General features: G+C 45.6%; 1 protein-coding gene across 1 annotated transcript; it reads right to left on the bottom strand.

Annotated features, from left to right (window-relative positions):
- Window positions 1–5,582: 5,582 nt before the first annotated feature.
- On the bottom strand, window positions 5,583–30,638 carry LOC141198609 (uncharacterized). Its single transcript, XM_073663042.1, has 7 exons — window positions 30,580–30,638; window positions 18,413–18,496; window positions 18,179–18,283; window positions 17,972–18,095; window positions 17,800–17,888; window positions 17,513–17,603; window positions 5,583–8,013 (listed from the first exon to the last, which is right to left on the bottom strand). Exons 2-7 carry the CDS (start codon window positions 18,488–18,490, stop codon window positions 6,311–6,313), a joined length of 2,190 nt encoding a protein of 729 aa, XP_073519143.1. The 5' UTR covers window positions 18,491–18,496; window positions 30,580–30,638; the 3' UTR covers window positions 5,583–6,310.
- Window positions 30,639–72,089: the final 41,451 nt, after the last annotated feature.

The raw sequence follows: 72,089 nt of genomic DNA on the forward strand, positions 1-72,089 counted from the left end.
AAGTTTTTTCAATATAAGTTTTCTGGCGAAGAAATGAACATCTCTGATTGCTAGAAATGGGTCTAAGGGTTGAGACGGAGAAAAGGTTAATCATTTTTCTAACACATTTATTTGTGCCTCAGTGAGAATATAGGTCAAGAGATTAATCACCGTAAGTTTATCATTCCTTTGGTTTCAACCTCCTCCATGAGTAGGGGCTCCAAATTTCTTTTTCTTATCAAAATATCTCGTTTTCTGCCCACTATAACTGGCACCATCCGGTCCATCCTGGTCCCTATTGGATGATGTGCTTTCTGCTGTTGATGTGAATTTGAGGATATACTTCGCGTCTAGGTTGTTTTTCTATACAATTTCTTGAATTGCCATCTGTATACTTTATTGGATTCATAATCCGCCTGATCTCTGGCGAATTTTTTCAATTTGCCTTGACTTAGATTATGTTCACATTTTTCCAAGTCCTTCTCAATATCTTTATGGCATTTTTGAAGATTCTCAATTGACATATCTTTATGCATGACTTTTTCTATTTTTTTCAATCTCATTATCTATTTCCACCAATAGGGAGGTATTTTTGTCCACTATGACCTTAATGAACAAAATGGAACATGTAGTTGCTACTGTGATCCATTTACTAACAAGGGTTTCATCTTCAAGTTCAAAAGTGGGAAAAAGCTGGATTCTCAGACTCCTAGGAATTATTTTTTGATCTAGATAATTCTCAAGTGAAGTTTTGGTCCATCAAAGTTTGTTTTTCTTGAATAATAGATTTTTGTAATGACGTATGGTTTCTTTATTTGAGGTGGAGGTGTCACTAAAACCACATTTACTACCTTTTTAAAAAATTTCTATAGCCTTAGATTACCAGACCAGTTCTCTGGCTTTAAGATCCATTTGAATTTAATCAAACATTTTTTACTTGGACACTCTGTAATGACAGAAATAATTCATATATCAAAAAACGTCCAATATCACCAAGAATTTAAATTCAGTGGTGTCACCCTACATGTGGAACAGCATAAAAAAAATCATTCCTGAACTGTTGGTTTTTGTTTATTCTGCCTCCCAAAAATTGCAATAGAAAGTGATCAAACAATGTCACGTGCCCGAAAATGGCACCAATAAAAACGTCAAGTTGTCCTGCAAAAAATAAACCTTTACATGACTTTGTCGGTCGAAATATGGAAAAATTATAGCTATCAAAATATGGCGATGCAAAAACTAGTCTTTGCAAAAATAAGTGTATTTTAGTGTGTGACAGCAGCCAAACATAAAAACCCAATATAAATCTGGTATCACTGTAATCGCACCGACCCAAAGAATAAAGTAGTCTAATCACTTATACCACATGAGGAACGACATAAAAAAATGAATAAAATTAATTCTTCACCTGCTGCTGATTTGTTCATTCTGCCTCCCAAAGATCAAAGTAAGGCTTGGCTCACATTTATCCTGCGTTCTGCACTGAGGGCTTACACCGGGGTTTCTTTGTAAATCTCTGAAATACGTGATTCAGATGGAACCCCCGGCGGAAGACTCCCTGTAATGAGTCAGATGGAGGCACCGTGGATGCAGTCTGGCCTGTGATCACACGGTGTCTGTCTTTTAATTAGATGTGCATAAAAGTGCCGTTAGCCACAGTTTTCTGAAGTAACTCTGCTGCCTCTTTATAGTGAATGGATCCCTTGGGGTAGGGTTAGGGTTGGGGTTAGGATTGAGGTTGTGTTAAGGTTAGGGTTGTGTTAGGGTTGGTATTTTTTCAAAAGTAAAGAAAAAAAATGATGAGGATATGGCGACTAGTGTTGAGCGCAAGTGTTCGCTACTTGAGTTTGCATCGGGTGCTTGGGTTTGCTCCGAGTATCGTGGGTGCTCGGGTGACATACTCAAGTCTCCACCCCGCATGTGGGATGCCAGCCATACACGAGCAATCCCCGCATGTTTTTTTTGGGTGTTTAACAACCGTGAAACATGCGGGGCAGGGACTCGAGCATGTCACTCGAGCACCCACGATACTTAGTGCAAAAATAAAAAAATGTTTTTTCTAAAGTAACATTTTTGTGAAAAAAAGTTAAATGTTTATTGTTTTCTTCCACATTCCAAAACGTCCTGTGAAGCACCTGAAAGGTGTCACTTCTGGGTATTTTCGGTCACAAAGGCTCCTCAAAGTCACTTCAAATGTGATGTAGTCCCTAAAAAAAGTTTTTTTTAAATTATGTTGGAAAAATGAGAAATCGCTGGTCAACTTTTAACCCTTATAACTTCTTAACAAAAAAAAATTTTGGTTCAAAAATTGTGCTGATGTAAAGTAGACATGTGGGAAATGTTATTTATTAACTATTTTGTGTGACATCTCTATCTGATTTAAGAGCATGAAAATTCAAATTTCGCCAAATTTCAGATTTTTTCACAAAGTACCGCAAGTCTCATCGAAGAAATTTTAACACTATCTTGAAGTGCAATATGTCACAAAAAAATAATCTCAGAATCAGTGAGATCCGTTGAAGCGTTCCAGAGTTATTACATCATAAAGTGACAGTGGTCAGAATTGTAAAAATTGGCCTGGTCATTAACGTGCAAATCACGTTCGGGAGTAAAGGGGTTAACACAACAAAAATTGAACGAAGCAAATAATATATATTAAACCAAAGGAAAGGATCTACGTATCAAACAATTGTCTAGTACCAATAAGATGGTGACATATCTACACTAGGATATGAATGGCAGACCATTTGGGAATAATCAGGAACCCAAAGCAGAAACACCAAACATGAGTTTGGTCAAAAACCTTTATTTCACAAACAATTGGTTACATGGTGGCACCTCAGAAGCGGGAGACCACACTACATAAAATACAGTGATTGTATAATACACAAACAGTTATATATGTACAGTAGGTGATATCCAGAAGACTATTGATCCTATTCTAAACATTATTGGAGAGTTTGGTGAATGGTCAGGCCTGTCCATTAATTGGGATAAGTCGGTTATTCCACCATGTGAGGATATCCCTAATTCGAGCATATTAGAACATACACGAATACAAACAGTTGAGAAATTCTAATACCTTGGTATAAGTATAACAAAAAGATCTCAGGATTACATTGTACTGAATCTATATCTTCTGGAAAACTATAAAAAGAAAATAGATGTGTGGTGGAGATTACCATTATCGGCTGTAGGAAGAGAGGAACTTATTAAAAATTATATTGATGCCCCAACTCTTATACATTCTGCATAATGCCCCTATTTGGATCCATAACTCCCATTTTCAGAAAATTCACACCAAGTTTCGTTCTCTTATATGGAAAAAGAAATCGGCTAGGATAAAATTTGAATAACTATAAAGTGACACAAGGAATCTGGTGTTTTGGCGATTCCTAATGCACTAATATACAGTGGGGAAAAAAAGTATTTAGTCAGCCACCAATTGTGCAAGGTCTCCCACTTAAAAAGATGAGAGAGGCCTGTAATTTACATAATCGGTAGACCTCAACTATGAGAGACAAAATGAGAAAACAAATCTTGAAAATTATATTGTCTGATTTAGAAAGAAATTTTTTTCAAATTTTGGTGGAAAATAAGTATTTGGTCAATTACAAACAAGCAAGATTTCTGGCTCACAGACCTGTAACTTCTTCTTTAAGAGACTCCTCTGTCCTCCACTCATTACCTGTTGTACTGGCACCTATTTGAACCTGTTATCAGTTTAAAAGACACCTGTCCACAGTCACACTCGAAACTCCACTATGGTGAAGACCAAAGAGCTGTTGAAGGACACCAGAAACAAAATTGTAGCCCTGCACCAGGCTGGGAAGACTGAATCTGCAATAGGCAAGAAGCTTGGTGTGAAGAAATCAACTGTGGGAGCGATAATTAGAAAATGGAAGACATACAAGACCACTGATAATCTCCCTCGATCGGGGGCTCCACACAAGATCTCACCCCGTGGGATCAAAATGATCTCAAGAATGGTGAACAAAAATCCCAGAACCACATGGGGGGACTTAGTGAATGACCTGCAGAGAGCTGGGACCAACGTTACACAGGCTACCATAAGTAACACACTAAGCTGCCAGGGACTCAGATCCTGCAGTGCCAGACGTGTCCCCCTGCTTAAGTCATTACATGTCCGGGCCCGTTTGAAGTTTGCTAGAGAACATTTGGATGATTCAGAAGAGTATTGGGAGAATGTCATATAGTCAGATGTAACCAAAGTAGAACTGTTTGGTAGAAACACAACTTGTCGTATTTGGAGGAGAAAGAATGCTGAGTTGCATCCAAAGAATACCATACCTACTGTGAGCACGGGGGTGGTAACATCATGCTTTGGGGCCGTGTACATGAAAGAATGAATGGGGCCATGTATCGTGAGATTTTGAGTCCAAACCTCCTTCCATTAGCAAAGGCATTGAAGATGAAACGGGGCTGGGTCTTTCAGCATGACAATAATTCCAAGCACACCGCCAGGGCAACGAAGGAGTGGCTTCGTAAGAAGCATTTCAAGGTCCTGGAGTGGCCTAGCCAGTCTCCAGATCTAAACCTTATAAAAAGCTTTGGAGGGAGTTGAAAGTCCTTTTTGCCCAGCGACAGCCACAAAACATCACTGCTCTAGAGAAGATCTGCATGGAGGAATGGGCCAACATACTATCAACAGTGTGTGCCAAAATTGTGAAGACTTACAGAAAACGTTTGACCTCTGGCATTGCCAACAAAGGATATATAACAAAGTATGGAGATGAACTTTTGTAATTGACCATACACTTATTTTCCACCCAAATTTGAAAAAAATTTCTTTCCAAATCAGACAATGTGATTTTCAGTATTTGTTCCCTCATTTTGTCTCTCATATTTGAGGTCTACCTATGATGTCAATTACAGGCCTCTCTCATCTTTTTAAGTGGGAGAACTTGCACAATTCGTGGCTGATTACCGTATTTTTCGGACCATAAGACGCACTTTTTTCCCCCAATATTTGGGAGGAAAATGGGGGGTGCGTCTTATGGTCCGAACGTTACCTGCGGTGGTGGTAAAGTGGGATCGCAGGGCCCTCCAGGAACGCGGTGGAAGTAGCGGCGGTGGCGTCGTCAGCGGCAGTAGAGGTGAGCGGCTGGAGCCAGCAACTGTGCCTGGCTGGTACTGGGGCTGGCGCCGGGCTGTGAGCGGCGTGCGGCCTGAGCAGGTTTCCGGTGTGCGCGGCCAACTTCCTAGAGCTGTGATCTACAGGAAAATGGCCGCCCGAGCCGCCGCATGCGCGGACCGGTAGCTCCGGTGGCCATTTTCCTGTAGATCACAGCTCTAGGAAGTTGGCCACGCACATCAAAAATCTTCTCAGGCCGCACACCGCTCACAGCCCGACACCGGCGCCAGCCCCAGTACCAGCCAGGCACAGTTGCTTGCCCCAGCCGCTCATCTCTGCTGCCGCTGACGACGACGCCACCGCCGCGTTCCTGGAGTGCCCTGCGATCCCACTTTACCACCACCGCAGGTAAGGTTCGGACCATAAGACGCACCCCCCATTTTCCTCCCAAATATTGGGGGGAAAAAAGTGCGTCTTATGGTCCGAAAAATACGATAATCAGCCACGAATTGTGCAAGTTCTCCCATTTAAAAAGATGAGAGAGGCCTGTAATTGACATCATAGGTAGACCTCAAATATTACATACACTATGGGAATGCCGGGAGTTAGGTAAATACTGGAAAGGAGTTTTTTGTCTATTATAAAGAGGGTATATAAAATAGATATTCAACCAGACCCAAAAAATGCCTATTAGGTATTTTAGAAGATGATATGGAATTTGACCCAATTTCAATAGGGATTTCACGTATTTTATTTCAAGCTAGGAAACATATAGCATCCAAATGGATTACTCCCTCACCTCCAGAAATGAGTGAACTCAAAAATAAGATAAATAATATTATCGGATTATGGTTGGATACACCTAGAATGCCATCAAGAGGGTTATTGTTGGAGAGACTATTTGATTTATGGGTGGTAATGGGGGTATTGGCGAGGTCTAATGTTTCATTGGAATTCCTTAACATGTGGTATGGGTAATATAGCCCACCTATATGTGTATAGGATTATAATGTTTATTACAATATTATGGCTATATAAGAGATTTCAAGAATGTGGAATGTTAATTGTAAGATATAGTAACTGAAAGTTATCAGACGGTAATGGGCCACCTGAAAGGATATATAGGAGAGATGCATGTATGTCATCCCTATGGTATGTTATTTTATTATTGTACGTACTGGTTTCTTGTTTTATCAAAAAAACTAATGAAAAAAAGCTCAATGAAAATTTTTTGGATTAAAAATATAAAGAACGGGAAAAAGGCTTCTCCCCTGTGTGGGTTCCCTGGTGCTTAATCAAATCTGATTTTTGGTTAAAACATTTCCCACATTCTGAACATGAAAATGGCTTCTCCCCTGTGTGAATTCTCTGGTGTCTAACAAGAACTGATTTCTGGGTAAAACATTTTCCACATTCTGAACATGAAAAAGGCTTCTCCCCTGTGTGAGTTCTCTGGTGGTTATGAAGATGTGCTTTCCAAGTAAAACATTTTTCACATTCTGAACAGGAAAAAGGCTTCTTCCCTGTGTGGATTCTCTGGTGCCTAATCAAATCTGATTTATGGTTAAAACATTTCCCACATTCTGAACATGAAAAAGGTTTCTCCCCTGTGTGAGTTCTTTGGTGTACAACAAAAATCCATCTATGGTTAAAATATTTCCCACATTCTGAGCAGGAAAAAGGCTTCTCCCCTGTGTGGATTCTCTGGTGGCCATCAAGATAGTCTTTCCGGTTAAAACATTTCCCGCATTCTGAACATGAAAAAGGCTTCTCCCCTGTGTGAATTCTCTGGTGCTTGACAAAATCTGATTTCTGGTTAAAACATTTCCCACATTCTGAACATGAAAAAGGCTTCTCCCCTGTGTGGGTTCTCTGGTGGTTTTCAAGATGTGCTTTCTGGTTAAAACATTTCCCACATTCTGAACAGGAAAAAGGCTTCTCCCCTGTGTGAATTCTCTGGTGCTTGACAAAGTCTGATTTCTGGTTAAAACATTTCCCACATTCTGAGCATGAAAAAGGCTTCTCCCCTGTGTGATTTCTCTGGTGCTTGACAAAGTCTGATTTCTGGTTAAAACATTTCCCACTTTCTGAACATGAAAAAGGCTTCTCCCCTGTGTGATTTCTCTGGTGCTTGACAAAGTCTGATTTCTGGTTAAAACATTTCCCACATTCTGAACATGAAAAAGGCTTCTCCCCTGTGTGAATTCTCTGGTGCCTGACAAAGTCTGATTTCTGGTTAAAACATTTCCCACATTCTGAACATGAAAAAGGCTTCTCCCCTGTGTGAATTCTCTGGTGCCTGACAAAGTCTGATTTCTGGTTAAAACATTTCCCACATTCTGAACATGAAAAAGGCTTCTCCCCTGTGTGAATTCTCTGGTGCCTGACAAAGTCTGATTTCCGGTTAAAACATTTCCCACATTCTGAACATGAAAAAGGCTTCTTCCCTGTGTGGGTTCTCTGGTGGCGATCAAGATGCACTTTCTGGTTAAAACATTTCCCACATTCTGAACATGAAAAAGGCTTCTCCCCTGTGTGAATTCTCTGGTGCTTGACAAAGTCTGATTTCTGGTTAAAACATCTCCCACATTTGGAACAAAAAAATCTGTTGTAAGCTGTGTGTAATTTTTGATGCTTAAGAATAGACTTTTCAAGGATAAAACTATTCCTATTTTCTGAACATGAAAATGACTTCTTTGTGTTAGGAGCAGTACGTTTTGTAATGCTTATTTTTTTATTTTGATTTTCCTTAGTAGTCGGTAATGAATCAGAAGACAGGACCTGTTTCATAGGATTAGATGATAGATCTTTGCTGTGAAGGGATGATGGTATATCTGGAGTAATGGCATTCACTTCAATTGTATCCCGTGGAATCTGAAGATCATCTGATTTAAAAATTGAAGATGTCAGCTGTCCCTTTGATCTCCTGGTACAGTCATCTGCCAAGAATAAAAAACATAGAAACAGAAAAAACTGACGGCACTTCCAATACAAGAAATAGGTGTGAACAGTTGCTTACTAGGAGAAGATACCTCCATATACAATTAACAAACAAAGTAGAACTTTGTAACGCTAAGTATGTAAATATGAAGTATGAAATAGCATTACTGCTGTAGAAAATAAAAATAAATGAGAAATCTTAGCGCATAAATTGGCCAATTCATGTGTACCTGACAGGCGCGGTAAGGCGTTTCTCGATGTCAGGACCTACCAATGTGAATACCTCTCTAAGGGACATCCGTCTGCTTATGTGTGGGAAAGCAAGATCTTACTGCAATTAAAACCACCTGCGGCATAGAGGTGGAGTGCTCAGTCAAAGCTTAAACATAGTTTTTTCTGTTTCTAACGGCACTTCCAATACAAGAAATAGGTGTGAACAGGTGCTTACTAGGAGAAGCTACCTCCATATACAATTAACAAACAAAGTAGCACTCTGTAACGCTAAGTATGTAAATATGACATATGAAATATGAATAGCATTACTGCTGTAGAAAATCTTACTTTCCCACACATAAGCAGACGGATGTCCCTTAGAGAGGTATTCACATTGGTAGGGTCCTGACATCAAGAAACACCTTAAAGCAGCTGTCAGGTACACATGAATTGGCCAATTTATGTGCTACAATTTCTCATTTATTTCTATTTTCTACAGCAGTAATGCTAGTCATATTTCATACTTCATATTTACATACTTAGCATTACAGAATGCTACTTTGTCTGTTAACAATAAGAAACAATTATTTTTGAATAAAATATCCTTGAAATGTAATTTTTGAACATTTCTACTTAAAGTGTCTGTAGAAATGGCAAGTTATTGATAGAATGACAGTCACAGTATAATAGAAAATCTCATAGGATGAACCAGTATAACGTGGTGTTCAACTGTTTTTTCATTCTGCCTCCAAAATATGGAATAAGAAGCCATCAAAAATTATTATGTAGGCAAAAATGATACCAATAAAAACTTCTACTCATCCATAAACCAATCCAGCAAAATCCGCTCTCCCAAAGTCAAATCTTCCCTTCGCTTCTGAGCCTTGCAGTGTGCCCAAACCATATTTAACATTGTGAAGACACCGGGTCTTCCGTGGGCGTAATACTACTCAGACAACACAGGGTGCAGGTAAAACAGTGTGGTAATAGTTTATTGAACCACAAAGCGGACAATAAATGTTATGATCTGCAACATAAACTAGGGAAAGAAGGGGAGAGCGGTCCCTACATTAAGACTAAGCTGAGTCCTTACGTTGTAGCGGGCAATCTGTTCCTTGAGAACAGACCCGCCTTCGTCCTCGGCTAGTCTGAACGGAGACCTATAGAGAAAGGGAGGGGTCCCTAAAAGAACTAAGGACTGGGACAAAAATGGGACACCTCCTAACAGAAGTTGTTGCAGAGCAAAAGATAAACTGACAAAAGTACTAGAGGTCCCAGAGGACCAAACAAACTAGAGATAGATAGGCACAAAAGCACCTGGCTAGAGAGACAGTCAAAACAACACTGAAGTCCAGCAAAGCCAGAAGGGCGGAGCTGGAATATATAGGAAGATGGTCAAGTGACCGCAAAACACAAGATAGAAACAAAAACAAACAGGAGGGTTCTAACAGTACCCCCCTCTTTTATGAGGATCCTCCAGATCCTCCAGGCCTATCCGGAAATCTCCTGTGGAAAGCTCTGACAAGTCTAGGGGCAGAGACATCATCTGCCTTTACCCAGGAGTTATCCTCAGGACCGAAACCTTTCCAAGCGACGAGATACTGCAATCTCCCTCTATGCCCTCTGGAATTCAGGATACGAGAAATTTCATATTCGCCGTCTTCCACCACCGGAGGAACTCTGACAGTGGCCTCCCTATCCGATACATCAGCCTTTTTCAACAAGGAAACATGAAACACAGGATTAATCTTCCAGGAGGTGGGAACCTCCAACCTAACAGCAGACTGGTTAACCACCTGAAGCACCTTAAATGGCCCCACAAACTTCGGACCCAATTTTTTAGAGGGAATCCTCAAACGCAGATTCTTTGAGGACAACCAAACCATGTCACCCACAGTAAACAAAACCTCTTTACGTTTCCTGTTAAAATACTTCTTGGACTTTTTGTTAGCCTCTTGAAGGTTACAACGTACATTAGTCCAAACTCTCTCCAAATCACCGGAAAAATTCTCCTCCTCCGGCACCGCCGACCCCAATTTGGAGAACGAACCAAAAGACGGATGTCTCCCAGTACAACAAAAAAAAGGAGAACACCCAGCAGAGGAGGATGTATGGTTGTTAAGAGCAAATTCTGAGAGTGGCAGAAACTCAGACCACCCCTCTTGATTGTCCGCCATAAAACAACGCAAAAACTGTTCAACATCCTGGTTCTTTCTTTCAGTCTGTCCATTAGACTCAGGATGATAACCAGACGAAAATGACAAATGGACTCCCAACCTGTCACAAAAAGCACGCCAAAAGCGAGCCACAAACTGAGGTCCCCTATCAGAAACAATGTCAGTGGGAACGCCATGGAGCCTGACAATTTCCTTAACAAACGCCTTAGCGAGTGTCTTAGCGCAGGGTAGCTTAATGAATGGAACCAAATGACACATCTTGCTAAAACGGTCCACGACCACCCAGATGACAGTGAAACCCTCGGACACAGGAAGGTCAGTAATAAAATCCATTGCCAGATGCGTCCAAGGCGCACTAGGAACCACCAGAGGGCAAAGCAACCCCGCAGCAGGGGTATGTGAAGTCTTTGACCCAGCACACACCGTACATTGACGTACCCACTTGATGACTTCCTTCTGCCACCCAGGCCACCAAAACCTGCGACTGATAAGTCTCTTAGTCTCAGAAATTCCTGGATGACCTGCCAACCGAGACTCATAATACTCCACAAACAACTCTCTCCTAAAGGTTCTAGGCACAAACAACCTCCCATGAGGAGTGTTAGATAGGGCATCCTCTTGGGCTTTCAGAATCCCATCTTCCAAAACGGAGTCCAATGCTGCTACCACAACTCCTTCCTGTAAAATGCTCTCCTCCTCCTCGGTACCAACCATGGGAGAAAAGCATCACCTTTAACATTCTTAGTACCAGGGATATAGGTAACAGAAAAATTAAACCGAGAAAAAAAAAGTGCCCACCTAGCTTGACGGGCATTCAAGCGTTTGGCAGCATCCAGATAGATCAAATTCTTATGATCTGTGAAAACCTGAATAGGAAATCTAGCACCTTCCAAGAAATGACACCAATGTTCAAACGCGAATTTAATAGCCAGCAATTCCTGATTACCAACATCGTAATTAAGTTCGGTCTCTGAAATTTTTTTCAAAAAAAAAGCACAGGGATGTACTCCATCCTTGTTCTCCTGCGACAAAACTGCACCGAGCCCCACCGAAGAAGCCTCCACCTCGACCAAAAAAGGCTTGGTCTCATCAGGCTGCATAAGGATAGGGGCAGAACTGAACCTCTCCTTGAGATACACAAAAGCTTCAATGGCCTCAGTAGTCCACTGGACCGTATTCGCACCTTTCCTGGTGAGATCGGTCAGCGGCTTAACAATTATAGAAAAATTCTTAATGAATTTCCTGTAATAATTGGCGAAACCCAAAAATCTCTGTATTGGTTTCAAACCAATAGGTCTAGGCCAATTCTGCACAGCCTGAACCTTCACCGGGTCCATCTCAAAGCCCTCGCTGGAGATAATGTAGCCCAAAAAACTAATTCTCTGCACAGCAAACTCACATTTCTCCAGCTTAGCAAAGAGTGAATTATCACTCAATAACTGCAAAACTTCACGTACACTCTGCCAATGAGACTCCAGATCTGGTGAATAAATCAGAATGTCATCCAAATACACAACCACATTCTTACCAATCAAAGGTCTCAGGATGTCATTAATAAGGTTCTGAAAAAACGCGGGTGCATTGGTAAGACCAAAAGGCATCACCAGATTCTCAAAATGACCTACTGGAGTGTTAAAATCAGTTTTCCATTCATCACCCTCCTTGATTCGTAACAAATTGTATGCCCCCCGGAGATCAATTTTAGAGAACCACTTGGCCCCCACTAACTGGTTAAACAAGTCAGGAATTAACGGCAATGGGTAGGAATTGCGTACGGTAATCTTATTAATTTCACGAAAGTCCAGACATGGACGTAAACCGCCGTCCTTTTTTTTAGCAAAAAGAAAAATCCAACGGCACCAGGCGACTTAGAAGGTCTAATATGACCAGCAGCCAAGCTCGTCTGTATGTATTCCTCCAAGGCCTTTCTTTCAGGGATAGTCAGATTAAATAAGAGACTCTTGGGAAGAGTAGCTCCAGGAACAAACTCAATGGTGCAATCATAGTCCCTATGAGGAGGTAAAACTTGCGACTCCTCCTCTGAAAAAAACTTCCAAAAATCCTGAATAGGTACAGGTAATTCCCCTTTTTCCACAACCGCAATGCGACCATTACACTTATCATAGCACTTAGGACTCCAAGACTTAATCTCATTAGTAGACCAGTCCAGTAAAGGATTGTGCAGTTTTAACCAAGGCAAACCTAAAACGACTGGAGAGGGTAAATTATTTAATACCACCAAATCCAAATTTTCTTGGTGAATGCCATTGATAGTGAGGGGAAATGCAGCAACCTTGCGAGTAATACGTTTCGAAGGAGTGTTATCAATTGCAATCACAGAAATAGGTGATGACAAAGGTTTGGATTCCAATTTAAGTTTTTCCAAAAAACCCTTATCAATCACATTAAGTGTTGAACCACAATCCACAAATACCTGAAATTCAATCAAATCTTCCTGCAATGAGGTACTCCCTGAAAGAAATACTCCCTTAGAGCTCAAACAAGCAATACGGGCGTAACTGACCTTTTTTTTTTCTTTACTTAAACAAAGCTCACAGTTCTTAATTAAATGGTCAGTTTTACCACAATAAAAACACAATCCCTTGGAAAACCTGCGGTCTCTTTCCTGAGAGCGAAGTGACATCACCCCAAACTCCATCGGTTCTCCGCCGTCCGAGCAGACCCTCTGGGGACTAGGAGCTGCCATTGCAGGAATTTTTTCATCAACAACCCTGGCACGCAGTCTCCTGTCCACACGTATAGCTAATTGCATGGCTTCCTCCAAGGTTTCAGGTGCGGGAAATGCAATCAGCAGATCCTTAACCCTTTCACTTAGACCAGCAAGAAAAAAACATTTTAACACCGAATCATTCCATTTCACTTCTGAGGACCACCTTCTGAAGTGTGTACAATAATTTTCAACATCACCTGACCCCTGATTCAAACGCCTCAGTTCTGTCTCAGCAGATGAGACTCGATCAGGATCGTCATACAATAGCCCCATAGCAGAAAAAAAATCCTCCACTGACCTAAAACACGGATCATTAGGTTGGAGAGAAAAGGCCCACCCCTGTGGTTCCTTGTGCAAAAGTGACATGATAAACAAAATGCGCTGTGATTCATTCCCAGAGGACCTTGGTCTCAAACGAAAATATAATAAGCAAGCATTTTTAAAGGAAAAAAAATCTTGTTGTTTATCATAAAAAATATCAGGGAGTCCTACCTTGGGTTCGACAAAATGCGCCCCAGGACAGCTACTCCCGTGTTTCCGGAGCTCGGACAACTCCAGAGACAATCCCTGCAGGCGTTGAGCCAAATCTTGAACAGAAACCATACTGATCCCCGGATTTCTTTCCTTAAGGTTTTTGTTTGGGCTGGACTTACTGTTATGATCTGCAACATAAACTAGGGAAAGAAGGGGAGAGCTGTCCCTACAGTAAGACTAAGCTGAGTCCCTACATTGTAGCGGCAACCTGTTCCTTGAGAACAGACCCGCCTTCGTCCTCGGCTAGTCTGAACGGAGACCTATAGAGAAAGGGAGGGGTCCCTAAAAGAACTAAGGACTGGGACAAAAATGGGACACCTCCTAACAGAAGTTGTTGCAGAGCAAAAGATAAACTGACAAAAGTACTAGAGGTCCAGAGGACCAAGCAAACTAGAGATAGATAGGCACAAAAGCACCTGGCTAGAGAGACAGTCAAAACAACACTGAAGTCCAGCAAAGCCAGAAGGGCGGAGCTGGAATATATAGGAAGATGGTCACGTGACCGCAAAACACAAGATAGAAACAAAAACAAACAGGAGGGTTCTAACAATAAACAGGTAAAACAGTCCCAGCAAGTACCCAAGATGGTGCAAATTACAGAGTCCTCACCCTTCCGCTGGCACGCCTGGGATAGAACAGCTGCGATTTTGGGGCTTCCAGAGCCAACTACCGGCACCAGTGGTCCCCCGCTTTTGGCTGGCCCCCAAAGAGAGGAGGTAACGACAAGCTTAGGAAACTAACCGAGAGCAGTGAGGTCTGCGGCCAGGTGAACTGTTTGTTCCTACCTGGATTCTTCAATACGTCTCTGAGGGTTCAGCAATGGTCAATGGAGCCGATCTGTATTCCTCCAGCTGGGACCGAAGTCCCCTAAGCTGACATGCTGTAGAATGACACCGAATAGAGGCAGAGACCCCCTTTTTATAGATCACAATTGTCTTTGCAACCATCATTCACAGGTCAAGGGTTAGGGTTAGGGATGAAGGTGGAAGAAGCTCATGACTCATTGTTTGAGCATTTAATCAACTTGCATAGTTTGTCCTCCATTGCTCGACAAATCAACAATTCGCTGGGCTGGTATAATATGAAATTAGTATATTATCAAACAGTATTGCTCCATGTCCCTATCTTGCAAGATTTGCAGACAACAAGTTGCAGTACATCTCAACTCAAGTGTTAACATTCAGTATTATTCAAACAATAGTCTGTGTTAATCAACCAAAGAAGAACACAGGTTAAAAAAGTCAACATAAAAATAAAAAGGTATATTGCTCTTGGAAATCAGAAATCATGTTTGGCATAATTAAGAAGAAAAGCGGTGTTGTCACAAGCATCCATGTATTTGGCATTACTATAGTGACAAGTACCCACTTCATTTACTGTGTGTGTCTCCTGAAGCACAATCTGGGCACTATGTGTTGGGTAATAAAATGGCCAAAGTGCAATTTTCACTCTCCAACATCCATTGCCTGCCAATTTCCGGAAAGTGCCTGTGGAGTCAAGATAATCACTACGCCTATAGATAAATTTACTAAGGGTTATAATTTCCAAAATGGAGACACTTTATGGGGATTTGCACTGCTCTGGTTTTCTGCCATTTTGTTATATTAGGGATTCTATAAATGATGTGTCCCATCTCCTCTGGGATCTGCTCCCCCGATGTCTCCTTCTGTCACCAGGCGCCGCCTTATTCATTCTGCAGGTGGTGTTGATGATGGAGGAGATGTCGGAACCAAAAGCTCTGGGTGGCACAGGCTCTGTCCAGCCACTAAGATTAGGGTGCCTGGGACCTGTAGTACCATCCAGTCTGGCAGTATGGGTGCGTGTGCTGTCCAGCTGGAGTAATCTGCTCCCTGCTTCAGCCAACTGGAAAGCACCACACCCTACTAAAGCTTGAAGAATATTGCCGGAGCTGCCAGATACAGCCTTGTTATCCTCTGGTTCAGTCCTCTGTGCTCAGCTCTCGGCTTGTGTATTTGTTTCCTGTTGTGACCTCGGCCCGTTTACTGACTACTCTTGTGTCTTCTGATTTTGTATTTTCTCTGCCCTCTTGGTTATGACCCGGCTACCTGACTATTCTTCTTGGGGTTAAAGGGTGATGAGAAAGGCAATCCCTGGGATCTGGAAAATGGAGTAGATAGAGCCAAGCCTATTCGTGGTGGCCATGTTTTGAGCTGCCAGGTGATCATAAACAGTTCCCCCAATACATTGTGTCTGCAAACTATTCCAGCAAGATCTGCATTCAAATAGCTAAATGGCGCTCCTTCCCTCCTTATCCGTGCTATGTACCCAGACAGTAGTGTACAAACGAATATAGGGTATTGTCGGGTTCAAAAGAAGTTGGAAAATAATTTATAAGGTCCATTTGTTTCCCATTATCCTTTGTGAAGAATTCCAAAGCTATCACCAGATAAAGTGACACATGTCAGATTTAAAAAATGGGTCCTGATTAGGAACAGAAAACTGGCTGCAGGAAGAGATTAAATCAGAGAATTTTGGGCACTAACTACTGAAGTCAAAAACTGTGACTATAGACAATAACACATCTACTGAAATGATCAAACTCAACAGTCTTCATCAGAGAAAAATGAATAACTTGTGGTGAAACCTCTCTGGGGTAATTGGAGTATGGGGCTCGGGGGCTCTTGGGAATCTAAACTATCGTAAGGGACAATATTTTCTGTCAGATGAGTTTCAAGAAGAAATATTAGACTTTCAAGGAGAACTTTTTAAAATAGTGCAGAGCTGAGGGGTCTTAAATTTAGACCTCGGGCATTGGGAAGAGGCAATGGAGACCTTCTTTGAAAGACTACCAGGGCGTTACAGAGACACATAAGTGAGGCAGGCCAATCCCACCACAATCAAACTATCATACAAAATGAACCTGTAAAAAAAAGACAGATTAAAAGATATGTTACATCCCCAACAATAATATATGTAAGGAGAGCTCCAACTCTAAACTCACTAAACGCATTAATTTATGGTGGACCATTGGAGCTACTATGAGTCCGGACCAGAAGAGTAGAGAAAGTATTAGCGCCCCCATTTCAGGAGAGATTGTGCAGTAATCTGAACTCCTTTGGGATCAAAAACAATGTAATTTATGACGTGGGGTGAATCCATGAAACCAGGGCTGGAGCCAACACATCTCCTGCAGGCGTGAATAAATGTATATTACACCCATCAGCCATGCACAGCTTAGAGATATATCATGGCACAGGTGTAATGTTTTCTGTATAGGATATCACAATTCTGTTTGAAGTTAGTTGGTTTGAAAACTCAGGATAAAGGGAAACTCTGTTGTTATTATACAGAAATTCACACTTGGCCCTCACTGCACATTTAATGTTGTATCTCATAAAAGTGAAGTTTGGTCAGAAAGACTGGACCTGGTCTTGTAGGGACCATATGAGAACATTCAGCAGCACAGAAGGTGGATTCATCTAATAAGATATCAGGCACCTAGTAAGCCAACATCATCATTACCCTTCGCTTCCTCTAAGAGGTCCATCATAATTTTTCTTCAAGTGATTTTCTCACTTGTCAGCACATTCTACGTATGCTGACATTTGGCTTTGCAGTTTACAGATCTGGGCAGGTAACGGACAGAGTCTTTTAATCCCAGGGGGTAGGTGGATCCTCCAGGTTGTAAGTTCTACAGAAAATGTCTTTCACAATCACACAAAGTAATGTGAACATTTTTGGATGGAGGAGAATGTTGTGGTAGAGCGGCAAAATGGTGATCACACGATTGTGATATTGCCGGACTACACCACCGATAAAGCAGCCACAGCCGGTGACTGAGAAGAATCTGTGACTTCTCTGTATTCAGTGGTTACTACTCACCTGGGTAGTCATATGTAGGAATCTCCTCTTTACACCGCTCATCACCCCTCACATATGTCTCTGTAGTATTAATATGGATCAGATCTTCACCCTGAAACAAATATTATAAAAGTCAAAAACAGATGGAGAAGTCACCTCTATGATCAGCTCTAATCTTGTCATCTCCACCGTTCTCATTACACAAATATAAAACATAATACTGGTGGATAAAACAAGACTGAGCACAAGACCTTTACAGCCGTCTACACATCATAGGAGACATCTCATGACATCTTCTCTGTATCTACCTGAGGAACATTGGGATCTTCTTGTTTACAGTCCTGTGGAAGAAGAGGATGGGGACATCTCTCTGGTGTTGTCCTCTTACTGGATCGATCTGGAGGAAACACATACAGGGACTGAATTCATTCTTTACATACAGATAATTATAGGCCGTGTGTATTTAGTCCTGTCTATTACCTGGAGATGTGAGGGGCTGGGGAACCTCCATCATGACGTCCTTGTACAGATCTTTTTGTCTTTCTAAATACTCCCACTCCTCCATGGAGAAATAGACGGCGACATCCTGACATCTTATAGGAACCTGACACATACAATGATACCGTCATCCCCTCGATCCCTTCATAGCATTACTGTATAAAGTCCCAGCATTCCCAGCAGTGTCACCTCTCCAGTCAGCAGCTCAATCATCTTGTAGGTGAGTTCTAGGATCTTCTGGTCATTGATGTCCTCATGTATCAGGGGGTGAGATGGAGGCCCCATGATTAATCTCTGGTTATGGAGAGACACATTAATAAATCTCCCTCCAGACATTTCCAGAGTCCTCACCTCTCCAGTTCTGTCCATCTGTTATTCCCATAGATAAGAATGATGTAATGTGACGTCATCAGAATCTCTCACCTCTCCAGTAAGCCGGAAGAGGATCTCTAGGGTGAGGTGTAATATCCTCTCCGCCATCTTCTTTTTGTCTCTATCCATTCTTCTCTAGGAAAATTATATAGATAAATTGTTAGTATCTCATATTGTGGGAATCTGAGTGAATTGAAGATGAGTTGGTGTAAAATATATAAAATTCTGTGTAATAAAAAAATTAATAGCATTGTGATGCTGGTATAAAGCAATAATGTGGTAGAGCACTTCATACATGTTGAGGTCAGATAGAGATACCTATGTGTTATCAGTTGGGATTACGGAAGTTATAAAATAAGTCAGATACCGTATTTTTCGGACTATAAGACGCACTGGACCATAAGACGCACCTAGGTTTTAAAGGAGGAAGATAAAAAAAAACAAATTAAGCAAAAAATGTGGTCATTATGCTCTGTTAAGTGGGAGGGGTCTGCTGCTGACACTGTTATAGGGGTAATGTCCCCCAATTCTGTTAATATCCTCCATCCTGGTATATATGGCCCCCTTCTTCCTGTAATAAGTGGCCCCTATCCCCATCCTGGTATGCATAGCACCCCAATCCAAAATCCTGGTAAGCATAGCACCCTAATCCACCATCCTAGTATGCATGGCACCCCAATCCACCATCCTGGCATGCATGGCAGAGCGGCAGCAGGAGATGCGCTGAAGTTACAGTGTGCCCGCTATTAAGGAGAATGAATGGTCATTGCTCACCACGCACACAGTCCTGGCGTGGGGAGCAGTGACTATTTCGGCACAGCAGATCACTGTGTGAGGGCGCATGTCAGGGACGCCATGTGCAGCTCACACAGTGAGAATCCTGTCGGCAGCAGAGCGGGATGCAGCGCTGGAGGAGAGAGGAGGGGAGTGTGATTGTTTATTTTTTGTGTGCAGCGTGATGGGGATCAGGGCGTGCCAAGCATACCAGGATGAGGGGGGAGGCTATACATACAGGGATGAAGGGTACCATACATACCAAGAAGAGGGATGAGGGGGACCATACTTATAGGGATGAAGGGTGCCATACATACCAGGAGCCACACTGCAGGCACAGTGTGCCGCTATTAAGGAAAATAAATATTCACTACTCCCCATGCCCATGGGCGTGGGGAGCAGTGAATATTCATTTTCTTTAGTAGCGGGCACAGTGTAGGCTACAGCAGGCGGCTGCTGCATCCAGTGCCCTGCTTCTCTGCCGCTGTCGCTCCCCCCACATCCCCCACCACACACAGCCACAGTATTTATGTATGTTGGACTATAAGACACACCCCCCACTTTCCTCCAAAATTTTTGAGGAATAAAGTGCGTCTTATAGTCCAAAAAATACGGTAATTTAATAATATAAAGAACGCAACAGTCTTTGTACAGCCAATAAAATATGTTAATGGTTTATTTATTTCCACGTTAAGTTCTGGAAAGAAAAGGTCCAACAAGCTCACCTGTAATAATACCAGCCTATAGCAGTGCCCATCTCCACCTCGCTAATGTCTGAGTCGAAGTCGAGGTCTGTGCCCATTACTTATCCAGCCACGGGCCCATCCATCTGGTCTGTCAAGAGTCACTCTCATCAGTCCATAAAACCTTTGAAAAATCTGTCTTCAGATATTTCTTGGCCAAGTTTTTTCTTGAGTCTTGTTCAGTGGTGTTCGGTATTCAGCCTCGGCCTTGTCTCTGAGCACCGAACACCTTGTACTTCTGGGCATCCAGAGAGGCGGCAGTTCTGGAATATGACAGCTCAAGAGGATAATATCTTCCTGGTCGCTTCAAGTTTGAGTCTCCTGAAATCTTTAGCAGTTAATGCTATTTTTTTTTTTCTTTTGTGACCCTGTAGACTTTTGAAGGTTGTGTGATCACACCCAATATCTGAGCAATTTAACCGCTTCGCGACGGCCCACTGTAGATAAACGTCGGCGCTTTCTGGGCTCTGTGCAGCGCCGACGTTTAAAAACGGTGGGTGGTCTCGCAGCGCTCAGGACCCCCAGGGTCCTGCAAGCGCTGCGATTCCGGTGCAGAGCATTAGCTCTGACAGGGAACATCATCGGGACCTGATTGGATCAGGTCCCAGTGATGTTAACCCTTTGCTGTCTTCTATATGCCGCGATCTATAGTGATCGCGGCATATAGAAGACAGCAGGAGGAGAGGGGGTCGTCCACTTACCTCTCCGACGGCCCCCTTATACCTTCCAGGACCTGGCGTTGCTATGGCAGCTGTAGGTCACATGACCACCTCCAGATCTGCCATATATGGTGTCCTGCCTGGCTCAGCCTGCAGCTGAAGCCTGGCAGAACACACTGACTGTGAAGCAGTCAGCAAAGATCTCATGTAATGTAATATATGTCTATTACATTACATGAGATTAGTGATCAGAAAAATAAAAATTAATGTCTCATACAGGGACTAAGTAAAAATGTAAAAAAAAAATGTTTTTAAACGGTTAAAAAAAAATCACAAAATAACTAAAAATAAATAAAAAATATTAAACCAATAAATCCGTATATTGATGCAAAACCAAAAAAAGTACACATATTTGGTATCGCCGCGTCCGAAACAACCCGATCTATAAAACTGTCACACTAATTAACTCCTTCTGTGCACACCGTAATAAAAATAAATAAAAAACGGAGCAAAAAAATATGCTTTTTCATCATATCGCCAAACAAAAAGTGGAAAAAAATGCGATCAAAAAGCAAAATGGAAATAAAAATGGTACCGCTGAAAACGTCTTCTTGTTCCGCAAAAAAAAAGCCGCCATACAGCTCCATCAGCCGAAAAATAAAAAAGTTATAGCGCTCAGAATAAAGCAATGCAAAAAAAATATTTTTTCTATAAAATTGTTTTATTGTGTAAAAGCGCCAAAACATAAAAAAAAGAGATTAGTTACTTACCGGTAACGGGATTTCTCGGAGACCATGACAGCACCACGAGAGAGGGAATCCGCCCACCAAGGACAGGAAACCTGCAGGCTTAAAAGGGGGCGGCCCTCCTTCTCGCCTCAGTTTGAATTACAGAGCATTGAGAGGACCGCCCGGTTAGTAGACATAGCAACATAATCATGAAACAAACAGTATATACATTTTCTTACAACATCAATGTGTGAGAATAAAGAATGAAAACAGATAAGAAGTGCTCCCAAAAAGGGGTGAAGGGAGGGAATATAAGGGTGCTGTCATGGTCTCCGAGAAATCCCGTTACCGGTAAGTAACTAATCTCTTTATCGGTCGACCATGACAGCACCATGAGAGAATTGCAGAGATGAAGATTCTAGGGAGGGACCACGGCTTGGAGCACCCTTCTCCCAAATGTGAGGTCAGACGAAGCCCCTTTGTAGGAACTCTAAAATCTTCCCAATTGGCGCTCCCTTATCCACTGAAGATTTAGAAAAAGATAAAAACTTGTTCCAAACTTTTGCATAAATTTTGGTAGTGACAGGCTTTCTACTATGTAATAAAGTAGATACTAGACTCTGGGAAAAACCTTTTAGTTCTAGCAGGGACCTCTCAAATTCCACGCCGTCAAGTGGAGGCCCGGAGCTCGCGGATGGAGCACTGGACCCTGGCTGAGGAGATCTGGAACGTCGGGCAGGACCCAAGGGTCCGAGATGGACATGTTCCTCAGGCATGAGAACCAGGGTCTTTTGGGCCAAAAGGGGGCGATCAAGAGGACCCTTGCCTTGTCCTCTCTGATCTTTCTTAGCACCATAGGCAGAAGGTTTAACGGTGGGAAGGCATAGGCCAGACTGAAGTTCCAAGGGATTTGGAGAGCGTCTACTGTCAGGGGCCTTTCTCTCGGATCTAGGGACCAAAAAACCTTTGTCTTCCGGTTTTGCTTTGTGGCGAAGAGATCCACCACCGGAAGACTCCATTTCCGGACTAATAGGGAAAAAATGTCCTGTTTTAGTTCCCATTCGCCTTGCCTTAAAAAATGACGGCTTAAGAAGTCTGCCTTTGAATTTTCTTTCCCTTTGATGTGGAGGGCTGTTAAAGAGAGGAGATGGTGTTCCGAGATCTGAAAGAGATGATCCGCCACTCTCATTAGCGATCCAGCACGAGTACCCCCCTGATGGTTAATATAAGCTACTGCTATATTATTATCGGACAGGATCCTAATGTTCTTATTGTGAAGGAATGGTAAGAAATGATTAACAGCCCTATCAACTGCCAGTAGTTCCCTAGTATTAGAGGAAAGAGCTCTCTCAGCATCCGACCAGAACCCCTGGGCAATCATATCCCCCAAGTGAGCTCCCCATCCATGTAGACTTGCGTCAGTTGTAATTATTTCAGATATTCTGACCACCCAGGGAACTCCTCGAGACAAGCTTTCTAAATTCACCCACCACTGTAGAGAGTCAATAGACCGGGGAGATAGGAACATAAGTCTTTCCAAGTGCCCATGTAACGAGACCTCATTCTGTAGGACGTCCCACTGTAAAACTCTGGAGTGGTATTGTGCCCACATTACCCCCGGCAGACAAGATATCAGGGTACCAAGTAAGGACATTGCAGCCCTAAGGGACATGACCGGGTTCGCAAGAGCTCCTTCCACCAGCCTTATGACCTTCTGTTTTTTGGCTTCTGGAAGGAAACACATCTGGAGGTCTGAGTCTAGCATGATACCTAGGAACTGCTGTACTCTCGAAGGGACTACCCTGGATTTCTCCAGATTTAGGATCCAGCCCAGGCCTTCCAGAATAGAGGAGACCAATTTAAGATGGGAGACACATTGAGAGGCTGAGTCTCCAATGATCAAAAAATCATCTAAGTAAGGGATAATTAACACATTATGTTCCCATACATGAGCCATCACCTCCGCTATCACCTTCGTAAATATTCTAGGGGCTATAGCGAGACCGAATGGCAAGGCCGCAAATTGGAAATATCTGATTTCATCCCCTATGACCAAGGCCACTCTAAGGTATTTTTGGAAGCTGAGGCGAGAGGGAGGGCCGCCCCCTTTTAAGCCTGTAGGTTTCCTGTCCTTGGTGGGCGGATTCCCTCTCTCGTGGTGCTGTCATGGTCGACCGATAAATATACAGTAAGTGTAGTATCCCTGTAAACGTACTGACCCGAAGAATAACGCTGCCTGATCACTTTTACCACACGCAGAACGGCATAAAAAAAACCCTCAAAAAACAATTCCTGAATTGTTGGTTTTTGTTAATTTTACCTCCCAAAAAACGGAATAGAAAGCGATCAAAAAATGTCACGTACCCAAAAATGGTACCAATAAAAATGTCAACTCGTCCCGCAAAAAACAAGCTGTCACATGACTCTGTTGGACGAAATATGGAAAAATTATAGCTCTCAAAATATGGCGATGCAAAAACTAGATTTTGCAAAAAAAAGCGTCTCTTAGTGTGTGACAGCTGTCAGTCATAAAAACACGATATAAATCTGGTATCTCTGTAATCGCACCGACCCGAAGAATAAAGTAATCTCATCACTTATACCGCACGGGGAACGGCGTAAAAAATAAATAAAACCAATTCTTCACCAGCTACAGATTTGTTTATTATGTCTCCCAAAGATCGCAGTAAGGCTCTGCTCACATTTATCCTGCGCTCTGCGCTGAGCACTTACACCAGAGTTTCCGTGTAAATCTCTGAAATACGTGATTCAGACGGAAGCCATGATGGAAGATTCCCTGTAATGAGGCAGATATAGGCCACTGTGGATGCCGTCCGGCCTGTGATCCCACGGTGTCATTTGTTTTAGGCGTGCATAAAAGTGCGGTTGGCCACAGTTTTGTGCACTTCAGAAAAAAAGGACACCGCTAAACAGGGGCCAGAAGGAGTCCAGAGTAACTCTGCTGCCTCATTACAGTGAATGGATCCCGCAGGGGTTTCATCTGAATTACATCACTTGGAAATTTAGATGGAAACCCCAATGTAAGTGCTCAGCCTAGAGCGCCGGATAAATGTTGCGTAAAATGTTCCCAATAAAAGCTTCAACTCAGTCCTCAAAAAAAGCTAGTCCCCACTCAGGTCCGTCATTTGTTAAAAATATAAGGGACTTCCAAGTTACTGGTAGCAGAAAGGCTCTGGAAAAGCTAAATGGCCCTTGCCCCCCAAAAGAAATTCAGAAAATTTTGTGCTCCCAAATCCAAATGCCTATTCTACAATAATTTGTTCTCCAATTGTCAAATAGCTCTCCGTCCCCCCCAGATCTCGCCGTATGGCTGAGCGGTACGATACAGCCACATATGGGGTATTGCCACTATTAGAAGAAATTGTGTGACACATTTTGGCACCATTTTTACCCATTGCCCGGTGTGAAAATGTAAAATCTGAGGGTAAAACATTTTTTTGTGGTAAAAATATAATTATGCTTTTTTCACTGCCCAATGGTATAAATTAAAAAATTAAAAAATACTCACTACTTCCCTAGATGAATTCCTTGAGAGGTGTAGTTTACAAAATGCGGTCACTTGTGGGGGTTTCTGCTGTTTCGGCATGTCAGCGACTCTTCAAATGTGACATGGTGTCTGCTGCCTATCCCAGCCAACATAGCGCTCCTTTCTCTTCCGAACCCTGCCGTACACCAAATCAGTGGTTTTCCCCCACATATGGGGTATCGGCGTACTCAGGAGAAATTGCACAACAAATTTCATGGTGCAATTTATCCTGTTACCCTTATGATAATGCAAAATTAGGGAATGAAAAACATTTTTTATGGGAAAAATGTGAAAATTTTATTTTTACGGCTCAATATTATAAACTTCTGTGAAGCAGCTGGGGGTGCAAGGTGCTCACCACACATCTAGATAAGTTCCCTAAGGGGTCTAGTTTCCAAAATGGTGGCACTTGTGGGGGGTTTCCACTGTTTAGGCACATTAGGGGCTCCCCAAATGCGACATGGCATCTGCTAATTATTCAAACAAATTTTACATTCAAAAAGTCAAATGGCGCTCCTTCCCTTTCAAACCCTGCAGTGCGCCCAAACAGTGGTTTGCCTCCACATATGGGGTATCAATGCGTTCAGGAGAAATTGCACAACAAATTTCATGGTGCAATTTATGCTATTACCCTTATGATAATGCAAAATTAAGGGATGAAAAATGTTTTTGTGGGAAAAATGTGAAAATTTTATTTTTACAGCTCAATATTATAAACTTCTGTGAAGTACCTTGGGGTTCAAGGTGCTCACCACACATCTAGATAAGTTCCCTAAGGGGTCTAGTCTCCAAAATGGTGTCACTTGTGGGGGGTTTCCACTGTTTAGGCACATCAGGGGCTCTCCAAACGCAACATGGCGTCTGCTAATTATTCAAACTAATTTTACATTCAAAAAGTCTAATGGCGCTCCTTCCCTTCCGAACCCTGCAGTGCGCCCAAACAGTGGTTTTCCCTCACATATGGGGTATCAGCGCACTCAAGAGAAATTGCACAAAAAAATTTTGCGGTCCATTTTTTCCTGTTACCCCTGTGAAAATAAAAAAAATTGGGTCTAAAGTAACATTTTTGTGAAAAAAGTTAAATGTTAATTTTTTTCTTCCACATTCCAAAATTTCCTGTGAAGCACCTGAAGGTTTAATAAAGTTCTTGAATGTGGTTTTGAGCACCTTGAGGGGTGCAGTTTTTAGAATGGTGTCACTTTTGGGTATTTTCTGTCATAAAGACCCCTCAAAGTGACTTCAAGTATGATGTGGTCCCTAAAAAAATGTTTTTGCAAATTTTGTTGGAAAAATGAGAAATCACTGGTCAACTTTTAACCCTTATAGCTCCCTGACAAAAAAAAATTTTGGTTCCAAAATTGTGCTGATGTAAAGTAGACATGGGGGAAATGTTATTTATTAACTATTTTGTGTGACATATCTCTCTGATTTAAGGGCATGAAAATTAAAAGTTTGAAAATTGCAAAATTTTCTAAATTTTCGCCAAATTTCCGATTTTTTCACAAATAAACGCAAGTGATATCGAAGAAATTTTACCACTATCATGAAGTACAATATGTCACGAAAAAACATTCTCAGAATCAGGGAGATCCGTTGAAGCGTTCCAGAGTAATTACTTCATAAAGTGACAGTGGTCAGAATTGAAAAAATTGGCCCGGTCACGAAGGCAAAAACAGGCTCTGGTGCGAAGTGGTTAAGGAGTGCTGCATCCCTCTGTAAGACTTTTAACCATTTTTGAGATTTTATAATCAGTTAAAACTCTTTTTGGCCCATTTTGCCTGAGGAAAAGAAGCTGCCTAATAATTCTACACAACACCTGGTCTACTTCATCCAATAAACAAATGTTTATATAGCTTGCATTTGGAAAATCTGCATAAAAATGACGTTATGGTCAAAATATTCACTTGCCTAATAATTGCGCAGACAGTGTATGTTTCAAAATGATCAAGAAAACTATTTTTTATTCTCCACTGCTATAAGCTATGGGTGCAATGTTCAGGAATCATCCCTCAATCCATAGAACGTGGACTCCACATCTCACCCCTGACAAAGCCAAAAAGTGAAAATAGTTGGGTAATATTCTGAAGCTTGTCTCCATTGTCATTATATGTTATAAGCAAGTTTAAATCTCTCAGTTCTTTCAATGTGTCTTAGGGGTGCACTGTTTTATATGGTAATACATAAAGAAACACTGGTATGGTGGCACCTAGGAGGGTGCAGTGCATGCTCAGGTGTTAAGTTCTGGTGTTACAAAAAATAAATGATTACAACCATATCCTATAGATTACAGCAAAAGAGAAGAACGACCCTATTAGTGGTGTGGGGCACTAAAACTATGGGGGTAACAAATATGAGGATCATTACTGTATATGGCACTGAGAGGGGGGCTATTACTTTATAGGGCACTATAGATGGTTATAGCACTATGTGGAAGTGGAGAAAAATTCGGGCAGGACAAGGAGAGTAATGAAAAATATATATATAAAAACGACAAAATATAAAAAAACACAAACAATAATTTAGTTTATATCACCCCCGCCAAGTAAATAGCAAAATGTAATACATTGAAAACATTATTCGGTATTGCCATGCACGTAACTGCCTGAATTAATACAATTTTGAAATATTTTTTCCCATGTGGTATAAATTCAAAACACTAGGAAAAATGGTTTTGATCACCACAATTCCACATTAAAATGTAATAAAAAGCTATTAAAATGTCATATTTCCTCCAAAATTGTATCAACAAAAACGAAGAAAACAAGAAATAATTATTGAAACCAGTCCATCGATGGAAGAATGAAAATAGTTACGGGTCTCAGAAAATGGCGACATGAAAAAATTGTTAAAATACTAAATTTTCAGCCCAGGTGACATCATAACTATAGCGCATTAGACCGCTGCAGTCAACCACTGATCTCAGAACTGATGCCAATTTATTCAGTATGAACCGTTGAGCTCAGTGACTGGCTGCGGTTGTCACACACGCTAAAGACATGACATCACCACTGCAGCCTATAAAGAAGACCCGAGCAGCAGCAGAGAGCCGGCACTGGAGCAGGGGAAGGTGAGTAATGCTGATTGTAGTATTTGTTACACAGGCTCGTAGATTGTGTTCAGAACACTAAAAGTGGAAACCTCTTCTCTGCTGGTACAGGGCACATTGTGGTGTTCAAAGTTGTAATGAGCCCTAGTCTGAGGACACAGGAATAATGATGAGATGGCCTGAGAGCAGAGAGGAACGCTGAGGAGAAGGTCTGAGGGAAGAGAGGAACGCTGAGAAGGCAGCCTGATTGCAGAGAGGAATGCCAATAAGATGGCCTGACGTCAAAGAGGAATGGTGAGGAGATGTCTTGAGGGTACAGAAGAGAGCTGAGGAGACAGCCTGTGGGTAGAAAGGAGGGCTGAGAAGACAGCCTGAAAGTGGAGAGGAATGTTGAGGGGATGGCCTGAGGTTAGATATGAGCACTAAGGAGGCAGCTAGAGAGCAGAGAAGAAAGGAGATGGCCCAAATACAGAGAGGAGCGCTGAGGAGATAGCCTGAGAGCAGAGAGGCGCACTGAAGAGACAACCTGAGGGTAGAAAGGAGCACTGGGGAGACAGCCTGAGCATAGAGCTGAGGAGACAGCATGAGTGTAGAGAGTAGCGCTGAAGAGACAGCCTGAGCGTAGAGAGGAGCGCGAATGAGGCAGCCTGAGAGAAGAGAGGGACACTGAGGAGACAGCTTATTTAGAGAGAAGAGCTGAGGAGACTACCTGGGAGCATAGAAAAGTGATGAGGGGACAGACTTAGGGCAGAGGGGATCACTGAAGAGATGGCCTGAGAGCAGAGAAAAGCACTGAGGGGATTGCCTGAGGATAGAGGATCGCCGGGGAGTTTCAAAGAGGAGCAATGACGAGATGGCCTGAGAGGAGACAGGAGCGCTGAGGAGACAACCTGGGAGCAGAGGGAAGCACTGAGGAGACGGCCTGAGAGCAGAGAGGATCACTGAGGAGATGGCCCGAGAGCAGACAGGAGCGCTAAGAGATGGCCTGAGAGCAGACAGGAGCGCTGAAGAGATGGCCTGAGAGCAGAGAGGATCGCTGAGGAGATGGCCTGAGAGCAGTGCTGAAGAGATGGAGTGACAGCAGAGAGGAGAACTGAGGAGATGGCCTGAGAGCAGTGCTGAAGAGATGGAGTGACAGCAGAGAGGAGAACTGAGGAGATGGCCTGAGAGCAGTGCTGAAGAGATGGAGTGACAGCAGAGAGGAGAACTGAGGAGATGGCCTGAGAGTAAAGAGGAGCGCTGAGGAGATGGCCTGAGAGCAGAGAGGAGAACTGAGGAGATGGCCTGAGAGTAAAGAGGAGCGCTGAGAAGATGGCCTGAGAGTAAAGAAGAGAGCTGAGGAGATGGGGTGAAAGCAGAAAGGAGCGCTGAGAAGATGGCCTGAGAGCAGAGAGGAGCGCTTAGATGACCTGAGAGCAGAGAGGAGCGCTTAGATGGCCTGAGAGCAGAGAGGAGCGCTGAGGAGATGACCTGAGAGCAGAAAGGAGCACTGAGGAGATGGCCTGAGAGCAGAGAGGAGCCCAAGGAGATGGCCTGATAGCAGAGAGGAACATGGAGGAGATGGCCTGAGTGCAGAGAGGAGCCCAAGGAGATGGCCTGATAGCAGAGAGGAACATGGAGGAGATGGCCTCAGTGCTGAGGAGATGGGCTGAGAGTAAAGAGGAGCGTTGAGGAGACCAACAAGAAAATGCAGAGGAGATGGTCTGAGGATAGAGAGGAACACCGAGGAGACGGCCTGAGAGTGGATTTATAAGAACAAGAACAACTTAGGTGAGAAATATGATAGGAATCTTGACAGAAAGTTGACGGAGCTCATTATAGTCAGTGGTGACAGTCGAACTCCACTCCTGGGCATCTAATGGTGAATCCATCTCCAGTCTGTTTTCCATTGCTCTATTCCTACAAAGTAACAGAACAACGGACGGATTTAGCAGTAAACACAGCCTTAGTCTGGGGTCCCACTAGCGTATGGCATCCGTTGCGAGAGCATCGGATGTGATATGCTAATGACATTCGGCTCCTGCTCTGCGGCGAGCGGGAGCCGAATGTCAGTGCTCCATGCTGCGATCCTCTCTCATGAAGAGGATCACGGCATAGCTGCGGAGGGGACGTAGAAATCAATTTCTCCATCTCCTCTGCTGCTGGCATCGGTGGGTATCGCACTGCACTCGGGTGTTATCCGAGTGCAGTGCGATGTTTCACACGCACCCATAGATTATATGGGTGCGTGTGATCCGATTCCAGCACGCAATCGCAGTATGCTGAGATTGTTTTCCAGCCCAATCGCAATCTGATCGGTGCTGTAAAAAAAAACGCAACTGAGCACAGAAACATGGGATTAAATTGGTCCGAATGCAATCTGATTTTTTATCGGATTGCATTCAACCAATTTAATTGCAAGTGAGAGTGAGGCCTTAAAGGGGTTGTCCATTTACTTTATGTTTTCAAGGTAGAATCAAATGGTAATGGGTGGTGTTAGGGGTTAGAGGAATGGTTATGGACGTGACCTAAGATGTCATGATGTACAATCTATCCCTCTTTATCTTCTCTAACAGTTGGGAGGTCACACAAATGTAGAAATCTAATTTAATTAATGCAATTGCAATGTGTGAATAAAGTCTATAGAGGGTGTGAGCCCCAATGGGGACTGTGATAGTAATGTGTGTACAGCGCTGCGGAGTATGGTGGCTATATAGAGAATAATGGGGAATCTCCACATACCTCCACCTGCAGAGCCGCCACCACATATATGGCTGCTCTGTGCGCACAGGACCTGTGATGAGGTCACAGGAGGGGAGGAGTCAGGGGTCACATGATCAGGGGCCTCAGTGGATGCAGGACTCCACTGTACCCGGCAGGATGGAGCGTGTACAAGTGTTTAGTGTGTGGTGAGCATCTCTATTAGGTTATAGGCCAGACACTATATACCACACTTATCTGTGTGACTGGCGCCCTATATCGGCCTTATCCATGCACACTTATAATACTGCGCAGCCGCCCCTCCATGAACCGACGGTGTGAGTGGTTGTTTCATCTATTTTGCACCTGTGCTGACTCCGACTTTATCATGGGGACTGTTGTGTCCTGCAGTGTATTTGATATTGTGTCTGTCACGATTCCTCCGCTCAATGTGTCTTGGACGCAGTGACTGACAGCTCAGTCATCTAATCTAGTGCAGGGACGTGCTGAGCTGTCAGTACTTTGATTGACAGCTCAGCCGTCCAATCTGAGATTGGGAGATGCTGAGTTTCCTTCAGGTGTTCCCTGTTCCTAGTGATTAACCTGCTACTTACCTGAGCTGTCAGTCTCAGATAGCTGCCAGTTGTAGCTTTCAGCTCAATGTGGTCTGTTCCCTCTGTGCTTTGTGCTCTGAATTTAGACATTCTGGTATTCTGTTGCCAGACCCTGGCTTTCCCTATTGACTACCCGTTTGTATTACCCTTTTTGCCTTGACACACGCTGACCTTGGAATTCTGACTCTGGACTGTGACCTGACTAGGAAGATTTATGGTGGGCGCTGTCATGCTGAAGACAAGGATGAGAAAGGGTAGAAAAACAAAAAACATATTAAAAGATAGCAATGTGTTTCAAAATCGATCTGATATCTTCCTCGGGTCATCATAAAGCTTTTTTTTCCTCATTTTTTTGCCTCCTTCTGTCAACTTGAACAGTGGAGAAGCAGTCTATAAGAGGAATACCATTGTGCTACTTCTCTTTGCACAGTTGTGCCTGACCGTCTCAACTCCACCAGGTGGGAAGATTCCATTGACCCTTCCCTGTTTCTTATCACCAGGACTTCACCATGGAGCTACATAAACTTCTATGAAGTCGTCATGCTCAGGTCAGGAGAGACCCACGGCCAGTCCATACATTGCACAGACATCTAAATGAACCTTTAGTATTATTGAGCACAATAACTTTGGAGGGGAACAAAGTTGAGCATTATTATGGTCTATGGCAATTGGGGGTGGCGGGTATATTACTATTACCGCAGGGCTTGCCTGAGCAAGGGGGCATCTGCCTGTTGGCTACCTCACAAGTGCTGACTCTCTGTGTGGTTACATATACTGTAAGCCTGTCTATATGTGGGTGTATGTATGGATAAGGTCTGCATATATGTATGATTTATATATATATATATATATATATATATATATATATATATACACTGCTCAAAAAAATAAAGGGAACACTTAAACAACAGAATATAACTCCAAGTAAATCAAACTTCTGTGAAATCAAACTGTCCACTTAGGAAGCAACACTGATTGACAATCAATTTCACATGCTGTTGTGCAAATGGAATAGACAATAGATGGAAATTATTGGCAATTATCAAGACACCCTCAATAAAGGAGTGGTTCAGCAGGTGGGGACCACAGACCACATCTCAGTACCAATGCTTTCTGGCTGATGTTTTGGTCACTTTTGAATGTTGATTGTGCTTTCACACTCTTGGTAGCATAAGACGGACTCTACAACCCACAGAAGTTGCTCAGGTAGTGCAGCTCATCCAGGATGGCACATCAATGTGAGCTGCGGCAAGAAGGTTTGCTGTGTCTGTCAGCGTAGTGTCCAGAGCCTGGAGGCGCTACCAGGAGAGAGGCCAGTACACCAGGAGACATGGAGGGGGCTGTAGGAGGGCAACAACCCAGCAGCAGGAACGCTACCTCCGCCTTTGTGCAAGGAGAAACAGGAGGAACACTGCCAGAGCCCTGCAAAATGACCTCCAGCAGGCCACAAATGTGCATGTGTCTGCACAAACGGTTAGAAACCGACTCCATGAGGGTGGTATGAGGGCCCGACGTCCACAGATGGGGGTTGTGGTCACAGCCCAACACTGTGCAGGACGCTTGGCATTTGCCACAGAACACCAGGATTGGCAAAGTCGCCACTGGCGCCCTGTGCTCTTCACAGATCAAAGAGGGCTCACACTGAGCACATGTGAGAGACGTGACAGAGTCTGGAGACACCGTGGAGAGCGATCTGCTGCCTGCAACATCCTTCAGCATGATCGGTTTGGCAGTGGGTCAGTAATGGGGTAGAGTGGCATTTCTTTGGAGGGCCACACAGCCCTCCATGTGCTCGCCAGAGGTAGCCTGACTGCATTAGGTACCGAGATGAGATCCTCAGACCCCTTGTGAGACCATATGCTGGTGCGGTTGGCCCTGGGTTCCTCCTAATGCAGGACAATGCCAGACCTCATGTGGCTGGAGTGTGTCAGCACTTCCTACAAGATGAAGGCATTGAAGCTATGGACTGGCCCGCCCGTTCCCCAGACCTGAATCCAATGGAGCACATCTTGGACATCATGTCTCGCTCCATCCACCAACGTCATGTTGCACCACAGACTGTCCAGGAGTTGGCGGATGCTTTAGTCCAGGTCTGGGAGGAGATCCCACAGGAGACCATCCGCAACCTCATCAGGAGCATGCCCAGGCGTTGTAGGGAGGTCATACAGGCACGTGGAGGCCACACACAATACTGAGCCTTATCAGGAGCATGCCCAGGCGTTGTAGGGAGGTCATACAGGCACGTGGAGGCCACACACAATACTCAGCCTCATCAGGAGCATGCCCAGGCGTTGTAGGGAGGTCATACAGGCACGTGGAGGCCACACACAATACTGAACCTCATTTTGACTTGTTTTAAGGACATTACATCAAAGTTGGATCAGCCTGTAGTGTGTTTGTCCACTTTAATTTTGGGGGTGACTCCAAATCCAGCCCTCCATTGGTTAATAAATTTGATTTCCTTTGATGATTTTTGTGTGATTTTGTTGTCAGAACATTCAACTTTGTACAGAACAAAGTATTCAATGAGAATATTTCATTCATTCAGATCTAGGATGTGTTATTTCAGTGTTCCCTTTATTTTTTTGAGCAGTGTATGATAAGGTCTGCACATACAGTATATGTGCGTTTTAAATATATTTATGTCTACTACAAAAAAAGGATACAACTTTGTCAATTACGTGCTGTTTATATGGAATATTTTTTTAAAGGAAAAAACCAATGATGTGGATATACGTATTGTGTCTTATGATGTAAGAAAATGCAGGTTATGCAGACATGATGTTTTCATATGTTTGTCATTAAACTCATCTCCTCTCGATCATGTCAGGTTCCCCAGGCTTCCCAAATTATCCCCATTATGATTCAGAGACTTATGTACACATAACCTATCAGTTTTTTTAGGAGAATTAAATAAACAATTGGTGTGTGGGGACTTCACTATATGACCGTCGTGTAATGTTCACTATTGATATAATCACAATGCTGCTTGAATGCAGCACAATCATGAGAGCAGCAGTTTCCAAGCCACATGCTTTGTATTCTATCATTGTTGTTGTATCAATATACACACGTGGTCAAAATTGTTGGTACCCCTCGTTTAATGAAAGAAAAACCCACAACGGTCACAGAAATAACTTGAATCTGACAAAAGTAATAATAAATTAAAAATCTTTGAAAACTAACAAATGAAAGTCAGACATTGCTTTTCTGCTTCCACAGAATTAAAAAAAAAATTAAACTCATGAAATAGGCCTGGACAGAAATGATGGTACCCCTGAAAATAATGTGACAAAAGGGACATGTTAAATCAAGTTGTGTCCACTAATTATCATCACAAGTGTCTACAATCTTGTAATCAGTCAGTGGGCCTGTATATAGGGCTACAGATACTCACTGTGCTTGTATATAGGGCTACAGATACTCACTGTGCTTGTATATAGGGCTACAGATACTCACTGTGCTTGTATATAGGGCTACAGATACTCACTGCGCTGTTTGGTGACATGGTGTGTACCACACTCAACATGGACTAGAGGAAGCAAAAGAACGAGTTGTCTCAGGAGATTAGAAAGAAAATTATAGACAAGCATGTTAAAGGTAAAGGTTATAAGACCATCTCCAAGCAGCTTGATGTTCCTGTGACTGGAGTTGCACATATTATTTAGAAATTTAAGATCCATGGGACTGTAGCCAACCTCCCTGGATGTGGCCCCAGGAGGAAAATTTATGACAAATCAAAGAGACGGATATAATACGAATGGTAACAAAAGAGCCCAGGAAAACTTTTAAAGAGATTAAAGGTGAACTTCAAGCTCAAGGAACCTACAGATCACTACAGATCAGTACAGAACCTACAGATCAGACCTACAGATCACTACCCATTCCTGCTAATACATGTGGGGACAAATGACACTGCAAGAAAGGACCTGGAAACCATCTGCAGTAACTTTGAAGACTTAGGCAAGAAAGTGAAAGAATTGGGAGCGCAGGTGGTCTTCTCATCCATCCTCCCAGTGGATGACCATGGAACAATGAGGTGGAATAAGATTCTACAGGTGAACAACTGGCTACGTCGATGGTGCCGTCAGCAAGGATTTGGATTTCTGTATCATGGAATGAATTACCTATACGATGGACTACTTGCTAGAGATGGGGTGCACCTTACGAAGACTGGAAAACATGTATTTGGAAGTCGCCTTGCTACACTCATCAGGAGAGCTTTAAACTAGAACAATGTGGGAAGGGAAGCAAAAGGCCAGAAAAAGCCATACAGCTGACAAATACTATTGAGATCTCTGCTACTGGAAGTGGAATGGAAGAACAAAGACAAAAAAATCTAAATAATAAAAATATGGGAGGAAGAGAAACCAATCACAAACTAAAATGTTTTTATACAAATGCACAAAGCATGGGCAACAAACAAGGAGAATTGGAACTACTAATGCAGGAAAAGGAATATGATGTCATTGGAATCACTGAAACTTGGTGGGACGATACACATGATTGGAATAAAAGGCTAAAAGGATACAACTTATTTGCAAGAAACAGACTTGATAAACGAGGAGGAGGTGTTGCATTGTATGTTAGAAAAGCGTATATCTGCACAGAGATTGAAGCTTCAGAGACTGGGAGTTCTGTGGAAACTGTTTGGGTAAGAATACAAGGAGAGAACAACGGAAAGGACACCATTGTAGGCATTTACTACAGGCCACCTGGGCAAGCTGAAGATATGGATGAACTCTTTATGTATCAAATGACCAAGTTCTCCAAAAAATATGACGTAGTGGTCATGGGAGATTTCAACTATCCAGACATTTGTTGGGAATCTCTCTCAAGTAAAACTAACAGGTCAAGCAAATTCTTATCCTCTCTTGCTGACAACTTTATCTTCCAAAAGGTAGGGGAGAAAACAAGGGGATCTGCTACTTTGGATCTAATCCTTATAAACAGGGAGGAAATGGTTGAGGAGGTAAAGGTGGCTGGGACCCTAGGAGGCAGCGATCATGCTATTATAGAATTTTGGATAACTAGAGGAGGAAGACATGTGAAGACTCAAACTTCAAGGTTAGATTTTAGAAAGGCAGATTTTAAGAGACTCAGAAAGAGAATAGGAGGGATCCAATGGCTGGATGTCCTTAAGGACAAAAATGTCCAGGAAGGATGGGAAATTTTTAAAAATGAGATTCTCAAAGCACAATCGTTAACAATCCCGAAAAGTAGGAAGAATGGGAAGCTTTTAAGGAAACCAGGATGGATGAACACAGAACTTAAACACATGCTAAAAAGAAAGAAAGAAATGTTTATTAAATGGAAAGAGGGAGGCATATCTAAAGAAGATTATAATGCAGTCTGCAGATCCTGCAGGGCACATATCAGGTTAGCTAAAGCTGACAATGAATTAAGGCTTGCAAGAGATGTCAAAAGCAATAAAAAAGGATTTTGGGGGTATGTCAAAAGTAAAAGAAAAGTCAAAGATGCTATAGGATTTTTACAGGATGAAAATGGAGAAATGGTAAGAGAGGATGTTGAGAAGGCCAAACTTTTTAATTCCTATTTTGCATCTGTTTTCTCTCAGAAAGAAAATGTAACATCAACTGATCTTCACTGTCCTTTTAAAGGAATAGAGGAATCCAAGTTATCTGTAAACAGAAAGATTGTGAGGGAATATTTAGCTAACATAAATGAGTTCAAGTCTCCAGGTCCAGATGAATTACACCCCAGAGTACTGAAGGAGATCGTAGAAGAAATTTTAGAACCACTCTCCATAATCTTTGAAAATTCTTGGAGAACAGGAGAAGTCCCAGAAGACTGGAGAAGAGCAAATGTTGTTCCTATCTTCAAAAAGGGGAAGAAGGTGGACCCAGGGAACTATAGGCCGGTGAGTCTGACTTCTATACCAGGAAAGATCTTTGAACAAATTATTAAACAACATGTATGTAAGTACATGGATAAGAATGAAGTGATTAACCAGAGTCAGCATGGGTTTGTAACTAACAAGTCATGTCAGACTAACTTAATTTCCTTCTATGACAGAATCACTGACTGGGTGGATCAGGGAAATGCTGTAGATATAGTATATCTTGACTTCAGCAAAGCATTTGACAAAGTATCTCACACCATCCTTATTGAAAAAATGACCAAGTATGCAATGGACCAGGCAACTGTTAGGTGGATTCATAACTGGCTTAGTGATCGGACTCAAAGGGTGGTTGTAAATGGCTTCACATCCAGCTGGATGAATGTCTCAAGTGGGGTACCACAGGGCTCCGTCCTGGGACCTGTATTGTTCAACATCTTTATCAATGATTTAGATGAAGGAATTGAGGGTAAGCTGATTAAATTTGCTGATGACACAAAGCTAGGAGGGATAGCTAATACTAGAGAAGAGAGAGAGAGGATTCAAAAAGACCTAAATAAACTGGAGCAGTGGGCAGCAACCAACAGAATGGTTTTTAACAGGGAAAAATGCAAAGTACTACATCTGGGCAATAAAAATGAAAAAAGCATATACAGAATGGGAGGAATAGAGCTAAGCAACAGTACATGTGAAAAAGACTTAGGTATACTAATAGATCATAGACTGAACATGAGTCAACAGTGTGATGCAGCAGCAAAAAAGGCAAATACAATTCTGGGATGTATTAGCAGAAGCATACAGTCTAGATCACGTGAAGTCATTATCGGTCTTTACTCCTCTTTGGTCAGACCTCATCTGGAATACTGTGTACAGTTTTGGGCACCACATTTTAAAAAAGACATAGACAAACTGGAGCAAGTTCAGAGAAGAGCGACCAGAATGGTGACTGGTCTGCAAACCATGTCCTATGAGGAACGGTTGCAGGATTTGGGAATGTTTAGCTTGCAAAAAAGAAGACTGAGAGGAGACTTAATAGCTGTCTACAAATATGTCAAGGGCTGTCACATTGTAGAAGGATCATCTTTATTCTCATTTGCACAAGGAAAGACTAGAAGCAATGGGATGAAACTAAATGGGAGGAGACACAGATTAGATATTAGAAAAAACTTTTTGACAGTTAGGGTGATTAATGAGTGGAACAGGCTGCCACGAGAGGTGGTGAGTTCCCCTTCAATGGACGTCTTCAAACAGAGGCTGGACAGACATCTGTCTGAGATGATCTAGTGAATCCTGCTTTGAGCAGGGGGTTGGACCAGATGACCCAGGAGGTCCCTTCCAACTCTACCATTCTATGATTCTATGGCGCCGTCCCTTATTACGTAGTACCCTCTCTAGCTATGTATGGCGCCGTCCCTTATTGTGTAGCATCCTCTCTAGGTACGTATGACGCTGTCACTGATTACTTAGCATCTTCTCTAGGTATGTATGGTGCTTACACATATTACATAGCATTCGCTCTATGTATGGCGCCGTCCCTTATTATGTAGTACCCTCTCTAGCTATGTATGGCGCCGTCCCTTATTGTGTAGCATCCTCTCTACCTATGTATGATGCCTTCCCTTATTACGTAGTACCCTCTCTAGGTATGTATGGCGCCGTCCATTATTCTGTAGCACCCTCTCTACCTATGTATGGTGCCGTCCCTTATTACATAACATCCTTTCTAGCTATGTATGATGCCATCCCTTATTACGTAGCATTCTCTCTAGCTATGTATGGTGCTGTCCCTTATTATGTAGCACCCTCTCTTGCTATGTATGGTGCCTTCCCTTATTACGTAGTACCCACTCTAGCTATGTATGGTGCCGTCCCTTATTACATAACATCCTTTCTAGCTATGTATGATGCTGCCCGTTTTTATGTAGCATCCTCTCTAGCTATCTAGGGCGCCGTCCCTTATTAGGTAGAACTCTCTCTAGGTATGTATGGTGCCTTCCCTTATTACGTATCATCCTCTCTAGGTATGTATGGTGCTGTCCCTTATTACGTAGCATCCTCTCTAGCTATGTATGGCGCCTTCCCTTATTATGTAGCATCCTCTCTACCTATGTATGGCGCCTTCCCTTATTATGTAGCATCCTCTCTAGGTACGTATGGCGCTGTCCCTGATTTCGTAGCATCTTCTCTAGGTATGTATGGTGCTTACACATATTACATAGCATTCGCTCTATGTATGGCGCCGTCCTTTATTACGTAGTACCCTCTCTAGCTATGTATGGCGCCGTCCCTTATTGTGTAGCATTCTCTCTACCTATGTATGGTGCCTTCCCTTATTACATAACATCCTCTCTAGGTACTGTATGTATGGCTCCGTCTCTTATTACGTAGCACCCTCTCTACCTATGTATGATGCCTTCCCTTATTACGTAGTACCCTCTCTAGGTATGTATGGCGCCGTCCATTATTATGTAGCATCCTCTCTACCTATGTATGATGCCTTCCCTTATTACGTAGCACCCTCTCTAGGTATGTATGGCGCTGTCACTTATTATGTAGCACCCTCTCTAGCTATGAATGGTGCCGTCCCTTATTACATAACATCCTTTCTAGCTATGTATGATGCTGCCCGTTTTTATGTAGCATCCTCTCTAGCTATCTACGGCGCCGTCCCTTATTAGGTAGAACTCTCTCTAGGTATGTATGGTGCCTTCCCTTATTACGTATCATCCTCTCTAGGTATGTATGGTGCTGTCCCTTATTACGTAGCATCCTCTCTAGCTATGTATGGCGCCGTCCCTTATTACGTAGCACCCTCTCTAGTTATGTATGGCGCCATCCCTTATTATGTAGCATCCTCTCTACGTATGTTTGGTGCTGTCACTTATTACGTAGCACCCTCTCTAGCTATGTATGGCGCCATCCCTTATTACGTAGCACCCTCTCTAGGTATGTTTGGCGCTGTCACTTATTACGTAGCACCCTCTCTAGCTATGTATTGTGCCTTCCCTTATTAAATAGCATCCTCTCTAGCTATGTATGGCGCCATCCCTTATTACGTAGCATCCTCTCTAGGTATGTATGGCGCTGTCACTTATTACGTAGCACCCTCTCTACTGTAGCTATGTATGGTGCCTTCCGTTATTACATAGCATCCTCTCTAGCTATGTATGGTGCCGTCCCTTATTACGTAACATCCTCTCTAGCTATGTATGGCGCCGTCCCTTATTATGTAGCATCCTCTCTACTTATGTATAGCGCCGTCCCTTATTACGTAGCATCCTCTCTAGGTATGTATGGCGCTGTCACTTATTAAGTAGCATCTTCTCTAGGTATGTATGGTGCTGATACATATTACGTAGCATTCGCTCTATGTATGGCACCGTCCCTTATTACATAGTACCCTCTCTAGCTATGTAAGGTGCCGTCCCTTATTACATAGCACCCTCTCTAGCTATGTATGGCGCTGTCGCTTATTACGTAGCACCCTCTCTGGCTATGTATGGGGCCGTCCCTTATTACATAGCATCCTCTCTACCTATGTGTGGCGCCTTCCTTTATTACGTAGCATCCTCTCTAGGTATGTATGGCGCTGTCACTTATTACGTAGCATCTTCTCTAGGTATGTATGGTGCTGATAAATATTACGTAGCATTCGCTCTATGTATGGCGCCGTCCCTTATTACATAATACCCTCTCTAGCTATGTATGGTGCCGTCCCTTATTATGTATCATCCTCTCTAGGTATGTATGGGGCCGTCCCTTATTATGTAGCATCCTCTCTACCTATGTATGGCACCTTCCCTTATTACATAGCATCCTTTCTAGCTATGTATGGCGCCTTCTCTTATTACGCAGCACCCTCTCTAGGTATGTATGGCGCTGTCACTTATTATGTAGCACCCTCTCTAGCTATGTATGGCGCCGTCCCTAATTACGTAGCATCCTCTCTAAGTATGTATGGCGCTGTCACTTATTACGTAGCAACCTCTCTAGCTATGTATGGCGTCGTCCCTCATTACGTAGCATCCTCTCTAGCTATGTAGGGCGCCTTCCCTTATTACGTATCACCCTCTCTAGCATGGCCCGCGTCAGCACCCGGCGCACCCGGGCAAGTGTCGAGGCCCTGAGCAGGCAGAGGGGCCCACTGGCGGTCGTGCACCCGGCCGGGCTAAGGGCGGAGGAGAGCGGTGTCAGCGCCTGCTCCCCCCCACTTGCTCAGGGCCCCGGCAGCCAGATACTTACCTCTCCCCGTGCCTCCGCAGATCCGCTGTCTTCCTGCTCTGCGCTCCCTGTGACTTCTCAGGTCAGAGGGTGCGGTGACGTCTTTCCACCGCGCTCTCCCCTGAGCCGTCACAGGGAGCGCAGAGCGGGAAGATACCGGCGACGCTGGAGTCCGGACCCGAGCAGCTGCAGCAGGTGAGAAGGAGTGAGGTGAGTATTTGATTTTTTTTTTTAATGTATGGAGGCATGGGGCATTATATTAGGGGTGACATCCTGCATGGGGCCTTATAAAGAGAGGGGGGGTGACATCCTGCATGGGGCCTTATGAAGAGAGGGGGTGACATCCTGCATGGGGCATTACAGAGAGAGGGGGTGACAGCCTGCATGGGGCATTATAGAGAGAGGGGGTGACATCCTGCATGGGGCATTATAGAGAGAGGGGGTGACAGCCTGCATGGGGCATTATAAAGAGGGGGGGTGACATCCTGCATGGGGCATTATAAAGAGGGGGGGTACATCCTGCATGGGGCATTATAAAGAGGGGGGGGTGACATCCTGCATGGGGCATTATAAAGAGAGGGGGGTGACATCCTGCATGGGGCATTATAAAGAGAGGGGGTGACATCCAGCATGGGACATTATAAAGAGAGGGTGGTGACATCCTGCATGGGGCATTATAAAGAGAGGGTGGTGACATCCTGCATGGGGCATTATAAAGAGAGGGGGTGACATCCTGCATGGGGCATTATAAAGAGAGGGGGGTGACATCCTGCATGAGGCATTATAAAGAGGGGGGTGACATCCTGCATGGGGCATTATAAAAAGGAGGGGTGACAGCCTGCATGGGGCATTATAAGGGGGGGAACAGCCTGCATGGGGCATTATAAGGGGGGGGGGGACAGCATGCATAGTGCTTTATGTGGGGGGAAGAGCCTGCATTGAGCATTATAAGGGGGGGCACAGCCTGTATGGGGCATTATGTGGGGGGTAACAGCCTGCATGGAGCATTATAAGGGGCGGGGACAGCCTGTATGGGGCATTGTGTGGGGGGTAACAGCCTGCATGGAGCATTATATGGGGGCCAGTATCCTGTATGGAGCTTTATAAGGGGAGCAGTATCCTGTATGGAGCCTTATATGGGGGCCAGTATTCCGTATGGAGCCTTATATGGGGCCAGTATTCTGTATGGAGCCTTATACGGGGGCCAGTATTCCGTATGGAGCCTTATATGGGGGCCAGTATTCCGTATGGAGCCTTATATGGGGGCCAGTATTTCGTATGGAGCCTTATATGGGGACCAGTATTCCATATGGGGCCTTATATGGGGGCCAGTATTCCGTATGGGGCCCTTATATGGGGGCCAGTATTCCGTATGGGGCCTTATATGGGGGCCAGTATTCCGTATGGGGCCTTATATGGGGGCCAGTTTTCCGTATGGGGCCTTATATGGGGGCCAGTATTCCGTGTGGGGCGTTATATGGGGGCCAGTATACAGTGTGGCGCGATTTGCCGGTTTCTGAGCTATTGTGGAATTTACTATAGATATCACTCATGTAATGTAAGAAGTGAAATCTTTGCATTGTACTATATATATTTATTTCTCTGCTGTATCTCTGCATCATGAATCGTGGTCCCACTGAGACTCTTTCGTCCAGGGCCCAGAAAAACCTGGAGCAGGCCCTGCTCTCTAGTTATGAATGGCGCCATCCCTTATTACGTACCATCCTCTCTAGGTATGTTTGGCGCTGTCACTTCTTACGTAGCACCCTCTTTAGCTATGTATGGTGCCTTCCCTTATTACATAACATCCTTTCTAGCTATGTATGATGCTGTCCGTTTTTATGTAGCATCCTCTCTAGCTATCTACGGCGCCGTCCCTTATTAGGTAGAACTCTCTCTAGGTATGTATGGAGCCTTCCCTTATTACGTAGCACCCTCTCTAGCTATGAATGGCTCCATCCCTTATTACGTAGCACCCTCTCTAGCTATGAATGGCTCCATCCCTTATTACGTAGCACCCTCTCTAGCTATGAATGGCTCCATCCCTTATTACGTAGCATCATCTCTAGGTATCTTTGGCACTGTCTCTTATTACGTAGCATCATCTCTAGGTATCTTTGGCACTGTCCCTTATTACGTAGCATCATCTCTAGGTATCTTTGGCACTGTCTCTTATTACGTAGCATCATCTCTAGGTATCTTTGGCACTGTCTCTTATTACGTAGCATCCTCTCTAGCTATGTATGGTGCCTTCCCTTATTACGTATCATTCTCTCTAGGTATGTATGGTGCTGTCCCTTATTACGCAGCATCCTCTCTAGCTATGTAGGGCGCCTTCCCTTATTACGTAGCATCCTCTCTAGCTATGTATGGCGCCGTCCCTTATTACGCAGCACCCTCCCTAGTTATGTATGGCGTCATCCCTTATTATGTAGCATCCTCTCTACGTATGTTTGGCCCTGTCACTTATTACGTAGCACCCTCTCTAGTTATGTATGGCACCATCCCTTATTATGTAGCATCCTCTCTAGCTATGTATGGCGCCGTCCCTTATTACGTAGCACCCTCTCTAGCTATGTATGGTGCCTTCCCTTATTACATAGCATCCTCTCTAGCTATGTATGGCGCCATCCCTTATTACGTAGTATCCTCTCTAGGTATTTATGGCGCTGTCAATTATTACGTAGCACCCTCTCTAGCTATGTATGGTGCCTTCCCTTATTACATAGCATCCTCTCTAGCTATGTAGGGCGCCTTCCCTTATTACGTAGCATCCTCTCTAGCTATGTATGGCGCCGTCCCTTATTACGCAGCACCCTCCCTAGTTATGTATGGCGTCATCCCTTATTATGTAGCATCCTCTCTACGTATGTTTGGCCCTGTCACTTATTACGTAGCACCCTCTCTAGTTATGTATGGCACCATCCCTTATTATGTAGCATCCTCTCTAGCTATGTATGGCGCCGTCCCTTATTACGTAGCACCCTCTCTAGCTATGTATGGTGCCTTCCCTTATTACATAGCATCCTCTCTAGCTATGTATGGCGCCATCCCTTATTACGTAGTATCCTCTCTAGGTATTTATGGCGCTGTCAATTATTACGTAGCACCCTCTCTAGCTATGTATGGTGCCTTCCCTTATTACATAGCATCCTCTCTAGCTATGTATGGTGCCGTCCCTTATTACGTAACATCCTCTCTAGCTATTTATGGTGCCATCCCTTATTATGTAGCATCCTCTCTAGTTATGTATAGCGCCGTCCCTTATTACGTAGCATCCTCTCTAGGTATGTATGGCGCTGTCACTTATTACGTAGCACCCTCTCTGGCTATGTATGGGGCAGTCCCTTATTACGTAGCATCCTCTCTACCTATGTGTGGCGCCTTCCCTTATTACGTAGCATCTTCTCTAGGTATGTATGGTGCTGATACATATTACGTAGCATTCGCTCTATGTATGGTGCCGTCCCTTATTACATAGTACCCTATCTAGCTATGCATGGTGCCGTCCCTTATTATGTAGCATCCTCTCTAGGTATATATGGGGCCGTCCCTTATTATGTAGCATCCTCTCTACCTATGTGTGGCGCCTTCCCTTATTACGTAGCATCTTCTCTAGGTATGTATGGTGCTGATACATATTACGTAGCATTCGCTCTATGTATGGTGCCGTCCCTTATTACATAGTACCCTATCTAGCTATGCATGGTGCCGTCCCTTATTATGTAGCATCCTCTCTAGGTATATATGGGGCCGTCCCTTATTATGTAGCATCCTCTCTACCTATGTATGGCACCTTCCCTTATTACATACCATCCTCTCTACCTATGTATGGTGCCTTCTGTTATTACGCAGCACCCTCTCTAGCTATGGATGGTGCCGTCCCTTATTATATAACATCCTTTCTAGCTATGTATGGCGCCATCCCTTATCAGGTAGCATCATCTCTAGGTATGTATGGCACTGTCACTTATTACGTAGCACCCTGTCTAGCTATGTATGGTGCCTTCCCTTATTATATAGCATCCTCTCTAGTTATGCGCCGTCCCTTATTACGTAACATCTTCTCTAGTTATGTATAGCACCTTCCCTTATTACGTAGCACCTTCTCTAGCTATGTATGATGCCGTCACTTATTACGTAGCACCCTCTCTAGCTATGTATGGTGCCTTCCCTTATTAAATAGCATCCTCTCTAGCTATGTATGGCGCCATCCCTTATTACGTAGCATCCTCTCTAGGTATGTATGGCGCTGTCACTTATTACGTAGCATCCTCTCTAGGTATGTATGGCGCTGTCACTTATTACGTAGCACCCTCTCTACTGTAGCTATGTATGGTGCCTTCCGTTATTACATAGCATCCTCTCTAGCTATGTATGGTCTTCCCTTATTAAGTGGCATCTTCTCTAGGTATGTATGGTGCTGATACATATTACGTAGCATTCGCTCTATGTATGGCGCCGTCCCTTATTAAGTAGTGCCCTCTCTAGCTATGTATGGTGCCGTCCCTTATTATGTAGCATCCTCTCTACCTATGTATGGCACCTTCCCTTATTGCGTAACATCCTTTCTAGCTATGTATGGTGCTGTCCCATATTACGCAGCATTCTCTCTAGCAATGTATGGCGCCATCCCTTATTACATAGCACCCTTTCTAGGTATGTATGGTTCTGACACATATTACGTAGCATTCGCTCTAACTGCGTATGGCGCCGTCCCTTATTACGCAACACCCTCTCTAGCTATGTATGGTGCCATCCCTTATTATGTAGCATCCTCTCTAGTTATGTATAGCGCCGTCCCTTATTACGTAACACCCTCTCTAGCTATGTATGGCGCTGTCACTTATTGCGTAGCACCCTCTCTGGCTATGTATGGTGCTGTCCCTTATTATGTAGCATCCTCTCTACCTATTGTGGTAGGACGACTCGCTCGGTCACTTCCGGAAGTAGACTCAGGAACCCAGGTTTTCTTTGCAGGCTTTATTAGCAGCATAAAGCTCTGCACTCCAGCAAAATAAATACAGCCTTACTTGGCTACAAAAGATAAACTATAGCACAGTCCATATATGTGTGTGCGGGTTGCACACATCGGTTATGTCCAGCCTTCAGCTCCCTCCTGAGCTATGGCTGTCCAGTCTGGAGACCTTGCCTCTCCAAACACAACTCACAGAAAAAAAAAACAGGACAGAACTTTTAAACGATCCTCAGCCACACCCTGAGGTGGAGGTATGGGGAATGACGTCCCTCCCATCACTGTCATTCCCCTAAAACCACGCCCTTTAAGAGAGTTAACCCACCAGCATATAACATGCCAGCAGAAAGTTCATTGGTTTCAGTTCACACAGGCTAGCAACCTCTGCGACACATACCTCCCCTCATATATCATTCCAGTGACCCTGTCACATATTCCCCCCCTCTGCCCAAAGCCGGGGGTTTGGGCACCTTCCGATACCAGACAGAGAATTCTAGAAAGGGCATCAGCGTTCCCATGTAACTTCCCAGGCCTATGCTCTACGTGAAAGTTGAAGTCCTGAAGAGCTAGGAACCATCTAGTTACCCTGGCATTTTTACCCCTCTTTTCCCTCAACCACCTCAACGGGGCATGGTCTGATGCCAACTTAAACTTCCGGCCTAATAGGTAATATCTTAGTGTGTCTACGGCCCATTTTATGGCTAGACACTCTTTTACTACTATTGCGTAGTTTTTCTCGCAGTACGAAAGCTTCCGGCTCAGATAGAGAATGGGATGTTCTTCTCCATTTATCTCTTGAGAGAGTACGGCTCCTAGACCAACCCCTGAAGCGTCTGTCTGGACCACAAACTCTTTCTTGAAGTCTGGTGCGACCAGGACAGGCTGTTTACACAGTGCTGACTTCAATTGTTGAAACGCAGTCTCTTTTTCCTCCGTCCACTTCACCATAGTTGATCTGGTGCCTTTTAGGAGATCCGTCAGTGGCGCGGCCATCATGGCAAAATTTGGGATAAACCTCCGGTAATATCCCACCATTCCCAGGAATGCTCTCCCTTGCTTCTGGGAGAGCGGTTTCGGCCAGGTCTGGATTGCCTCCACTTTATTAACTTGCGGCTTTATTTCGCCTCTCCCGATGACATAGCCCAAGTACTTGGCCTCCTCTTTTCCAACGGCGCATTTTTTTGGATTTATTTTAAATCCCGCCTTTCTTAGAGCATCCAGAACGGCCTGTAGTTTAGGTAGATGACTTTCCCAGTCTGGGCTAAAGACTACAATGTCGTCAAGGTAGGCTGCGGCATACCTCTTATGTGGGGCTAGGATCCGATCCATAGCCCTCTGGAAGGTGGCTGGGGCCCCCTGTTGTCCGAACGGCATCCGAGTGTATTGGAAGCACCGATCAGGTGTTGAGAAAGCTGTCTTCTCTTTGGCCGTCTGGGACATGGGGATCTGCCAGTAGCCCTTCGTCAGGTCCAGAGTGGTGATATACCTTGCTGGTCCAAGCCTCTCGATGAGTTCATCGACGCGGGGCATCGGGTACGCGTCACACTTAGACACCTCATTCAGCCGGCGGTAATCATTACAAAACCTCCACTCTCCGTTGGGTTTTGACACGAGGACGATGGGGCTCAACCATCCACTCTTTGACTCCTCTATCACACGGAGGTCTAACATCCTCTTCACTTCAGCCAAGATCACCTCCCGGCATGCTTCAGGAATCCTGTATGGCTTCAGGTTCACCCTTATATGCGGCTCTGTTAGCACATCATGTTCTACTACCTGGGTATGCCCCGGCAACTCTGAGAACAGGTCCCGATTCTGCTGGAGCAGTTCTCGACACTGTTGCTTCTGGGCTGGCGAAAGGGTCTCCGCTATCGTGACATCTTCCTCCTGGTCTTCGGGAGTAGCTCCCAGGCAAGGAGTTCCCACGGGCTCCCGATCTCGCCACGGCTTGAGCAGGTTTACATAGTACACCTGGTGTGTCTTTCTTCGGCCAGGTTGGTGGACTCTGTAGTTCACTTCACCGAGCTTCTCCACCACCTCATATGGGCCTTGCCACTTGGTCAGAAACTTACTTTCAACGGTGGGAATAAGAACCAGGACGCGATCCCCAGGTTAGAACTGTCTCAGCCTTGCCGACAGGTTATACACCCTCGCCTGGGCTTCCTGCGCCTGGAGGAGATGTTCCTTCACGATGGGCATCACCTTCGCCATTCTCTCCTGTAACTGGGCGACATGTTCGATGATGCTCCGGTGGGGCGTGACCTCGGCCTCCCAGGTTTCCTTGGCGATGTCTAGGAGATCTCTTGGATGCCGTCCATACAGAAGCTAAAATGGAGAGAAGCCAGTGGAGGCTTGAGGAACTTCTCTGACAGAGAAAAGCAGAAATGGGAGCTGGTAGTCCCAGTCTCGCCCATCCTTTTAAACGACCTTCCTGAGCATCGCCTTTAAAGTCTTATTGAAGCGTTCCACTAAGCCGTCCGTCTGCGGATGATAGCCTAGATTCAGACCTCAGTTTATCTGAAGGACTCTGCATAGCTCCTTCATCACCTTGCTCATGAAGTGGATTCACTGGTCTGTCAAAATGTCTTTTGGCAGACCTGTCCCAGCAAAAATATGAACTAGCTCTCGGGCTATACTTTACTGGACGAGTTCCTTAGGGGTACTGCTTCGGGGTACCGGGTCGCATAGTCCATGACCACCAGGATGTATTGGTGGCCCCGGGCCGATTTAACTAAGGGACCCACAAGGTCCATGGCAATCCTCTCAAAGGGAACATCTATGATAGGTAGTGGAACTAATGGACTACGGAAGTGGGAGGTGGGCGCGGTTATCTGGCAGGTGGGGCAGGACCAACAATAGTTTAAGATTTCCCGATGACATCCTGGCCAATAAAACCTCCTTATAATTCTCTCCTTGCTCCCCCCAGAATATGTGAGTGTGCCATGTTTAATATCCTCTGACGGTATGAGCCTGGAACCTAACAGCTGTTCCACTACCTCTTCACTTTTTAGTTTGGTCACCCGGTATAATAGCTCCTCCTGAACTGCAAAGTGTGGGTACCTGATGTCCGCACCCGGCTCTTGAGCAACACCATTACAAACAGTAACATTATCCCATGCCCCTTTCAAGGTCAAGTCCCGAACCTGAGCTGACCCAGGCACCTCTAATTCAGGGAGGTCGGCCACCTCAGACACCGTCTCGTCCTTGTCGCCGACAAGTACACATAGTGGGAACTCATCCACTTCCGATGTCGACCAGGTTATTTATCTAGGTTCCTGGCTTTTTTCCACGGGACTCGGTCTGGATCCCTTCCCCCACAAGTCCCAGAACAAGGGGAAATTGCGCCCCAAAATGACGGGATGTATCAGGTCCTTGACCACCCCGACCTCGTGGGATTGGGCGCCACAGTCTGTTCCAACTGTCACTCTGGCCACCGGGTAGTTCTTGGCGTCCCCATGTATGCAGCTTATGTCCACAGATTTGGTAGGGATCAGTGGCACTGATTAAGGTTACCAGACTCCCAGAGTCCAACAGCCCCAGGACCATCACTCCGTTAACGGATACGGCACATGCCTGCGGCCCCTCGCTGGGTTGACAGTCCACACTGCAGGCTGGGTAAGCATAGTATGAACATCGTCTGCCTAGGCTGCAGTCCATTGGCTCAGCAGACGTATGACACTGGGCGGCTACGTGTCCCGGATTGCGACACCACCAACAGATCACATCCTTAACAACAGTCCTTGCGGCACCTTCAGTGGAAGTGGGACGCCCCCCAGTTGTGGCTCTGACCCCCTTTCGTGGTGAACCCGCCCCCTTTTGGGCACTCCAGGAGGGGGAGGTGATTATATCGGGTTTCCCTAGGGTTTTTTCGACCACTTGGTACCTCTCTACCAGGCCAACAAGGTCGTCCGCATTCAGAGGGTCGCCCTGGGCAACCCAGATCTGCACCGGCCTGGGTAGGGAATGGATGAACCTGTCCATCACCACACGCTCAACCATCTGGGCAGGAGTGGAAGACTCTGGCTGCAGCCATTTCTGGACTAGATGTAACAAGTCGAACATCTGTGAGCGTGGAGGTTTGTCGCCAGCATACGACCAGTGGTGGACCCATTGTGCTCTGACAGACAGTCGCTCCTGAGCGTGCCAATATCTCGTTTTTTAATTTTGCGTACTCCTTTGCGTCTTGTAAAGTCAGATTATAATAGGCCTTCTGCGGCTTCCCGGTCAAATATGGCGCCAGAACCTCCGCCCACTGCTCCTGAGGGAATCTCTCCCATTCCTCCACCCTTTCAAAAACAGTCAGGATCTCCGCTGTTAGGAGCTCCATCTGTCCCTGCTGCTGGATTTGCTGTATCAGGAGTTTATTTGTCTCCTGCTGCTGCTCCCGTTGCTGCTGTAGCTGCTCTCTGTGCTGCATGCTCTGCTGGGTCTGCTGCATGCTCTGCTGGGTCTGCTGTATGCTCTGCTGGCTTTGGGCCAGGTGCTTAATGAGCTCCTCCATGCTCCCGGACTTCTCTGGCTGGCTGGCGGCCTTCACCCAGGACATCCACTGGTCTCTGTGGCAGGTACACATGTTCCTGGAATCTTGCACGCACTCTCGCACCAACTGTGGTAGGACGACTCGCTCGGCCACTTCCGGAAGTAGACTCAGGAACCTGGGTTTTCTTTGCAGGCTTTATTAGTGACGTGCCCCCTGGGCCGTGTATGCACGTGTGTGGGTTACCCGGAGCCGGGTCTCTGAGGGTTGTAGTCTCCGTGGCGGTGACCCGGTCCCGTGGCTCAGGGTGGTCAGACCAGTGGCCGTCTTTTATAGCGTTTTTTATGATTTAATGTCCGACTACGCCACCCGTGGATTGCGGTCAGGGTGTACCGCCGCTGCGAGGCAGACCGCTGAGGCTGGTGTGGTGTGCGCAGCAGAGGATGGGATAACTCCCCACGGGAGGAGTATAGCCTCAGGGCAGTGAGTGTGGATGATGGGAGTGATGGTGCACGGGTGAAGCAGGAACGACTCAGAGTCTTTGCAGTGCAGTTCAGGGTCTTTACTGATCATGATAAGGCAGACCCTCCCGGGAGTACTGGCTAGCATAAGGGGCCTGGTCAGTCTGTGAACAAACAGGAGTTCCCCTGGCCAGTTGGAGTTGTAGGCCTCCCCGTCTATCTGCACTCTTCCTGGCTACCTTGCTGTAAGCGAGTGGAAGTAGCCCACGTCCCTGAGTATACCGTGTGGTGCTCATCCGTATGGCTGGTGACTTGGACCCTCTGGTAGCTTCCGCTCCTCGATGGCGGTACCGGTCCCTTGTGTGTGTGACTGAGCCTCCAGGCTTCCTATGGCCAGAGGACCTGGAATCCTCTGCCGGCTGGTTTCTGCTGCTGGACTTAGAGATCCTCACAGCCTCGGACTCCGTTGTCCGGTCGTAGTGTCTTCAGCCAGGATGAGCAATATCTGCTTCCAGTCCCTGGCACTCAGCTCCTGCTCCTACAGAGCTCCTAGCTGTTGCTTTTCCTGTGTCTGCTTGTTCTTTACTCTCCCTCTGCTTTCTCTGCTCTAACCCCGCCCCAGATCCAGTTTATATAGGGCAGGTTCCTCCCCTATCTGGTCTGGGACAGGAGGTGTTGCATGTTCAAGGGAACCTCCCACTTGCTCTCAGACATGATATTTCTATCACTGTGGCAACCAGACCCCTGGGGTGCCACATTATCAGCATAAAGCTCTGCACTCCAGCAAAATAAATACAGCCTTACTTGGCTAAACCACAAAAACAAAAGATAAACTATAGCACAGTCCATATATGTGTGTGCGGGTCGCACACACCGGTTATGTCCAGCCTTCAGCTCCCTCCTGAGCTATGGCTGTCCAGTCTGGAGACCTTGCCTCTCCAAACACAACTCACAGAAAAAAAAAACAGGACAGAACTTTTAAAGGATCCTCAGCCACACCCTGAGGTGGAGGTATGGGGAATGACATCCCTCCCATCACTGTCATTCCCCTAAAACCACGCCCTTTAAGAGAGTTAACCCACCAGCATATAACATGCCGGCGGAAAGTTCATTGGTTTCAGTTCACATTGGCTAGCAACCTGTGCGACACATACCTCCCCTCATATATCATTCCAGTGACCCTGTCACACTATGTATGGCACCTTCCCTTATTACATAGCATCCTCACTACCTATGTATGGTGCCCTCTCTTATTACGCAGCACCCTCTCTAGGTATGTATGGCGCTGTCACTTATTATGTAGCACCCTCTCTAGGAATGTTTGGCGCTGTCAATTATTACGTAGCACCCTCTCTAGCTATGTATGGTGCCTTCTCTTATTACACAGCACCCTCTCTAGGTATGTATGGCGCTGTCACTTATTATGTAGCACCCTCTCTAGCTATGGATGGTGCCGTTCCTTATTACATAACATCCTTTCTAGCTATGTATGGCGCCGTCCCTAATTACGTAGCATTCTCTCTAAGTATGTATGGCGCTGTCACTTATTACGTAGCAACCTCTCTAGCTATGTATGGTGTGTCACCCTGACCTGGATGCCACAAGTGTAATTAAAGCTGTGTCTGAGAGCAAGGGGGAGGTTCTCTAGTCAGGGGAACATTATCATGCAATGCCTCCTGTCTCAGGCCAGTAGGGGGAGCTGGCTGCCCCTTTAAAAGCTGGTACTGAGGGCAGGGTTAGAGAAAACTGGACGACCTATCGGAGGATTCAGGTCCCAGAGCAGAGAGGGACAGTTGTGTTGCACCTAAGAGGAAGTGTGGCAGGAGGAGAGCCACAAGCCAGAGACAAGAGGCGAAGTGAGCCTGTCTTGGCAGAGAAAAGACTTAATTTTACCAGACTTTGGTGTCTGAGGCTGGAAGGATTCCACATCCCCCAGCAGATAACCAGTCCGCAAGGGACTGTACATTCCTTACCTAAGAAGCCTGGAAGCCCTGCCACAACCGAAGGGACCAATAAAGCCGTACAAGGCGGGGAACAGAAAGGAACCCACGTCGCAGGCCATACAGGTGAGAATACACGGAAAGCTCGGAAACGTGGGCTGTTACCCTATAAGGAGGAGATAGCCAGAAGGAGCGCAGAAAGCACAGTAGGCCTACACCCTCACCCTGACCAGGGCCAATTTCCCCGTTGCTCTCAGACATCCAGGTCCCCTCCTAGCTGGGACTGTTTGTGGGTCAGTTTTCTTGTTTAGTAAAGACCCTGGACTGCAACCTGTTGTCTGTGTGCTCCTTGCTCCTCCAGCACTATCAGCACTGGGACTCTCACTACCATCACTCCCACCATCCATTATACTGCCCTGGGGCCGCACTCTTCCCGTGGGGAGACACATTACCCTAGCTGCACACCTCATCAGCCCCAGCGGTCTGCATGCAGCGGCGGTTCCTAATAACCGCAAATCCACGGGTGGCGTAGTCGGACATTATCAGCAGAACATAGCAGACTACCATTGGCCTGACCACCCTGAGCCACAGAACCGGGTCGCCACTACTACCCCCATCGTCTCCCTATTGCCCGGATCCGAGTGCCCCACGGCCCAGGGGGCGAGTCAGCTTTGACGTAGTCGGCAGGATTTCGTGCCCGCAATCACCGGGTACTGCGTGCCTGAAAAAGACTTTTGTAACTTACCTGTGGAGTCGTTTCCCGCCATCCGGAGCCGATTCCCGCCATCAGACGCCATCTTGGACCGTTTCCCGCCGTCTTCTGCCGTCTTCCCGCCATCCACAGCTGCTTCCCGCCATCGGACGCCATGTTCAGGACGCCGCGCGGGAAGAAGAGGGGCGTGGACGTCAAAACCGCGCGAGATCCGAAGCTCCGCCCCACGCACAGACGCTGCGCAAGGTCCTGGAAGGGAGAGAGAGCGACGCTGACGTCATCAGGACGCGACGCCAGGTCCTCGTCCATAGCAGCAGCAGCGGAGCCGCGGCCTACAGAAGAGGATCGTCGGAAGGTAGGCCACGCTTAACTAGGGGGGAGGAAGATGTCGGACACAGAGGCGCCCATTACCACCAACGCAGCTGCAGCAGCGGTGATGCCCTTTTCCCTGCCCTACATCCCTGGAGTGGCCTGGCTGCCCAAATACTCAGGGGAGCCCCATGCCCTAACTGACTTTAAAGAAAGGCTGTACAGTTTGTTCCAGGTTTACCCCCTGACAGAGGAGCAGAAGGTCAGCATATTGACAGGGCAATTAACTGGCGCAGCCCAAAGGGAGGTAAAGTCATGGCCCACTGAGGAGAAAAGGACTGTGAAGGGTATTCTGGCCCGGCTGCGGGGTACCTTTGATACACGTACCTCCGCTGAGATTAAAATGAGGTTCTATGGATGTAGGCAGCGGGCACAGGACAGCATCAGAGACTATGCCCTAAATCTGCAGGAAGCCTTGAGGGCTATTCAACAAACTGACCCTGGCAGTGTGCAGGAAACGGATAAACTGCTAACAGAACAATTCATAGAGGGTCTGCTGTCTAGCGCCCACAGGGCCCAACTGCGCCTCATGTTCTTTCAGAACCCCGACCTGACCTTTGCCCAATTTAAGGACAGGGCCATAAGGGTGCTCCGTGAATCTGCAACCAGTGGCGCTATAAACCCCCGGCGCCCTGCTATCACCTACCACCAGGAGGCGGCGCCCTCCTCTATGGACTCCATGGAGGCTGATGCACAGGCCCTGAACCAAGCCCCATCGAAAGGCCTGCACCACCAAGTCCAGGAGCTGACCAGGAGCGTCGCGGCGTTGACCAGGACCGTCCAGGCGTTGCAAGTGGACCCATCAAGACCCATCGAGCTGGCTTCAAGTCCGGAGGATGTCCCGTGGCATCGACAGAGGAGGAAACCGTCGTTCCGAGGGAGGCCCACAGACCGCTACGCAGAGGATGGACAGCCCATTTGCCGTCGATGCAACCAGCCCGGACACATTTCCAGGTACTGTAATTTAAACGGGTCCAACCTGGGGCAGAGGGCCGACCCCCAGGCATAAGATCACCAGGCCCTTATAATTGGCGTGATAAGTACGTTGGGGGGCGCCCGGTTTTACCCGTGGTGCTGGACGGTATCCCCATGAGCGCCTTGCTGGATACTGGGTCGCAAGTAACCACAATCCCTTATGTACTTTTTAAGCAGTATTGGACTGATGCTGATATCACACGGTATCCAGACAGTAACTTGAGCATCATCGCCAGTAATGGCTTACCCGTGCCGCAGATGGGGTTCAAGGAGATGACCATTAAAATTGGTAAAGTTGAACTACCGGCACAGGGAGTGATTATTGTGGACATTGACCGTCATGAAAGTCACCCTAAAATAACTGTGGGTACTAACATAATTGAAAATTGTCTTTCAGAGGTAATTGTAATTCTACAACAGGTGGCGGTGAATGCTAGTTCCAGCCAACAGAGGGTCCTCAACAAGGAGACAAGCCCTGATGAGACGGCAGCAGGTAGAACTGTCTGGTGGTGAGATCGGTAGCGTAAGACTCAGTGATCCATTCCCCATTTCCATGTCTCCCAAAAGTGAAATGATGATCTGGTGTCGGACTGCAATCGGGTTGAGAGGTAGAGACTACCAAGCCATGGTAGAACCCGTGTACTCAGACAGCAGGCCCACCATTTTGACAGCCCGGGGGGTGGTTGATGTCCGTCATGGGAGGGTGCCCGTCCGCATCCTCAACATTGGGGAGAGGGAAGTACACTTACCCAGGTACGCTACACTCGCTAAACTGTTTGTCGTCGAACACAAAGCTATCAGGGCCGTGGAACCCTTGCCTCCATCTCCACAGGCGGAGGGTAATGGCTCCCAGAAACAAAAGGAGGACTGGTGCCAGAAACTCCACGTGGGTGCTGACTCCACTCCCCTGCACCAAAAACAAGGAGTCTACCGGGTGGTACAGGAGTACGAGAGAGTCTTTAGTAAGCACCCGCTAGACTTCGGCAGAGTAAAAGGGATAGAACACCACATCCCCACAGGGAGCCACCCACCGATAAAAGAAAGACACCGACCTGTACCCCCTGCACATTATCAGAACGCCAAGGGCATGCTAAGAGAGATGAAAGAAGCTGGGGTTATTAGAGATAGCTGTAGCCCCTGGGCAGCCCCCTTGGTTCTGGTGAAAAAGAAAGACGGCACCATGAGAATGTGCGTGGACTATAGACAAATCAACCGTATCACTCACAAAGACGCATATCCGCTGCCTAGAATAGAAGAGTCTTTAGCCGCACTAAAATCTGCTAACTTCTTTTCTACTTTGGACCTTACTAGCGGGTACTGGCAGGTTCCTGTGGCAGAGGCTGACAAGGAGAAGACCGCCTTCACCACCCCGATGGGACTGAGTGAGTTCAACTGTATGCCTTTCGGGCTCTGCAACGCACCAGGGACCTTCCAGCGGCTGATGGAATGCTGTCTAGGGCACCGAAACTTCGAGACGGTCCTCCTTTACCTGGACGACGTGATCGTCTATTCGAAGACCTACGAGGACCACCTAAAGCACCTGGCCGAGGTGTTCGAAGCCCTGGCAGGCTATGGCCTGAAGGTAAAACCATCGAAGTGTCACCTGCTGAAACCAAAGGTCCAGTACCTAGGGCACGTGGTAAGTGCGGCAGGAGTGGCCCCAGACCCTGACAAGGTCACGGCAATCAAGAGCTGGCCAAGCCCCTCGAAAATCAAAGAGGTGAGACAGTTTCTCGGATTGGTAGGCTACTACCGAAGGTTCATCCCCGGGTTCACTAAGATGGCAGCTCCTATGCAGGACCTCCTGATCGGACAGTCTAAGTCCAGGAGTCAAAAGCCACCCTTCAAGTGGGATAAACCGGAAGAGGAGTCCTTCCGCCAGCTAAAGATGGCCCTCACAGGGGATGAGATCCTGGCCTACCCTGATTACGGCCAGCCTTTCATTCTCCACACAGATGCCAGTAATGTGGGACTGGGAGCCGTACTGTCCCAAAACCAACAGGGCAGAGAACGGGTGATCGCATACGCCAGTCGGAAGCTGAGGCCCACCGAGAGGAACCCGGAGAATTACAGCTCCTTCAAGCTAGAATTCTTGGCGGTGGTGTGGGCCGTGACGGAACGCTTCAAGCATTACCTGGCCTCCGCAAAGTTCACCGTGTACACGGACAACAACCCGTTGACACACCTGGACAATGCAAGACTGGGTGCCCTGGAACAGCGGTGGATGGCCCGTCTCTCCAACTATGACTTCGTGATCAAGTACCGGGCAGGCAAAACCAACGCGGACGCCCTATCAAGGATGCCTCACTTACCTGAAGGTGACGAAGACCCAGAAGAGCTGGAGGAGGTAGAACTCCCCGCGTTTCACCGGTATGGAGCCGCTCAACACTCTCACCGCGTGAAGGAGGAGGATCTAACAACTGTGATGATGAATCCCCTACCTCACCACAGCTGTGCCGAGACCCAAGATAGTGACCCTGCAGTCCGCCTGGTGAAAGATCTGCTGACCCGGGAAGACGCCCGCCTAGATCCAGATGCCCCAGAGGAAGCCAAGCAGCTATGGAAGGAGAAGAGCAAGCTGTTCCTCTACGAAGGCAAGTTGTGCAGAAGGATTGTCAACCACCGGACGCACGAGCTGACCTGGCAAGTCGTGGTCCCAAGGCGAGATGCAGCTATGGTCCTGGGGGCTTACCATGACAGAGCGGGACACTTCGGTTGGAAGAAACTGGAGTTCCTACTAAGAGGAAGGTTCTTTTGGGTCGGCATGAGAGGAGCTGTAGAAAAATGGTGCAGAGACTGTGGCCCTTGTCACCTCAGGAGGAAGGACCGCACCAGCCAGAAGACACCCTTGAGGCCCATCGTCACCACGCAGCCTATTGAGCTGGTAGCTCTGGACCACGTCAAATTGGCTCCAAGCCGGTCCGGATACATCTACGCCCTGACAATCGTGGACCACTATTCCCGTTTTCTAGTGGTGGTCCCGGTAAAGGACTTGACAGCCCAAACAGCGGCCAGAGCCTTCCAGCAATACTTCTGCCATCCACACGGGTATCCGGAACAGGTCCTGACAGACCAGGGTCCAGCGTTCGAGGCTGAAATCTTCCAGGAGTTCTGCAACCTCTATGGCTGTAAGAAGATTCGTACAACGCCTTACCACCCCCAAACCAACGGGATGTGTGAGAAGATGAACAATATAGTCATTGATCTCCTGAAGACGTTGCCCCTGGAGGAACGCAGCCTGTGGCCAGAAAAACTGCCGGACCTGATAGACCTATACAACAATATCCCGGTGAATGCTACAAACTGCACCCCGGCTTACCTGATGCGAGCTAGACCTGGTAAGCTGCCCGTAGACCTGGAGATGGGAGTCCTAATACCTGAGGACACCTCCCCGGATGCGGACTGGGATACGGAAAGGCAACTGCAGCACAAGAAGGTACAGGAGAGTGTGGAGAAGAGCCTGGCCCAGGTGAGAGAGAGGCAAGAAAAACTCTTCAATCAACACGCCCCTGCTGGTCCCCTAGAACCTGGTGAGCAGGTCCTGAAGCGGAAGAGAAGGCTACATAAGTTGGACGACCAGTGGGAAAGGGAACCCTACACCGTACTGCAGTCTGACCACGACAACCCAAAGGTGTGCGTAATCACCAAGGACGGAGGAGAAACCACTAGTGTCGTCTCCAGAGACCACCTCAAAAGATGCCCCGAGCAACTCCGTAGTGCAGAAGAGGATCAGAGTGACCTTGAACCCGCAGAGGACAAGGAAGAAATGATCAGCACCGTTCTCGGAGAGTTCCCTCAGTCCTGGACTCGCATAAATGATGCCATAGTGGTACCTGTCCTGCATTTCCTGCAACCGGCACAGCAACAACCAACACCAGAGCTGGAAGGTGAAGAGGAGCAAGCGGTTCCAGAGGCAGAAGAGCCTGTACCAGCAGCCCAGGAGAGTCAACCCTGTGCTGACAGTGAGCCTGCCATGCCTGCGGTAAGCCAAAGAACCCGCAGACAGCTGCCTGCCCTACCTGTACACCCAGCTGGTAGCTGTACCCAGGGCCGGCGTCAGCACCCGGCGCACCCGGGCAAATGCCGGGGCCCTGAGCAGGCAGAGGGGCCCACTGGCGGTCGCGCACCCCGCTGGGCTATGGGCGGAGGAGAGCGGTGTCAGCGCCCGCCCTTCCCCGCCGCTTGCTCAGGGCCCCGGCAGCTGGATACTTACCTCTCCCCGTGCCTCCGCAGATCAGCTGTCTTCCTGCTCTGCGCTCCCTGTGACGTCTCAGGTCAGAGGGCGCGGTGACGTCTTTACACCGCGCCCTCCCCTGAGCCGTCACAGGGAGCGCAGAGCGGGAAGATACCGGCGTCGCTGGAGTCCAGACCAGAGCAGCGGCAGCAGGTGAGGAGAAGGAAGGTGAGTATTTGATTTTTTTTTTTTAATGTATGGAGGCATGGGGCAGTATAAAGGGGAAGGGGGGGGGGGTGGCATCCTCCATGGAGCATTATAAAGAGAGGGGGGACTGGACATCCTGCATGGGGCATTATAAAGAAAGGGGGGGTGACATCCTGCATGGGGCATTATAAGGTGGGGAACAGCCTGCATGGGGCATTATAAAGGGGGGGGGGCAGCCTGCATAGTGCATTATGTGGGGAGGGAACAGCCTGCATGGAGCATTATAAGGGGGGGGGCAGCCTGTATGGGGCATTATGTGGGGGGTAAGAGCCTGCATGGAGCATTAAAAGGGGGGGGCTGTATGGGGCATTATGTTGGGGGTAACAGCCTGCATGGAGCATTATAAGGGGGGACAGCCTGTATGGGGCATTATGTGGGGGGTAACAGCCTGCATGCAGCATTATATGGGGGCCAGTATCCTGTATGGAGCGTTATAAGGGGACCGGTATCCTGTATGGAGAGTTATATGGGGGCCAGTATCCTGTATGGAGTTTTATAAGGGGACCAGTATTCTGTATGGAGCGTTATATGGGGGCCAGTATCCTGTATGGAGCGTTATATGGGGGCCAGTATTCTGTATGGAGCCTTATATGGGGGCCAGTATTCCGTATGGAGCCTTATATGGGGGCCAGTATTCCATATGGGGCCTTATATGGGGGCCAGTATTCCGTATGGAGCCTTATATGGGGCCCAGTATTCCGTATGGAGCCTTATATGGGGGCCAGTATTCCGTATGGAGCCTTATATGGGGGCCAGTATTCCGTATGGAGCCTTATATGGGGGCCAGTATTCCGTATGGAGCCTTATATGGGGGCCAGTATTCCGTATGGAGCCTTATAAGGGGACCAGTATTCCGTATGGAGCCTTATATGGGGGCCAGTATTCCGTATGAAGCATTATATGGGGGCCAGTATTCCGTATGGAGCCTTATATGGTGGCCAGTATTCCGTATGAAGCGTTATATGGGGGCCAGTATTCCGTATGGGGCCTTGTATGGGGGCCAGTATTCCGTATGAAGCGTTATATGGGGGCCAGTATTCCGTATGGGGCCTTATATAGGGGCCAGTCTTCTGTGTGGAGCGATTCACCGGTTTCTGAGCTATTGTGGAATTTACAATAGATATCACTCATGTAATGTAAGAAGTGAAATCTTTGCATTGTACTATATATATATATATATATATATATATATATATATATATTTCTCCCCCATATCTCTGCATCATGAATCGTGGTATGTGTTAAAGGGGCCCACTGAGACTCTTTTGCCCGGGGCCCAGAAAAACCTGAAGCCGGCCCTGGCTGTACCCCTAACGCTAGTGGGGAAAGCCAGGTTGGTCCACCACCAGACAGTGGGCTACGCAGGTCAGCCAGGAGCACAAAGGGACAGATACCCGCTCGCTGGAGAATATAGGATGCACTAAATTGTAAATAACCTTGTTGCCAAATGTTGAATTGTTTGCCAAGTTACCTGCATGTTTATTAATAGTGTGTTTCAGTTTCTTGCAGCTACCGTAAGGACTCAAAGGTTATGGACTTTTATAACCGGGACCTTGTGTGGACTGCGTTCTGAGCCTAACCCAGGAATGAACTAAGACTGTGAAGGACTTGGGGTAGGACAGATCCCCACCTGGTTAAGGCTCCCGTTGTTTTTGGTGATATGGACACCCGGTCACAGGCCACACCGTGACCTAAAGAACTCAATTTGTGCGTCGTCTGTCTATTAATGTTTTATTGTTATGAATATTGTCTTTGTTTATTGTTTAGTCCCGGAGTACTAAATTTCACTAGGGGGGAATATGTCACCCTACCTGGATGCCACAAGTGTAATTAAAGCTGTGTCTGAGAGCAAGGGGGAGGTTCTCTAGTCAGGGGAACATTAGTATGCAATGCCTCCTGTCTCAGGCCAGTAGGGGGAGCTGGCTGCCCCTATAAAAGCTGGTACTGAGGGCAGGGTTAGAGAGAACTGGACGACCTATCGGAGGATTCAGGTCCCAGAGCAGAGAGGGACAGTTGTATTGCACCTAAGAGGAAGTGTGGCAGGAGGATAGCCACAAGCCAGAGACAAGAGGCGAAGTGAGCCTGTCTTGGCAGAGAAAAGACTTAATTTTACCAGACTTTGGTGTCTGAGGCTGGAAGGATTCCACATCCCCCAGCAGATAACCAGTCCGCAAGGGACTGTACATTCCTTGGCCTAAGAAGCCTGGAGGCCCTGCCACAACCGAAGGGACCAATAAAGCCGTACAAGGCTGGGAGCAGAAAGGAACCCACGTCGCAGGCCATACAGGCGAGAATACACGGAAAGCTCGGAAACGTGGGCTGTTACCCTATAAGGAGGAGATAGCCAGAAGGAGCGCAGAAAGCACGGTAGGCCTACACCCTCACCCTGACCAGGGCCAATTTCCCCGTTGCTCTCAGACATCCAGGTCCCCTCCTAGCTGGGACTGTTTGTGGGTCAGTTTTCTTGTTTAGTAAAGACCCTGGACTGCAACCTGTTGTCTGTGTGCTCCTTGCTCCTCCAGCACTATCAGCACTGGGACTCTCACTACCATCACTCCCACCATCCACTATACTGCCCTGGGGCCGCACTCTTCCCGTGGGGAGACACATTACCCTAGCTGCACACCTCATCAGCCCCAGCGGTCTGCATGCAGCGGCGGTTCCTAATAACCGCAAATCCACGGGTGGCGTAGTCGGACATTATCAGCAGAACATAGCAGACTACCATTGGCCTGACCACCCTGAGCCACGGAACCGGGTCGCCACTACTACCCCCATCGTCTCCCTATTGCCCGGATCCGAGTGCCCCACGGCCCAGGGGGCGAGTCATATGGCGTCGTCCCTTATTAGGTAACATCCTTTCTAGCTATGTATAGTGCTGTCCCTTATTACGTAGCATCCTCTCTAGCTATGTAGGGCGCCTTCCCTTATTACGTAGCACCCTCTCTAGGTAAGTATGGTGCCTTCCCTTATTAGGTAGCATCCGCTCTAGCTATGTATGGCACTGTGCCTTATTACGTAGCACCTTCTCTAGCAATGTATGGCGCCATCCCTTATTACACACCATCCTCTCTAGGTATATTTGGCGCTGTCACTTATTACGTAGCACCCTCTCTAGCTATGTATGGTGCCGTCCCTTATTCCATAACATCCTTTCTACCTATGTATGATGCTGCCCGTTTTTATGTAGCATCCTCTCTAGCTATCTAGGGCGCCGTACCTTATTAGGTAGCACTCTCCCTAAGTATGTATGGTGCTGTCCCTTATTACGTAGCACCCTCTCTAGCTATGTATGGTGCCTTCCCTTATTACGTATCATCCGCTCTAGGTATGTATGGTGCCTTCCCTTATGTAGCATCCTCTCTAGTTATGTATGGCGCTGTCCCTTATTACGTAGCATCCTCTCTAGCAATGTGTGGCGCCTTCCCTTATTACGTAGCACCCTCTCTAGCTATGTATGGTGCCGTCCCTTATTACGTAGCACCCTCTCTAGCTATGTATGGTGCCTTCCCTTATTACGTAGCATCCTCTCTAGGTATGTATGGTGCCGTCCCTTATTACGTATCATCCGCTCTAGGTATGTATGGTGCCTTCCCTTATTACGTATCATCCGCTCTAGGTATGTATGGTGCCTTCCCTTATGTAGCATCCTCTCTAGTTATGTATGGCGCTGTCCCTTATTACATAGCATCCTCTCTAGCTATGTATGGTGCCTTCCCTTATTACGTAGCATCCTCTCTAGGTATGTATGGTGCCGTCCCTTATTATCAAACAGACAAAAGCCCTATGTAAATACATAGAAACATAGCTGATAAACCGTGTGCAATAATATACGGTCAGCATAAATTCCACTCCTAACACAATATAACAACAAAAGAGGAAAAAGAGTGATTCATATCAAGAGTATTATTTTATTACATATCAAAACTTTACATGATTATGTCAAAGTAATCATAGCAATTAATAGCACTAGAAAATGGGGAACACACAAAGAATCCAGGGGATAGTAGCACAGGATAATATGCAGAGACACAATAATAACCCCACATGGGGATGTCAGGTATCAAAATAATGCAGTGGGGACCTTTAAGGCAAGAGGCTGACTCAAGGAACAGTTGTAGCAGAACAGACAGTATGTAGAATCACATCATCATAGACAATAAGACCACCCAAATGTTCCCTTCGCTCAATATTATAAGAGGAGCCATCTTACCAAGGATGCAGAGGTTTAAAGTGCTCAGTGCCAAATGCCCATGTGGACAAAAAACGCCTCTTATTATGTAGCACCCTCTCTAGCTATGTATGGCGCCGTCCCTTATTACGTAGCACCCTCTCTAGCTATGTATGGCTCCGTTCTTTATTATATAGCGTCCTGTTATGTTCAGAACCTGATATGTAAAGGAAAAGAAAGTGCACCATGTAATATTATGTTACATATACAGGTGCTTCTCACAAAATTAGAATATCATCAAAGACTTAATTTCAGTTCTTCAATACAAAAAGTGAAACTCATATATTATATTGAGTCATTACAAACAGTGATCTATTTCAAGTGTTTATTTCTGTTAATGTTGATGGTTATGGCTTACAGTCAATGAAAACACATAAGTCATTATCTCAGTAAATTAGAATACTTTATAACAACAGCTTGAAAAATGTTTTTAAAATCCGAAATGTTGGCCTACTGAAATGTATGTTCAGTAAATGCACTCAATACTTGGTCGGGGCTCCTTTTGCATCAATTACTGCATCAATGCGGCGTGGCATGGAGGCGATCAGCCTGTGGCACTGCTGAGGTGTTATGGAAGCCCAGGTGGCTTTGATAGCAGCCTTCAGCTCGTCTGCATTGTTGGGTCTGGTGTCTCTCATCTTCCTCTTGACCATGCCCCATAGATTCGCTGGGGTTAAGGTCAGGCGAGTTTGCTGGCCAATCAAGCACAGCGATACTGTTGTTTTTAAACCAGGCATTGGTACTTTTGGCAGTGTGGAGAGGTGCCAAGTCCTGCTGGAGAATGACATTTCCATCTCCAAAAAGCTTGTCGGCAGAGGGAAGCATGAAGTGCTCTAAAATGTCCTGGTAGACGGCTGAACTGACTTTGTTCTTGATAAAACACAGTGGACCTACACCAGCAGATGACATGGCCCCCCAAACCATCACTGATTGTGGAGACTTCACACTAGACCTCCAGCAGCTTGGATTGTGGCCTCTTCACTCTTCCTCCAGACTCTGGGACCTTGATTTCCAAATGAAATGCAGAATTTACTTTCATCTGAAAACAACACCTTGGACCACTGAGCATCAGTCCAGGTCTTTTTCTCCTTGGCCCAGGTAAGACGCTTCTGCCGTTGTCTATTGGTCATGAGTGGCTTGACACAAGGAACGCGACACTTGTAGCCCATGCCCTGTATATGTCTGTGTGTGGTGGCTCTTGAAGCAATGACTCCAGCAGCAGTCCACTCCTTGTGAATCTCCCCCAAATTTTTGACTGGCCTTTTCTTAGCAATCCTTTCAAGGCTGCGGTTATCCCAGTTGCTTGTGCACCTTTTTCTACCACACTTTTTCCTTCCACTCAAATTTCCGTTAATATGCTCAGATACAGCACTCTGTGAACAGCCAGCTTCTTTAGCAATGACCTGTCAACTGGCACAGAATAAAAATGAATTATTGTTATATACATACTGACACATGAGGAGATTGATATTACTGCACTGTATACATATGCACTATGCTTTCCTGATGTATAGTGATTAATCACTGATTATGGGGTGTAACCTATATATACCTTGCTTATGCACAGTGAATGTTCATGGCTTGAAAAAGGCTCACAGTGTGAAGAGACAAACCGTCGCACATACATACAGGGTATTACATGTACACTGACACTATACACTGTATACCATGTACAGGGCTCCTGTGTATAATGTCACTGGTGATCACTATATTACCTGTACACTTACATTATACATTGTACCATGTACAGAGCTCCCGTGTATAATGGCACTTATGGTAATATTGTGTTTTTTTTTATTAATGATCAGTATTGTAGTATTCGGTCACTATGTGGTGGTAATATGTGATCCAGTCGTGGTGTGGCGGTATTTGTCCCTTGTATGTGGTATTATTCGGTGACAATGTGGTGGTAATATGTGGTCTGGTTATGGTGTGGCAGTTTTTGTTCCTTGTATGTGGTATTATTTGGCCACTATGAAGTGGTAATATGTGGTCTGGTCATGGTGTGACGGTATTTGTTTCTGGTATGTGGTATTATTTGATCACTATGTGGTGGTTATATGTGGTGTGGTCATGGTGTGGTGGTATTTGTCTCTTGTATGAGGTATTTTTGGTCATTTTAAAAAATGTATATGACACATTCCCTTAAAGAAAAATAAATAAAAATATACCTAAAAAGAGTATTGGATATTTTAATTTTTTTTAAATAGGTTAGAGTAGAGTAGGGCCCGGCCAGAAGAGTCTACCTTATCGTGGTAAAAATCTTTTGGCCAAAACAAAAGCTGATGGCTATGTGTGTGATCTGGTGTTCACTGGGAACTGGTAATGTGTGGAGTGGAGTTTTTCCAAGAGTTGGCAGTTGGACTGTAGAAGGTTCGAGGGATAGAGGTGGAGCTGGGGTGGAACCCGGGCAGAGTCTCAAGGGGGCCCGAAAATTTTGCCAGTATGGGGCCCTGAAATTCCTGGTGGCAGCCCTGCATACATGGGTGAGTAATGATCAGTTTTCTTCACTATTTCACGTCTGGAGTGCTGCCATTTTATTGCTGTATATCACTATAAATAAATATGTATCTATAACAATCTTTATTCATATGGTTACGTTTTTTATATGTAAAACAATAACTGCATACATGCTTCATATATTATACAAACTCGACCAATTGATCAGCAGGATCTATTGGAAAACTTGCAACCTTCTTCGGCTGGTATTCAGACTCATCATCTTGAATGTATGTGGCACTTAATACAAGGGCACACTATTTCTTGACCGGCTGAATATCTTTGCATGACCCTGATCCGATTCCTATGGAGTCCTGTGACTCTTTTTATTCAGCTATACATTACACTATTATTTATTGATGCTGATTACTCAGTGATTTTGGTCATAGTGCAGGTTGTGCACCATAATCATTGTAAAATGCTGCTACATGACATGGCAGCAGAAATAAAGTGAGTAGGGTCACATTACGTCCACCCTACATAATGCAGCAAGCAGATAAAAAAAATCAGAACTTGTCACATCACCGCAGGGGTCGTAATGTAACCCTACTCACCTGCATCACGCTAACATGTAGCAGCGGCATAGACCGAAGTTTGGCAGCTTGACCTATGTTGTGACCAAACATCGTGTAGCCCCAGCATAGGCTAGACTGTGTGTGTAGGCTAACGTCACTGCCATGCAACGTCTATGCCTGTGAGCTGCAGGCTTCTGATTGGCCGGTGATGTGTATTGCGGTGCAGGAACTCAATGTGTCTCTGCACCGTAACACACTTCAGCTGTCCAGGTGCACATCCAATTGAAGTGGGCACTGGCGTCAGCATAGGTCCAGTAGAAGTTTCTGCCACTGTAAACATTACCCCTTGGTAATGTAGGGGACATGTGATGACTATCAACATTGTGGATAGGGCGTAAGGTGTAGTGATCGGTGGTGGCACTGCCAAGTGAAATTAAAGAGTAACAAAAGGTCAAAAATCAATTTATTGTGGTGTTTACAAAATTACAAAAATATAATTGGTTGAACAACCTTTTGGTTTGTTGCCAGGTGCTAAAAAGGTTAAATCTTGCTGCCAGGTGGAAAAAAAGGGTTAAATCTTGCTGCCAGGTGGTAAAAGGGTTAAAGCTTGCTGCCAGGTGGTAAACGGGTTAAATCTTGCTGTCAGGTGGAAATAAGGGGTTAAATCTTGCTGCCAAGTGGAAAAAATAGGATTAAATCTTGCTGCCAGGTGGTAAACGGCTTAAATCTTGCTGCCAGGTAGAAAAAAGGGTTAAATCTTGCTGCCAGGTGGTAAACGGCTTAAATCTTGCTGACAGGTAGTAAACGGGTTAAATCTTGCTTACCAGGTGGTAAAAGGGTTAAATCTTGCTGCCAAGTGGTAAACGGCTTAAATCTTGCTGCCAGGTAGAAAACAGGGTTAAATCTTGCTTGCCAGGTGGTAAACGAGTTAAATCTTGCTGCCAGGTGGTAAACGGCTTAAACCTTGCTGCCAGGTAGTAAACGAATTAAATCTTGCTGCCAGGTGGTAAAGGGTTAAATCTTGCTGCCAGGTGGTAAAATGGTTAAATCTTGCTTGTCAGGTGATAAACGGGAAAAATCTTGCTGCCAGGTGGTAAACGGCTTAAATCTTGCTGCCAGGTAGAAAAAAGGGTGAAATCTTGCTTGCCAGGTGATAAACGGGTTAAATCTTGCTGCCAGGTGGTAAACGGGTTAAATCTTGCTGCCACGTAGAAAAAAGGGTTAAATCTTGCTGCCAGGTGGTAAAAGGGTTAAATCTTGCTGCCAGGTAGAAAAAAGGGTTAAATCTTGCTGCCAGGTGGTAAACGGGCTAAATCTTGCTGCCAGGTAGTAAACGGGTTAAATCTTGCTGCCATTTGGTAAAAGGGTTAAATCTTGCTGCCAGGTAGTAAACGGCTTAAATCTTGCTGCCAGGTAGTAAATAGGTTAAATCTTGCTTGCCCGTTGGTAAATGGCTTAAATCTTGCTGCCAGGTAGTAAACGGGTTAAATCTTGCTGCCAGGTGGTAAAAGGGTTAAATCTTGCTGCCAGGTGCTAAAAGCATTAAATCTTGTCTTGCTGCCAGGTTGTAAAAGCGTTAAATCTTGCTGCCAGGTGGAAAAAAGGGGTTAAATCTTGCTGCCAGGTGGGAAAAAGGGGTTAAATCTTACTGTCGCGTGGAAAAAAAAAGGGGTTACATCTTGCTGCCAGGTGGAAAAAAGGGGATAAATCTTGCTGCCAGGTGGTAAAAGGGTTAAATCTTGCTGCCAGGTGGAAAAAAGGGGTTAAATCTTGCTTGCCAGGTGGAAAAAAGGGATTAAATCTTGCTGCCAGGTGGAAAAAAAAGGATTAAATCTTGCTACCAGGTGGGAAAAAAAGGGTTAAATCTTACTGTCGTGTGGAGAAAAAAAAGGGTTACATCTTGCTGCCAAGTGGAACAAAGTTGATAAATCTTGCTGCCAGGTGGTAAAAGGGTTAAATCTTGCTGCCACGTGAAAAAAAGAGGTTAAATCTTGCTGCCAGGTGGAAAAAAGAGGATTAAATTTTGCTGCCAGGTGGTAAACTGCTTAAATCTTGCTGCCAGGTAGTAAACGGGTTAAATCTTGCTGCCAGGTGGTAAGCGGGTTAAATCTTGCTGCCAGGTGGTAAACAGCTTAAATCTTGCTGCCAGGTAGTAAACGGGTTAAATCTTGCTGCCAGGTGGTAAAAGGGTTAAATCTTGCTGCCAGGTGGTAAACGGGTTAAATCTTGCTGCCATGTGGTAAACGGCTTAAATCTTGCTGCCAGGTAGAAAAAAGGGTTAAATCTTGCTGCCAGGTAGTAAAAGGGTTAAATCTTGCTGCCAGGTGGTAAAAGGGTTAAATCTTGCTGCCAGGTGGTAAACGGGTTAAATCTTGCTGCCAGGTGGTAAACGGCTTAAATCTTGCTGCCAGGTAGTAAACTGCTTAAATCTTGCTGCCAGGTAGTAAACAGGTTAAATCTTGCTTGCCAGTTGGTAAACGGCTTAAATCTTGCTGCCAGGTAGTAAATGGGTTAAATCTTGCTGCCAGGTGGAAAAAATGGGTTAAATCTTGCTGCCAGGTGGAAAAAGGGGTTAAATATTGCTGCCAGGTGGAAAAAAAGGATTAAATCTTGCTACCAGGTGGGAAAAAAGGGTTACATCTTGCTGCCAGGTGGAAAAAAGGGGTTAAATCTTGCTGCCAGGTGGTAAAAGGGTTAAATCTTGCTGCCAGGTAGTAAACGGGTTAAATCTTGCTGCCAGGTGGTAAAAGTGTTAAATCTTGCTGCCAGGTGGTAAAAGGGTTAAATCTTGCTGCCAGGTACTAAAAGCATTAAATATTGTCTTGCTGCCAGGTTGTAAAAGGGTTAAATCTTGCTGCCAGGTGGAAAAAAGGGGTTACATCTTGCTGCCAGGTGGAAAAAAAAAGGGTTAAATCTTACTGTCGCGTGGAAAAAAAAAAGGGTTACATCTTGCTGTCAGGTGGAAAAAAGGGGATAAATCTTGCTGCCAAGTGGTAAAAGGGTTAAATCTTGCTGCCAGGTGGAGAAAAGGGGTTAAATCTTGCTGCCAGGTGGAAAAAAAAGGGTTAAATCTTACTGTCTCGTGGAAAAAAAAAGGGTTACATCTTGCTGCCAGGTGGAAAAAAGGGGATAAATCTTGCTGCCAGGTGGTAAATGGGTTAAATCTTGCTGCCACGTGGAAAAAAGGGGTTAAATCTTGCTGTCAGGTGGTAAAAGGGTTAAATCTTGCTGCCAGGGGGTAAAAGGGTTAAATCTTGCTACCAGGTGGAAAAAAGGGGTTAAATCTTGCTTGCCAGGTGGTAAACGGCTTAAATCTTGCTGCCAGGTAGTAAACGGGTTAAATCTTGCTGCCAGGTGGTAAAAGGGTTAAATTTTGCTGCCAGGTGGTAAACGGGTTAAATCTTGCTGCCAGGTGGTAAACAGCTTAAATCTTGCTGCCAGGTAGTAAACAGGTTAAATCTTGCTGCCAGGTGGTAAAAGGGTTAAATCTTGCTGCCAGGTGGTAAACGGGTTAAATCTTGCTGCCAGGTAGAAAAAAGGGTTAAATCTTGCTGCCATGTGGTAAAAGGGTTAAATCTTGCTGCCAGGTAGTAAAAGGGTTAAATCTTGCTGCCAGGTGGTAAACGGGTTAAATCTTGCTGCCAGGTAGAAAAAAGGGTTCAATCTTGCTGCCAGGTGGTAAAAGGGTTAAATCTTGCTGCCAGGTGGTAAACGGCTTAAATCTTGCTGCCAGGTAGAAAAAAGGGTGAAATCTTGCTTGCCAGGTGATAAACGGGATAAATCTTGCTGCCAGGTGGTAAACAGGTTAAATCTTGCTGCCAGATGGTAAACGGCTTAAATCTTGCTGCCACGTAGAAAAAAGGGTTAAATCTTGCTGCCAGGTGGTAAAAGGGTTAAATCTTGCTGCCATGTGGTAAACGGGTTAAATCTTGCTGCCAGGTGGTAAACGGCTTAAATCTTGCTGCCAGGTAGAAAAAAGGGTTAAATCTTGCTGCCAGGTGGTAAACGGGTTAAATCTTGCTGCCAGGTAGTAAACGGGTTAAATCTTGCTGCCATTTGGTAAAAGGGTTAAATCTTGCTGCCAGGTAGTAAACGGCTTAAATCTTGCTGCCAGGTAGTAAATAGGTTAATTCTTGCTTGCCCGTTGGTAAACGGCTAAAATCTTGCTGCCAGGTAGTAAACGGGTTAAATCTTGCTGCCAGGTGGTAAAAGGGTTAAATCTTGCTGCTAGGTGCTAAAAGCATTAAATCTTGTCTTGCTGCCAGGTTGTAAAAGGGTTAAATCTTGCTGCCAGGTGTAAAAAAGGGGTTAAATCTTGCTGCCAGGTGGGGGAAAAAAGGGTTAAATCTTACTATCGCGTGGAAAAAAAAAAGGGTTACATCTTGCTGCCAGGTGGAAAAAAGGGGATAAATCTTGCTGCCAGGTGGTAAAAGGGTTAAATCTTGCTACCAGGTGGTAAAAGGGTTAAATCTTGCTGCCAGGTGGTAAACGGCTTAAATCTTGCTGCCAGGTAGAAAAAAGGGTGAAATCTTGCTTGCCAGGTGATAATCGGGTTAAATCTTGCTGCCAGATGGTAAACGGCTTAAATCTTGCTGCCACGTAGAAAAAAGGGTTAAATCTTGTTGCCAGGTGGTAAAAGGGTTAAATCTTGCTGCCATGTGGTAAACGGGTTAAATCTTGCTGCCAGGTGGTAAACGGCTTAAATCTTGCTGCCAGGTAGAAAAAAGGGTTAAATCTTGCTGCCAGGTGGTAAACGGGTTAAATCTTGCTGCCAGGTAGTAAACGGGTTAAATCTTGCTGCCATTTGGTAAAAGGGTTAAATCTTGCTGCCAGGTAGTAAACGGCTTAAATCTTGCTGCCAGGTAGTAAATAGGTTAAATCTTGCTTGCCCATTGGTAAACGGCTTAAATCTTGCTGCCAGGTAGTAAACGGGTTAAATCTTGCTGCCAGGTGGTAAAAGGGTTAAATCTTGCTGCTAGGTGCTAAAAGCATTAAATCTTGTCTTGCTGCCAGGTTGTAAAAGGGTTAAATCTTGCTGCCAGGTGGAAAAAAGGGGTTAAATCTTGCTGCCAGGTGGGAAAAAAAAGGGTTAAATCTTACGGTCGCATGGAAAAAAAAAAGGGTTACATCTTGCTGCCAGGTGGAAAAAAGGGGATAAATCTTGCTGCCAGGTGGTAAAAGGGTACGCGCGTCGGGGCTGGCATGCACGTGGGCTACTATCTCAGGTAACTGTTATAGAAGCAATTGCTTCTTCTCTGAGAA

Source organism: Phyllobates terribilis, unplaced genomic scaffold (genome assembly GCF_046119375.1).
Source record: "Phyllobates terribilis strain yellow unplaced genomic scaffold, ASM4611937v1 Scaffold_98__1_contigs__length_5973952, whole genome shotgun sequence".
Lineage (NCBI taxonomy): Eukaryota > Metazoa > Chordata > Amphibia > Anura > Dendrobatidae > Phyllobates > Phyllobates terribilis.

What these genes read in the sequence shown, in the direction of transcription:
- LOC141198609 (XM_073663042.1), bottom strand. Translation starts at nt 18,490, where the DNA reads ATGGATAGAGACAAAAAGAAGATGGCGGAGAGGATATTACACCTCACC. An exon ending in TTGAGCTGCTGACTGGAGAG is followed by an intron (nt 18,096 to 18,178) that starts GTGACACTGCTG and finishes TGTATGTGTCAG; the next exon opens with GTTCCTATAAGATGTCAGGA. An exon ending in CCAGCCCCTCACATCTCCAG is followed by an intron (nt 17,889 to 17,971) that starts GTAATAGACAGG and finishes TGTTTCCTCCAG; the next exon opens with ATCGATCCAGTAAGAGGACA.